Raw genomic sequence first — 72,089 nt, 5'->3', positions numbered from 1 at the left:
ATTTCTTTCCTTTTCTTTTTCTTCTTGGAGCGTTGCCTGCCTCGTCGGCCTTGGGCAAGCTTGTCCCTCACTTGTGGCCGGTCGCCAACGGTCGCCGTGGCTAGCAACCGGCCGAGGAAGAAAAGGACAAAAAAATTAACAGAAAAAAGAAAAAAAATTAAAATTAAAGAATCGAATTTTTTGATAATTTTCCTAAGGAAAATCATACTAGATACCAAAAAGCGGAATACATTTTCTAGTTAATTTTCAGATTTCAATCGAATATTGAAAAATATCTTGAAAAAGGACTTTTATAAAATATTATTCAAAAATATTACATATTCTGCAAAATGAACAGAGTCCTAAAACTTACCAGGGATATTTTTGAAATAAACTAGCCGGGTTTTAGTTTCACCGTATCAACTAAACATATCTTTGACTCGTATCGAACCCTATGTAGAGTTCCTTCCATACACGGGACCCCAAATCCTTTCTATGTAGCTCGAAATTCGATAATGACTCATTAAAGTGCGAGCTTAGTTAGGAACCTAATCAATCTGGACCTGTTACCATCCCTAGCAATTAATGCATCAGCACCACGTGGCAAACATAATCCGAGTTAGGTGTTGACTTTTGATGGACAAGATCTAGACGTGAGAATCAGCAGCGACCTCAGCTTATCTGGGATTTGGTATGAGGTCGTCTTCCTCAAATCTCATCGTTTCTCCGATTGCTATGACACGTTTTCACGAACTCTTTGATTACATGCGCTTATTATACCAAGTGATTTTGTGTCCACGCGTGATGATATGCCCCATGCACGCCTGACCCCCCACACCCTTCTTGTTCTTACCCAGAATGGTCATCTTGGTTTTTGACAGAGGGTACCGAAAAAACAAAACATAAACAGTAGATAGAGTGGCTTCAGGAAATATTACTAAACAAGTTTTAAATTTATTGTATTTGTGCTATTTCAGTCCTAAATATTTTAATTAGATTAATTTAGCCTCAAACCTTTTAATGATTAGCCAATGTAGTCCTCCTGGTAGTAGTGTCGCGTAGGACGGCCGACGTTGATGTTGATAATTTTTTTTTATTTTTTTTCCTTTTTTTTTTCTTATTCTTTTCCTTTTTTTTTTCCTACCGAACAAGGCAAGGGTCAGCCAGTCCTCGCTTGTGACCAGCGAGGGTCGGCTAACGGCCCTTGCCAAGCTTTGAAGAAAAAAAAGGAAAAGAAAGAAAGAAAAGAAAAGAAAAAAATTAAAAAGTGCAATAGAATGGCTAGCGTCTCGTGCCACGTAGGACAGCTAGTGTTTACGTCATCAATTTTTGGCTAAAATTAGCCAGATTGACTCAACTGGCAAAATGGGAAAATGTTTATGATTCAATTGTCACAATTGAAAGGTTTATGACTGAATTTACATAAGTGCAATAGGTTTAAACCTTTTTTGGTAATATCCCCAATTGCTTTATGGAATGCACATGATAGGACATTAAGAATCAGAGTGAAAGAAATGCTTATCGAAAAACTCGAGTATATTATAAGTTTGTAACCCCACGATGGATGTACTTGATTAGATATGGAGAATATACAACTCAACGATTGAAGGCCATTTGTTCAAATCTTACAAATTGCGTGCAAACTACTTTGGGTTTGGATCAAATGCCCAAGGCTCAAAACCTAAATATAACCTATATATGAGGCTTGTCGGGGTGTTAATTAGCCTCTAGATAGTCAAGTCTCTGCACTAATGTGCCGATTTATTAAAAGGTTTGAGTATTTTTCTCTCAGTCTTATTGAGTTTAGGGTTCTTTTATATGTGCAATTGACATGTCGAGTATAAGGAGATGGGCCTTGTTACCATGTCATGCGCCTATCTCCCGATGTCCTTCAAATATATCGTAATGTACGTTATTAAAATATTTAAAAATTAAACTAGGCCTTCATTTAATAGCTTAAACTTTTGGAACAGTTAGTAATGGTCTCACAAAATCTCACATAATATCAAAGCATGATGTCTCGTGTTAAAATGTTTTCAGACTCCTATTTGCCTTCTCAATTACATATTTGCACACTTTATACTTAGGTCAAAGTTTGACTTATGTGTGAGGGGGCCGTTAGAGTATTTAAAGATTAAGCTGCACATTCATCTAACAAGACTTTTAGAATAGTTGACAATAATTTCATATAATTTCATATATGTCATGTGTCCATTTTGGCTCAATAATCACAAAATTATAAATTACTTGAACTCTGCCGTTAAATACACTTTATGCATCCACCTTGGAGTTTGTAGCGAATCTCGAGCACAGAGCATGAGAACTCGAACTCATAGGGCAATGAACCCTACATGGCAATAGCTTGCCGACGCGAACACAAGTGGTTGCTGTCTCCAATCCAAATTTGGCTGACAGTGAGAGAGAGAGAGATTTGTAACAGTGGTCTGCGGATCAAATCATTGAAGAGCGGTAATTGTTAGATATAATTATGATATTTTTCTTAATTTTTTTTATCTTTTAAGATTATGTAAATATCTCATTTGATTATGCATATCTATGATTAATTTTAATTGATTATCTTCTTTGGTTAGTCATATAATAAAATCAATATTCACGCACTCGAAATAAGTAAAGATTATACAATTTTTTCTTTTATTTTATTCTTATCTTGGTATTAGAGTTGTGCTATTCTTAGGAAATTTTGAGTGCACCAGGTCAACATCGCACTAGGGACTCGGTGTACACCCTAGTGCATGCCCCAGTGCACAACCAAAGCACACCTCATATCTTGTGTCACTCTCTCTCTCGATCCTCAACATTGTTCTTCATGCCTAAAGCCACGTAAGCTCGTTCTATTGTCGCGTAGCCTGCATAGTAGCCACTGTAGCCTCCTATCGCGTATACTGCATAGTAGTCACGACAAACTCTTGTCGCATAGCCACATAGCAGTCGCCACAACATAGAACAGGCACGTGAACCTGTTGCCGCGTAGCCTTACACACATTGCTGGTTCTCTCTTCGGCACATCGAACCGCTAGGTGATCCACCCATACGTTTTCTTTTTTCAAATGTTTTCTCCAAACTCCAGTTGATTTTTTCTAAGTCACTTTCATTTTAAGGGGAATGTTGAAGATAATTATGATATTTCCCTTGATTTTTCATATTTCTCAGGATTGTGCATATATCTCCTTTTGAGTATGCATTTCCTTGATTGATCCTAATTAATTATTTACCTTACATAGTCATATAATAAAGTTTATAAATAGGCTTATGTACTTTTCATTATAAAATATACTAAAACATACGTAAATTGCACAGTTCTCTCTTAATGGTCGGTCGTTGACAACAATGAAGCTAGAACTTGCAGAAAGAATTGACGGGAGGAAAAAGAAGGGATTGAAGGTGAGTTTGGATATTCTTTTTCACATTACGTGAAGAATGGATACGTCGGCAAATATAACGACTCAATAAATGGCAGGGTGACTTTGCCTTAAGTCTAATGAATCTAGGCGAGAATTCATCTTTGACTATTAGAGACATTATAATATCTTATTATTTTCATATATACCCTTAAATTCCGATGCACTTGACATAAGCAATAACAAGTTACAGTCCATTAAAGTTACGTGGTCTTTTTGTAAGATTCCGTGTAGATTTTGTTCAGAAGCAAAAGGGTGGGATGGCACTATCGGTGCAGCCACTTCTTTGGGGGCTTCACCACAAAGTTTTCGGACCCAATATAAAATATTCAATTTGATTTAGAGCTATCCACTCCACTTATAGGTGTACAAGCCCATTATGCGGAAATCCTGCCGACATGCGCGCCATGGGTCAAGACATCTATTCACGTGAGATAATAATATGCCCAACAGACAAGCGAGCCGGAGCTTGGCTCTCAACATAACTTGAATTGCCAATCTCATGAATTACGGTGTGAATTCTTTATCATTGAGCTACCTGGCTCGGCGATAGATTCAATGAAGTAGATTATTCAGAGAATTCGCAGAATTGACGGAAACAATCTGCAGACCTTCAAATTTAAAAGGCATTAGTGGCTATGAGGACGGCCAATTTCCAATGTCATACATATGGATCACTATATTTAATGAAGTGGTGTGCATGAAGTTTGACTACAAGAAGAGAGTGTTCTTGACGTCCGACTCATCCATCGCAAGAACTCCACATGCAATTGCGCACATATTGGCCCTACGTAATCTATCTTGCCTCGACGTATCGACATGCTTGTCACGATGCATAAAAACCCTCGAGACCTTATGGAAAAAGCCCATATAAAACATAAAGTGTTTTTCAGTGACGATCTCAAAAGCCACTACTAGGTTTGACTGCCACAAGCCGACCCGATTTAACTAACATAAAAAAGCTTTCTTTTCTGAGGTAGGAGAAGATGATGGAGATCTTGAAGCATAAGATTCATGCATGGGCATAACCCACCACGAGTTAAAGTAAATAAAGACGCTTTATATCGTGCCAAAGTGAACATCATGCACGTTTGATTCGCTTATTATGCGACCATGCATATGTTCTTCCGGATAAGCTCAGGAGCTTTTATCTTTACAGAAGAGGTGGAGTAACAATAGCTAATTTATTAGTCAAACCATGGATGTGAATATAATGCCAAAAAAGAAGAACTCAAGTCGGACTTAGCTACTTATGTCTTTATCTTTCTCCGTCCCACACATAAACTAGACAATTTTAATATGAATACATTGAAGTTTCCACACGCGTGTTCAATATCTCTCGACCTAAGCATATACTATATGGTGACGATATCTATCAAGCCATGTCCTTCTGACTATAGTAGAATGAGATTCTTGATAAGATGACCGAGGTTCACTTTGGAGACACCCTTATCTTGCACTGTGGAAGGGGGGAAAATCTGGCAAACATTTTGTCTAATCACTCAAATTTGTATAAAACATTAGAGGATAATTGACGATGCAAGAAATACTAATCACTTGGGGCTTATTTTCTCTGTCTTGGTTTTGATTGTCTCATGGGTTTGGAAAGTCTCTGCAAAACTAAAATCGAACTGATGATTCGATCAAAGGATGTACCCAAAACTGAAGAACTTGTAACCGATAAAAGCATATAGTCGAAACCAAAATACGATTCGTTTTGAATTTTCAGTCTGTCAAATTTTCTTTTCCAGATTTCTTAGAGCATGGATCTCTAGGCTTGGTTCTAGAGGATGATCATGTTTACTTGGACTGTTCCAGGCGGCCAATTCTGGAAAAAAGATACATCAGATCAGACTTCTCAACGCTAATTTTCAACCTTGATGGTGTGTTGAAGAATGTCGTCATGTGTGATAGTTATGGTTAAGTGATAAAGAACCCAAAAGCCAAAATAGGTTTCAAAGAGAGAATTGTCAAAGACAAGCATCCATCGCCTAACTGTTGTCTTCAACGAAATGACACCAGGAAAGATACAACACAATCGTAGGTCAGAAATACTGAAATTCGGGATCTCAGGATCCACTAAACAGATACTTAAAGAGACCAACTTCTTCAAAATTCCGTGTTTCCTCCTTCCCAGATGAATGGAAGACACTGTTTTTTTTCTTTTTTTCTTTTTCCTTTCAATGGGAAATTCTTTACGAACGATGGAAAACTTATGTTTACTATGTGCTTCTAGAAATAAGGAAACTACAACAAATGTGCTGATAACCATGAAGCACCACCACCAGCCACCTGTTATAGTTATAACACCTCGATCTGATTTATGCCGGTCAAGTCTCAAAAAAAGTACTCAAGATGATGACTATTTGAGAATATATGATAGTAATACTGCATCGAGCCATAAGCTTTCTCCCATCTAATGATGTAGAACCATCTGATGTGAATCTTAGAACCAGATCCACGTGGATCAAGTCTTTAGGGGAAAACTTAAAGTATTGACTATCTAGACCGGTTCTATTCTTATGGATCAAGCTATGAGTTCTTTTCCATCCAACATGGAATTTAGGGGTGTTACAATTGGTAACGATTCTGTCAATCCGAGGGATAAAGCTCTTAGACAGGAGTATTCAAATGGTCTATGGAGCCACGGAGGGGTAAGCAAGGATCCTTGCCTCCTTAGCAGTTAGAACTTGTTCTGAAAACTATTAAAACTTTCCACCGTTCCCCCTCCGCCCCTCAAAAACCCAGAAATTGTACCCCTTAAGTTTATATCATTGGCCATGTCAAGCCATTCTCTATTTTTTCCTTGTAACTCTGTTATGGAACTGTTGACTCTATCTATTCATTAAATTTACTTGCTTTTCATTTATTCTTTTTCTATATGCTAGCCAATACAAAATTCTTTCAATTTAGTTTATCGTGGTTAATGATAGAATAAGAAACATCTATTTCCTGAAACGATCAGTGTCGAACGATTGGGGGATGGGAGGATTGGGGGTGTGGGTAGTGAGAGGTGTTGGCAAAGGCTACTCTTCCGAAGAATCTCAATAACAAGCTCAACAACACTTCTTAAGTTGAACAATCCTTTAGCTTGATCGTATGAGCGACAATCTCAAAGGGAACTAGATCAAAGGAGTGGGACGTAAAGAGGGGGCAAAATTTAGATCGAGCAGAGGTTGAAGATGAATGAGGAGAAGATATGGAGGTAGGCAGACAAGTTCAGGTCCAAGAAAGGCTGAAGAGGGAGAAGTTCCTCCTTATTCTTAATGAGGTATGGGAAGCCATTGACTTGGATCACTGCCAATTCTTTTAAAACAGTTGGTGGTGGTCCCACAAAATCTCACACTTCAACTCAACAACCACTAGGATTCTAAGATTATATTGACTTCGCAACATTTAGATTTTTTAAGGAAAATAGTGACTGATGTCTAAATTAAGGTGGAAGTCCTAACAGATGAAGAAGCTTTGGGAATTATTCACTAAGCAAGCTTGTTTATTATTAAAGAGCATCAAACCATTCGCTGAGGACGTCCGCAACAAATATGGTAGTTTGCCCTTGGCTCTAGTTGTCATGGTTTCAGCGTTGAGGGCAAAGGGGAGAATTGATTTGTCGAGACATGTCTTAAGGAAGCTGCATATGTCAAGGCCATCTTTTTATGGCATCGAACCTCAGGTCCACAACTAAATTAAGGTTGAGTTTTTACTCGGCAAATGATCATTTGAAAACCTTGCTTTCCTGGTGCTGTTTGTATCGTGAGGACTACTCCATTCTTGATAATGAATTGGTACGAGATTAGTGAGTTAGTCTTATTATTGAATCGACTCATGATGGTGCGGTAGTCAGGGGTGATGCTTTGGTGGCTGATTTGGCCGCCTCCTGCAATGTTACTATATGGATTTCAACACCCTTTAATCAAGAAGGTAAGTTCCATGTTCGAGCCAGAGATGGACTAACTGAAATTCCAAGCATTGGTGTGTGAAAGACATCGAAAAGGTTTTGTTTATGGATCGTGAGACAGTAGGATTATTTGATCGTGAGGTGAGTTGTTCGTTAAGTCAAAACTCTTCTTCAAGGAGCTTGTTGCCTAAGTTGTGTTACAGAGATACTTGTACACGGATTGTGAGCAGTTGAAGTATTGAATTTTAGTGAAACTCTGTTAACATCATTCCCCGTTCTCTTCCCATTGCTTCTACCGTAGCAGAAGGTACACAGCTTGGAGAGTTGCAGCCATTAATATGCCTAGTAAAATTCACCAGCCTCGATCTTTTAAAAAGCAACTGCCTAAAGGGATGGGATGCTTTACCAATCTACGAGTGTTAACGTTGTTACAGATGGCCAATAATGCAGTTAGATCATCCGCATTACTTTCATGAGGAAAACCATCAAAGCGTGCATGAGCCTCCTTTAGAAAGGAGGGCAACATTTTAGGAGCTGCGGTCTCTGATAAAGATACCTATTTTACGTGTAGATTTGTGTGATACGCCCAAGGCATTCAAAAATTGCGACATCTGCTGGACTAGAAGATTGAAATGTGTCAATGTGGTTCGGGTTTGAGTAGTGCCAGACATCAAGCTCACAAGCATATGGAGATGTTCGCGGGGCGCAATTCGAACGGTTCATCTTTCACGGATAATCATTATTGTTGGATGATTGGCCCAATCTTTGATGACACTTTGAACATTCTGGTGGGAAAAAGAGCTGGTTGCTTCTCTCCTTTGAAATTTCAATAAATTTGGACAAATAAAGATAGAGCAAGGAAGTAGCAGGCAGTATCGCGACTTGATCACCATATGGAGAACCAAAATACTTTATGATTCTTTAGAGAACCTGTTCTAATCTAAATCTGCATGTGTTGTTCGTATTAAGAAGCAAAAGATATTTCCGTATAGTCATACAGACACATTAACAAACTCCCCACATTGATTGATTTTACTCTCTAGAACTTCATACCTTAGTTGGCTGCTTCAATGCGATCTCCTTGAGTAGGCTACAGAAAGAAACCAGATCTGGTGTGGCTTGTGCGATCGCACATCTTGTTCTGTTTGTTCCGTCAAAGATCTTCCGCTACTGCTTGCTTGTGATGAGTAGTGGGATCAAAATCAAATTAAAACATATGGGAAATACCAAAAATACTATCCTGATTTTTCATCTCAATGCTACTTTCCACCCTTTATTTTCAATAAACACATCTTTGCATCCTTCCTTTTCGTTTAGACACTATGTGACGCCCCAGTATGTCACTTACTAATACGTGCTCTTTTAATCGTTCCTTTTTAATTACACAAGCGAAAGCCAATTTCATAATCATACATGCCCGGCTTATCAAGACAAGGCACGAGTAACATAACATATCCCTTTCATTTCATATTCACATAAGTGGTTCATTACATTCTTACTATTCGCATCATTCCTTCCATACACCAAATACTATTAACAAACGCTTGGGAGGGGCCAAAAAGTGCCTATTCTCCTCTACTCGGCAACTTCGTCCTGTCCGAAAGACGATATGTTTATACCAAAAAAAACTCCATAACCCACGACGACCCGCCTATCTACTTGTCGTTGTCACTATCGTCTCCAAACCAAAGGGTTCCAAAGAGATCGCCGTCAAAGTTAATGTACCATGCCACAAACTGGATGGGAATCCACTCCGGATGCCCTATATCAACCCAAACCGTAGCCGTGTACCGCGTGAATGTCATGGTGGACTCAGGGATGTCCACGTCCTTGAAAGAGCCCTCGAAGTAAATGGACGCTCCGTAATGTGCAATAGGTGGGACGTCCATGCTAAGCATCCAAAAAATAGTGAGATGAGCATAAGCCAAGCAAGCGAAATAACTAAGTTCTACGCTGCACGATCCGCCCACCACATGGTCATGAGATTCGTCCAAGACAAAGCAAGTATAGGGCTCGATACTAACACTATTGATATGACTATGGGAACAACTAAGGACTCCCGAACATATGGACCGAGTTGAACAATACACGACCATAAATACAAGAACTAGAGCATGCATCACGAACACAAAATCACACATACGCACACGAACTCACATGCCTTGTTTCTTAAATTTTCATGTGATCTTTACCTCCCTCAACTCACGGATTTACACCGGTTCGCTGTCTGGTCTGCGCGGGTCACTTCCAGTTTGCTGTTTGTGTTGCGGAAGCCAAGTGATCGAACAATAAAATAGACATAACAATAAAATAAATCGGACACCAGATTTACGTAGTTCGATCATAATGACCAACATCCACGAGGTGGGCAGCATGAAATTTCACTATAGATCAAGTGATATAACAGAGATTACAATCATACTTGAGTCATTCAAACACTCTTGGTGCTTTGCAAGCTCCAATTATACCCAATAACTCACGCAGTATTTAGCCCAAATTCCTCACGAAATAATCTTTCAATCTCACGGAAAAATTATACACAAATCTTACTACAGGATTTAACTGCTATAAACACTTGAATATCTTCAGAGTGTAATTCACTAGCAGAATCTTCTCTTTGATGATCTTAACAAATAACATCCCCTTTTTATTTATAGGCAAGCATTGGATCCAAATTAGGAAGCCGCTTTAAGGAAACCTTCTCCAATTAGGAAACCTATTCAAAATAGGAAACCTACTTGAAATAGGAAACTTTTCTATTCGGGCTCAAACTCGAGACATATTTTAACAATCTCCACCTTGGCTCGATGTTTGAGCCAAGTCACAATCACTTCGTAAAAGTTTGAACTTCACTACTACTCTCGCACAGCCCCCAATGGGCTTAACCATCACATATGTCTTCCAAGTCCAAGCCTTGCTTGAACTTCGCCATAACCATGGACCTCAATAAAACACCAACTCTACCTGCACCTTTAACTGTTCCATAAGGATTTTCCGACATAACCTCCTTAACCGCAAATAAAGCAAAACCATCATTGAATCCATATTTGTCAGGAGATCGAAAGCAATTGTTGGCTCTACAAGCTCCACTTCGCTACAAGCACTATCTATGTCGATTACCTCGCTAGTACCCGCTACCTTAGGAGTTTCTGGTTGCAACTCCACCTCAAGCTGAACACTGTCCAGATTCGTATGAACACTGCCAATAACACTCCTACCCAGAAATACTGGAGACTCGTCAAATGTAACTTCTCTGCTAATAATAGGTGAATTTAATTCCGGGCACCACAACCAATAACCCCGCTTACCTTATGCATAACTTAGGAACATGCACTTTCTTGTCATTCCATCGAGCTTACCATCACTAACTCGAACATAACATGGACAACCAAATAATCTAAGAACAGAATAATCAGCAACGTTACCTGACCACACTTATTTGGGAGTCTGATATCCAATCGCAGTCAATGGAGATCTATTCTTCAGGTAGCTTGCCGTACTAAGCGCATCCACCAGGAATCTCTTAGCCATACCAGCATTAGAAAGCATTTTATGGGCTGTATCTAGTAACGTTTTGCTCATCATTTTCGCAACATGTTATGGTTCACTGGCACTAATGCAGTGTTTCACTATACCTTCCTTCATGCAGAATTCGTTTAACAGCTCTGAGCAAAACTCCATACTACTATCAGTCCGTACCTGTTTGATCGTTTTACTAGTCTCTTTTTTTATCAAAGCTCTCAACTGCTTGATCCTGACAACAGCATTACACTTATGCCTAAGCACAAACACGCATGTCTTCCTCGAGTAGTCATCCACATTTGTTAGTATAAATCCGACACTCTTTCTCGAAGAAATTCGCGACAACCTACAACCATCTAAGTGAATTAATTCTGCAATTTTTGTGGTTTCTCTTACAGTCGTACTGAACTACACTTTCCACCGTTGATCTAAGTCACAGCACATGCATATATTCAGTTCATTAGCCACACAACCACATAATCACATAACAAATTTCTTTCGCTTAGAACCTTCAGGCTTCTCTCATTAATGTGCCCCAAACACATATGCCACATTTCAGACTTTCGAACAGATGTATCCGATGTCTCCGCGATGAATTTTGTCACTGTCTCACCTTGAAGTTCATATATGCCATTGTGCTTGATTTATTTTATTATCACCAAGGCAGCTCGAACAATTTTCAGAACTCTACATTTTGAAGAATACCGACACCCAGCTGAATATAGGATACTCAAGGAAATTAGATTTTTCTTCAACTTTGGAACATGCCTCACTCTAGTCAATGTCCTCACGATACTATTATGCATTCTAACTTTAATATCACCAACACCCATAACATTGCACTCAACATTGTTCCCCAACTGCCCTTTACTACTATCCGTGTACTGATAAGCAGTAAACCAGTTTCTATTTGGTATGGCATGAAAAGAACAACCAGAATCCATAATCCATCCGCCAAATGACGAATCATCAGTGATAGACAAGACAAAATCGGCATTATCCGAATTACCACAAGCTATAGCTACAACATCATCCTCAGATTCATCTCCAATTCCCTTACTTTTCTTGTTTTTCAGCTTAAGGCAATCCCTTCTAAGATGCCCCCTCCTGCCACAACTCCAACAGACAACACCACCAATCTTAGACTGATTTCATCTATGCATGTTTATACTACTTTTGCTAACACGAGTACTAGTTCTTCCTCTTCTTTCACCTACTAAAGTAGCAGCTATATGTTCACCAGATTCTCTTCTACAGATGTCTTCACTTAGAATTAAATCTTGAACACCATCAAACGTCAAACTTGTTGACTCAGAGGAATTACTAACAGTAGTAACAGAAGTATTCCAATTATTAGGCAATGACGATAATAGAATCAAAGCACGTACCTCATCTTCAAAGTCAATCTCAACTGAACTCAATTGACTAACAATGACATTGAATTCATTAATATGATTAGCAACTAACGCACTTTCGCTCATCTTTAAGTTAAATAGACGTCGTATCAAATAGACCTTGTTGATCGTAGAGGGCTTCTCGTACATGTCTGGCAAGGCTTCCATCAAATCTGCAGTGGTCTTCTCTTTCACGATGTTAAACGTTACGAGCCAACGTCAGCTGAAGAACACCCAAAGCTCGTCTATCTAGCAATTCCCAGTTAGCTTGCTTTATTGTCTCTAGCTTCTCCCCATTTAGGGGCAAGTGCAATTTCATTTGATATAGATGATCCTTAATTTGCATATTCCAAAAACCAAAATCCTTCACATCAAATTTGTTAATTCTCACTTTTCCTTCTTCTGTCGCCATCTATTCGCTTTAACTCAATCAAGCTTAGCTTTAATACCAATTGTTGCGGAAGTCAAGCGATCGAATAATAAAATAGATAGAACAGGAAAATAAATCGAACACCAGATTTACGTAATTCGGTCGTAGCGAACTACGTCCAAGGGGAGAGCAGCACGAAATTCCTATGTTAATGAAGATTATAACCACATTCGAGTCACTCAAATACTCTTGGTATTTTTCAAACCCCGATTATACCCAATAAATCACGCAGTGTTTAGCCCCAATTATTCACGAAATAATCTCTTAATCTCACGAAAGAATTATATACAAATCTTACCGCAAGATTTAATCGCTACAAATACTTGGATATCTTCATAGTGTAATTCACTGGCAGAAACTCCTCTTTGATGACCTTCATAAATAACATCCCATTCTTATTTATAGGCAAGAATTGCATCCAAATTAGGAAACCTCTTTCAGGAAACCTTCTCCAATTAGGAAACCTTTTTCAACTAGGAAACTATTCAATTAGAAAACCTATTCAAAATAGGAAACTTACTTGAAATAGGAAACTTTCTTATTCAGGCTCAAACTCGAGACATATTTTAACAGTCCGGACTTCCATGGTTTGCTGTCCATGGGCATCTCACTTTGAGGCATCTCATTTCGCTATCCAAGGCATCCAAGGTTCGCTGTCCTTGGGCATCTCGACTCCCCCGGGCATCATCGGTTCGCTGTCCGATGGTTATCCCTTAACATCATTTCTTTTCACACAATCCATGCATTTTATCTTGCATTATATCACGCGAACACCCAAAATCAGCATGCATTCATCAAACCGTGAGCTAGAAAATGGTGTTACCACACGATATAACATATTTTAGTACGCCTTTCACACCGTACCACATGAACACCCCACGGTTCAATCCAATTCAGCATGCATTGGGGACCCGGGGCTAGAAATCTAGCATCGTCTAACGGTGACAACGTTTCTAGACTCAACCACAAGCCGAGCACATCCACACAATTCATGCATTACATCACACGGACAAATTCACCACAAGCCGAGCACTAAAATCCACCAAACATAGCACAATTTCCATGGTTTCTAAGACAAACCCGAGAGCTTCAAGACCGTTCCTCGCCTATGTCTAGTTCCAATGAGCCGAGAAACAACAAAATGAACTTAGTTTCACATGCATGGACAATTCTTCAACCGAGCACCGAGAATAAACCGAATTATAGCACAATTTCTACAATCCTAGGACAGGCCGAGAATCCTATACCATTTCTCACCTATGTGTCAAGTTCCCATGAACCGAGGGACAACAAATATGGGCTTGGTTTTCACATGCATGGGCAATTCTTAACATACTTTCAACAACTAAGAAACTAGAGGCTTGCCATGCCTAGACTACAGTCGTTCTCCAAGAAGCAAGAAGATCAAATAGCATTGAATTTAGCAATTTCACTTACTTGTTAGCTTGATTTGGATAACCAAACTTCAACCTACTTGAGTGCTTGATCTTTGAGAGCTCTTGGTGAAGAGAATTGAGAGAAAATGAAGTGCTATGGTGAGAGGGAGTGTTCGGCCAAGAGGAGGAGGAGAGAGAGAGTGATCCATGTTCAAGTCTTCATAAAGCCTTTTAGCTCAATCTTGCATGTCATTTGCCATTTGTGATAACCTTAAAGACATTTGAGCCTTAAAGACACTTGTCTTTTGTCAAGGCCATAGAACACTTGTCTTGCCCATCTGGACACTTGTTCTTGCATAAGAAAGTTGAGGTGTCAAGATTAGTGGACATATGTACATCTCCATGCAAATTGCCTTCTAATTCTTGAAATTAGAAGAATTGAATTACCAATGATGTACCCTAAGATTTTCGGCCATAGTGGGAGATTAGGTGTCTAATTCCATAGATTATATATGTGAACATTTTATTAATGTCACATTGCTAGAATTATCATACACAATGTATTTCTCGATTTTTCTAAAGTCATGAGATCATTGGCGACAATACCGAACAACAAGTTTATTCTTACAATCACTAGACGGAAGATTGAGAGATTGTCCGATCTCAATATGTAACCTAGCATTACCATTTAGCAACTAGTGTCACTCGTCTCCAACCATGTTTGTTCCAATATTGATTCACAAGCTCATTTTGCGTTGCTCGTACCTCGAACTCTGTACTCAATAATATTGAGCTTTATAGCCTAATTATTATTATTGGATAAGCAAAACTCAGGATGTTACACACTAAATCCCATCTTGCCACAAATATTTATTTTTCAAGTTTCAAATTTCCTTGCCACAACACCCCTTTCATTTTCCCAAGGCCCATCTATCCACTTGGAAAACCCTAGACCCACTCCCTAAGCTTTACCAATAGCAGTTGGCAAATCACGCTAATTTAGGTTGGTAATCTCTAAAAGAAGTTAGTAAATGTAAGTGGGTTGCTAACCAATGCAAATAAAAGTTGGTAAGTCAATAGGAAAGTTGCTAAGTAAAAAAATAAAAAACAATCAAACATTGACGAGAAACTCATAAGCCAAAATTCATTGGTAACGTAATCTGACAAAAGTTATGTCGCGACCTAAAATTTCTCAGGCTAATGGATTGTTAAGACTAAGCCTAACTCGGGCCCTCCCAAGCCCTACCAATTCGCGACTTAGGATTTAAGTTTTTAACATGCAAAAGTTTTTATGCTTGGAGTCGCCACTAATCTATTTATGGTAGGTCGATTAGAAACCTAAATAAAACATAGGGAGATATGTTTTATTCCTACAAACCAGAGATTTTAAGCTCGGGGACTTGGTTACGCTAGATCTAGTCTAACGCCCTTTCGGTACCTTTTCTTTTCAAAAAAATGTTTTGGCAGACAGTTTGGATTCATTTTAACTTAGTCACTAGCATGTGAGGTGATCATGCGGGTGCGCAAACCACCAAAGTAACACCCAATAATCAAAACATTAAATAAATTGCAAGATTGGGAGAATTACTTACCTCGAAGCAATGTAAGCATCTGCATTGTTAGCTAGAAAATCACATCAACAATCCTAATATGATTTCTAATTAACAAGCAGTTTACTCAATATTTTTTAGGATTTTCACTTATTTAAATGAAAGCTAACCTATATGTAATGACGTGCAAAAATTAACATGCGATTAATGCAGCCTAACATGCAAACTATATGTCATGCGACGACGTGACCTAATTCTAATGACGGACAAATGATTTATTTTTGGTATTTTCGGTATTTTCAAATGAAATTCGGAATTAAAAATTACTCAAATTAACATGCAATCTATCCTAGAGAAAATGATTTGATCTATCCTAAAGTGATTCTTTTTTTTGGGATTTTTATTAAAATTCGAAATTATTAAATATCCTAAATAATCCACTAAGATTAAAACAATTTCTAATTTAAACTAGGAAATATGCTATCCTAAATCCCAATTTAAATCAAATAATTATCTTATTCTTTTGGATATATTTCAGATTCTCTAAGCATGCAAAATTTCTAATTTAAATCCTAACTAACATATTTTTTTTTATTTTCTTTATTTAAAAGGAAAACAATTAAACAAAGATAACAACCAAGTTCAAACAATCCACGCAATCCACAAGATTCTTCTTATCAGATTCAAATTAGGCAAAGAAATCAAACGAACGGTCATATTTATAGGGTTATAGATATCGATGGAAAGTTGATTGTTCAAATTTGGAAATCAAATAAAATCTATTATCATATCCAAATGATTATGGATAAGATAACGATTTTCCGTATCGCCGCGTATCGTACCTTAGGGATAAGGTCGGATAGTCGTCCAGATACGTTGCCAAATTAGGAATGATTCCTAATTTTGGGTGTTTTCGAATATTGCGGATATAACACACATTATCCTAAGATATCTAGCAATCCACGCAATATTCACGGAATATTCAAAATATCTGAACTAGGAATCTAAATATTTTGAAAATATACCGGATAGCATTCTTATCTAATTTCGGGATATTCCCAAATTTGAACTCGCGGACCGAGATTGCGGATCGGGATGATGGCGAGTGGACTGACGGCGGCTCAGGGGCAGCAAGATGGCTCTTTGAGGAGTGCCCACGACGAAGTTCAATAAACCAGGGTCAAAAAAAAGTTGGGCGTAGCAAGATGGTCTTCAATATTCCTGGATTAAAAATATGGTCAAAGAATCAAGTAATGAAACTTTGACCCACGTTAAACTGGACAAGCTCAGGATTTGTCGGGTATTGCTGGATTCGGATGAAAATCACCCGGAAATCTTGATCTCGCCGACTAGCGATTGCTGGGGGTGGCTCACTAGTATCAGATCTCGCGGTGAACGTCAGACTCGCATGGACCGTCACGGATTAATCTGCAAAACAGGAACAGTGAGGACGTCACGGGGGGCTTCGTGGTTGGTCTTTTATGCGGTAGCTGCTCGGCAGAGACTTCTCGGATCAGATGCAGCAGCTTCGTAGGAGGGGCCCGTCCAGCAACGTGGTGATCAGCAGGATAAGCAGAGATCGGAGCGAGGGGGGGTTGCGGCTCACGGCCACAGGTCTGGCCGTGAGAGAAGCAGCGACGGGCGGCGGCTCGGCAATCAGCAGAGGGACGGCAACGTCACGGAACAGCAGCGGCAGCAGTCCGCGCGGTGCGGATGACGGCGTCGGTGCGGATGCTGGACGGCACGGGAGCAAGGTGGCGTGGGCGCGAGGCAGCGCGGCATTGGGGCAGGCGCGCGCAACCAATTCTCTCTTGTTTTCGCTCTAGCTCTCACCTTTTCACTCGTGTCTCCGGGGTGGCAGTGACGCACGGCCACAGGTCTGGCCGTGAGCGGGTGCGGCGTCGGTGAAGGCGCGGTGGGACAAGTCCACCCGTGATCCTCTCTCTCGCTCTCGTTATTTCTTTTCTTCCAAAATTGTCCGAAGCCCCCTTGTCTCTGATAAGTTTTCTTTTATATGCAGGGACGACTTAGGCCTTCAGGATAAAGGGAGTCAATCTTCTTTCCTCTTAAAAATATATTATATTTTGTTCTTTCCCATTCTTCCTCCACATATGGACACGTGAAGCTCCTTGACAGTATACTCTTTCTTGTTTTGAGAAAGATATATTGCTCAAATAATATATGCCCGCACGTGAATATTTCTTTCCCAGTTGCTCTTCCTTTTATTCCCTTGGTCTGCACAGCTCCAGCTCAGCCAAATATTTTCTTTTATTCTTTGCATCATTCATCCACTTGTGCCCATAAATCAAAGATATGTGTGAAGACGATACGTGCCCTGCATGCTATTATTTCCTTTCATTTATTTGACCATACCGTGGAGAAGAATTTTCTGAGTCCATCAAACTTTCGGTCATAGCATGGGCTTTTGCCAACCTTTCTAGTTCTCGCGGGCTTAGTTCAATTAGCTTGATTTAAGCTCGAAACCATTCGCTCGGGTCCATTCGCCGTCGGTCCGATAAATATGCAAACTATATGGGCCTAATTAACTATTAATGGAATGCTCCTAATATCTATATGCAATGCCATCTAATTATATTTTTTGTTTAGGGGTTGAAAAATCAATCCCTAATTTTCTATGCAATTGTTCCTAAATGACTAGTTAAAATTTAGGTGTCAACAAGTTATAAGTCTAAGGCTGCGCATGACAACTTGCTAAACAGTGTTTGATTATGTTCTTTTGTTCCCAGAATCAGTTTGGGAACAGAAATGCGTTTGTTTAATTTTTTGATTCTGGGCACAATTTTGTCAAAAATTGTTCCCAGAATCAGTTTTCAAGAATAAAAAAAAAAGTAACTTCTTGATTTTGGGAACAATTTTGAGAATCAATTTTTTTTTCTTCTTTCTTTTCTTGGTTTTTAATGTAGCTTCTAATGTCCAGCCCGAGGAACGCCCTCGCCGGATCTGACGAGAATAAAATATTTTAATAAAAAATATTATTAAAATAAAAAATATTTTACTAGCCATGGCTGGTGACCAGACCATGACCCAAAAAAAGAAAAATATATATTTTTAATAAAAAAATTTTAATAAAAAAATTATTTTATCAGCCATGGCCGGCGACCAAGCCATGGCCAAAAATATATATATATATATATGCTAAAAATATTTTAATAAAAAATATTATTAATAAAAAAAATATTTTACCGGCCATGGCAAAAAAAATAAAAATATATATTTTTAATAAAAATATTTTAATAAAAAATATTATTAATAAAAAAAATATTTTACCGGCCATGGCAAAAACAAATAAAAATATTTTAATAAAAAAAATATTTTACCGGTCATGGCCGGCGACTAGGCCATGGCCAAAAAAGAAAAAATGCTTTTAATAAAAATATTATTAATAAAAAAATATTTTACCGGTCATGGCCGGCGACCAGGCCATGGCCAAGAAGGAGGAAAAGAAAAAAAAGAAAGAAATATTAAAATATTTAAAAATATTATTAATAAAAAAAATTTGGTGGCGTTACCAAACGCATTTCTATTCTTTTTCTATTCCAGGGATGAAATTTTGGACCGTTAACAAACGCCTTAAAATGCTCAGAATCAATTCCGGGCACAGAATAAAAAAGAATTATTTCTGAGCAGAATCTGTTCCCGGGCACAGAATCGTTGTCATGCGCAGCCTAAGTCACTCAAATTTAGGTTGACAATTTTTTAATAAGAGTTAGCAAATTTGAAGCGTCAGAAGCTATGCAAATAAAACTTGATGTGTTAGTAAAAAAGTTGGTAATATGCAAACTCTAAAAAAAAAAGTTGGTAATCTGATAAAATCGTAAGTTGGACAAGTTAACTGGAAAAAAAGAATCACGAGTCCTTTTTTTTAACAACAGTTTTTTGGAAGCCGCTAACATTTAAGTAAATTTACCAGCATGGAAGAAAATTTCTACTTTTGAACACTGCCAATAGAATTTTATTCCATTGAGAACTGAAGAACTTAAATTCTAATGTTGGCAATGCATCAAATGCGATGGACTTTCAATACGTGAGGAGGATAGTGCAAGAGTTGCGAGCAACTCATTATAGGATGGCGAAATCTGACCGAAGAGGCATCATCATCAAGAGCTCAAAATGCAAGAGACTTTCCAGATTCGACCAAAAAAAAAAAAACAGAGAGAGACTTTCTAGACGATTTATGCCATTGATATGTTTACCGATTCTGGGAGAGGAAGTACTATGCATACTCGTGTACCGTTTCCATCTACTATTTTTATTTAAAGAATGGTCAGAGTTGCACATGTCATGAAACATCCAATTCAAAACCCTCCTCCTCTCTTTCTCTTTCTCTCTCTCTCTCATGCCCGCACTACCCGTCGCTCAGCGATGGAGGCCACCGGTGAGCACCGACGACCTCAAATCAAGGCCAATTTGAGATTGTGGATCTCACATTAGCCTCTACCCAAGGCCTTGACGCCCATAAGATTGATTTCAAGCTTTGACAAGCTTGATTTGAAGTCACGGTTTCGTGTGCTCAAGCTAGAGGTGGCAAGGACTGCCGGTCAAGGGCCAGTGAGGAGAACGGATCAGAGATAGTCGGTGATGGTGACGGCGCAGCGGTGCGCATCGATAGCCCACGGCAGAATAAGTCGCAGCCTGTGCAGTGTGTATGTTTTGGCAGGTACAATGTGGCGAAAGTCCACTTGCTAATTGAATGGGGGGATCGGGGACATTACATAGACAAGAGGCGTGGGAATAGTACCTCCCCGCACCCAATAACTTATGAGCCTCCACTTGGATGTTTCAATTAGAGATTATGGTGAAGTCACGCCTTTCTTTGCTAATATACTTCATCAACCTATGACCCTGATTAAATTAGAAACGAGGGGTTGGTCAACCCAAAATGGTTGGACAGTCACCAAAAATTTAAGAATAGATCAGGATCTTCCTATCTGTCGCGCGACTTTGAGCTTTACAAAGGGAACGATAACGTAAAAAAGACCGTCTCTCGCCTTGCAAACTGACTTAGAAGTAGGACGGGGCAGTGCATCATGCTTTTTTAGTTGGGATAATGGCATAGATGGTCCTTGAACTTTGTTTCAATGTGCAGTGTGGTCATTGAACTTTTATTTATTCAATGTGGTTTCTGAATTTTAACCCAATGTGTAATGTGGTCCTTGAACTTATAATCTGTTCAATGGGATCCCTGGACTTTTGGTACATGTTCAATATAGTCCCTGAACTAAATGAAAATGTTTAATATTTTCCTTCCATTAATTCAAAATGAATGGCAACATTAAACATAATCGGACATGTACTAAAAGTTCAAGGATAACATTTAGCAAATTAAAATTTTAGGGACTACATTGCACATTGTCTTAAAGTTCGGGGATTACATTGAACAAATCAAATATTTAGGGAACACAATATATATTGGACCAAAGTTTGGGAACCATTCGTGTCATTTTCCTTTTTTTAGTTAGATGCTCCCTTTCTTGCATGTGTAAAGATTGAGCTGACAATTTTTGCTCACTGAAGAGTAACATGGGAAGAATCGATGGCCCAAAAAGTCAAACATATGCGTGCTGGTGGCCTATCGTTGACACTTCTCATCTAAACAATTTCCCTCCACCCTTTTGGCCTCACCAGATGAGATTTCACCACTTGTTGTCTAGATTTTATAGGAGTTTGGGGCGCTCATAAAAGGAAATAACCTCAATGCCTTATTTGGTTACTTAGAATTCGTTCGGCGAGATAGAATGATATCACGGCTTTCCGTGGAATCGATTTAATAGCATGAAATGGAGGGAAATACATGTCAAACTTGGAAGACAAAGAGCTCTATTGCCTTATTTTCGAATTACCATTACAAATTAAGAAGTTACATCAAATAGCAAATATTGTTGGAGCGAGCTTGTCTAGGTTGAATTCTTAATGTCAACCAGCGTACTGATTTCCATTAAAGGACGAGCGGTGACCCACTGAATTTAGTCAACTCTTGCCTTTAAAATTGTGGTTGCTCAACAGTCAACGTTTCGCGTGCCATGCTTGTCTCGACCTCTCGACAGATCTCACATTCATTGCTGAGAAATGGTCTTCCCTTTTCGCATTATTATTGTCATGGTCCACTCCTCAGCATGTGTTTGCTTCCACTTCAGAAAGAAATCCCTCCAAAAGATGCGAACCGAAATAAATATTTTTGAACATTAAAACCTATGTAAAAATTGAATGATCCTGCAAATTCAACTGTCATGTGGTCTGAAAGATCTTGGGCATTCAGCGTTTAAGTAGAAGTCAAGTTGGAGAGTTATGAAAAAGAAAAAGAAAAGGAAATGAAAGTCGCACTAAACTAACGAAAAGTATTTACATGCATGTGATGCCCATGTAAGCCTAAGATATATTCATTATTAGATTTAGTGGGTTTCTCTTGAGGTCGACATGATCTGTGGCTTATAGTGTGGTAGGTTTACATGAACGTAAGATTAGCTCACCAAACACAGAGTACCGATCCGTTTTCTAGGCTTGAACTTCAGGCTAGATGGTTCATTTATGTTCATCACATTTATACTGCCTGATATTCCTATGTGTTTTCCCTCTCTATTTATCTCGCCGAGTAAGTCACATCCATATCTTGCTTTTCATATTGCAAGCTGACTTATACATGAGGGGAACATTAAGATATATGTTGGTCTATTTCTTGATAAATGAAAATTTCGAGATAAACAATTTATCTAGATACACTCCGAAGCAAGAAAGTGTGGAACCTAGGGAGAGTTTCATGGTTAGGTGCTCTACTCAAAGGCTCGTGCTTTATTTTATCCAGGCACTACTCTTTAAATTTAAGGAAGTCAAGAACTTCGTCCTCAAGATACAAGAAAACAGATTTATTAACATGGCACGTCACATAATCACCCAAAGTTCTACAATCAAGTAATCTCTAGCACTTCTAATATCAAGAAGCTGACGCAGATGTTTGACCTGCAAAACTTTAATCTTACTGCATCTCCACGAACGAGCTAAGTTCTGACCATATATGCACTTGAAGAAAGCATATCATAAAGACAGTCCGTGAAAAATGAAAATAGTTTTCATAATAAGTGCACCTACATCTAGTGGAAATAAACCAAACTCAACGTTTTCGAATATTTTATCAAATCAAAACATGTAGCCAGAAGTAGCGTCAAGCTGCGGCTGCGCAAGTTGCACCACCAGCCCACGTCCACGTCAGAGTTGTAATGTCTGAAATCCGAACCCATTCCTTTACTTTCGGTGGATGGACGCCTTATTCTTACAGCAACTAGCGACTAAACAATAATACCTCGACCTTCTCGATCTTCTCAAGTGCAAAAGATTTATCTGTCGAAGTGTCCCCCTGTACATCCCTCACATAAGTGGCGTTTTGGCCGTGCCCGTGAATGGATCCATGCAGAAGTCTCTCCATCTCTATCCTCTCTCCGGCTTCTCGGACCTCCGCGGCGTCGATCATGAAGATCGGACCGTCTCTTCTAGACGCGATCGCCCGGCTCTCGATCCTCGCGATGCTCTGCTTCCTCCGAGCCGGCTCGCAGGAGCTTCGCAGGGGCTTCGAAGCCGCCCCGAGGGTTTCCGTCGCCGCTTTCCAACCCTTGCTCACCGACCCCACCGGCAACTTCTCGCTGAGCTTCCTCCGAGTCAACAGCACGAGGCTCGCCCTCGCCGTCGTCCACGTGCCGTCCTCGCATCCCGTCTGGGTCGCCGACCAGGCCCGGACCGCCGGGTGGTCCGACCGCAGCACCCGGCTCTCCTTCAACGGCAGCATCGTAGTCTCGGACCCCTCGTCGGGGGTGTTCTGGTCAACGGGCACCGACGGTGACCGGGTCGTGCTCCTGAACAGCTCGAATCTTCAAGTCCAGAAGCAGAGTGACGGCGACGGCGGGACCCCGGTCGTTGTATGGCAGAGTTTCGACTTTCCGGCGGACACCCTCGTGGAGAATCAGAATTTCACGGCCGCCATGTCGCTGACGTCGTCGAACGGGCTCTACTCGATGCGCATGGGAAGCGACTTCTTCGCCCTCTACGCGAAGTTCGACGGCGCTTCGGACCAAATGTATTGGGAGCACAAGGCGCTGGAGGCGAAAGCGCAGGTGGTCGACGGGGCCGGCCCGGTCTATGCCCGGGTCGACCCGGACGGGTTCATAGCCATGTACCAGAACAGCAGCGTCCCCGTCGATGTCGAGGCCTTCAACAGCTTCCAGAAGCAGATCGACTCCTTCCTCATGCTCCGGTTGGAATCGGACGGGAACCTCAAGGGCTACTACTGGACCGGGTCGACCTGGGCCATGAACTACAAGGCCATCTCCGGCTTCTGCGAGCTGCCGAGCCCCTGCGGCCTGTACAGCCTGTGCTCGGCGGACAGTACCTGCTCTTGCTTGGACAACCGGACCGAGGCGCGTCCTGGTTCATGCTCCGCGCCGGGTTCGGGCGACTTCTGCGGAGGCGGAGGGTCGGGAAGTGGCGGCTCCTCGGTGCTGAGGCGTAACGGCGTGGAGTTGCCGTTCAAGGAGCTGATGGGGCACGTGTCGGTCTCGTCCTTAGATGACTGCGAGCGCGCGTGCGAGAGCAACTGCAGCTGTTGGGGTGCCGTGTACAGCAACGCCACGCAGTTCTGTTACACAATAGATTACCCTATCCAGACACTGCTCGAGGTCTCGGACCAGACCAAGATCGGGTACTTCAAGGTGAAGCCTGCGCGGGCCAGGAAGGGCAAGGGCTACGAGGCTGGGTTCGGGGTCGGGGTCCTGGTGTGGGTCCTGATAGGGATAGCGGTAGCGGGCGGGTTTGGGTTGATGGGTTATCGGGTGTGGAGGAGGAGGAGGGGGTTGAAGGGACATTTAGCAGACGAAAACGGTCTGGCCGCCGGCCTGTACAAGGACCTCGGGTCCGCGAGCTTCCGGTCCATCGAGCTGAGCAGTAGATGAGCCAACCCGTCCGATGCGAGGAACGAAAAGCAGACAACATGCTAGACAAATTCACTCGTGTGTGGCCATTGGGACTGGTTCGAAAAAAGCTGTAGACATTCGATACAATTTTCTTTTTATTGAAGTTTTACTTTAGAATTAAATGGGGACCTCACGTAGGTCCTTAGGAGGGGTGAGATTGATGCGATTGACAAAGATGGACAATACAATAGTCCAAGTTGAGACTAGAGCGCGAGACAAAGAGGAAGAAGTTCGAGGAGGTCTGACGTAAGACATGACGACGATTGGTTGGATCTTGTTGGCGGAAGACAGCTCGTGAGTGGGGGGGAGGGTTTGACTGCAAGTGGAAAATGGGGGGCTGGCTTGGCAATGCCACGTGGAAGCGAAGATCACTCTATGATTTGATTTTTCTTTTCCTTGCTTCTTTTTGGGCATGGTGGGTGCCTGGGTGGGACCAACGTAATGCGCGGAAGTTGGCGACGTGCTGGATCAGAGAGATCGATGCCAGCTCACGTGCGCCACGTGGGAGACGGAGCACCACTTCTCAGTTCCCTATGAAGTGGGTTTTTTGTCGTTGACCTAATGAATGCGCGTTTAGTGAAACCGTATAGGAGGTCAATAGAGGTCATGCGTTCATGTTTTCCACCGTTTATCCCATTAATTGAGAGTAAATTCTACCGTACACGAAGAAGTCTTAGCACGTAATCCATAAACGGATCGATTCGTAGGATGAATGCACGCCAGGCTCAATTGTGCCCCATCGCTGAATCGCGCAGCATGCTTTTTTGTTTTTTTTTATCTCACGAGAGTTTCACTTTGCTCATTCGAACTCGATTTCTAAACGCCAAGCACCAACCTCTCTCGTGGAGATTAGCAGAAAGAAGATGGAGCACGGCGGCATCCACCTCTATCAAGGGGGATGAGCTCCACCAGGAGAGAGCAGGAGAGAGAGCGGGAGGCAGTAACAACGGGGGACAGCACGAGAGAGAGAGAGAGAACTATGATGGTGCGAGCTGAGGACGAGCTTTGTTTATGGAGGCATGTTAGCAAATGGTGGATGACTATGGCTCGGTGGGCTGCTCAAAGAAGGGACGGATCCTGGTCTTTGAATTATTGGCAAATTCGCAACATCATTTATGAATTTTCAATCGGATTCCTGATATTTTTGTTCAATAGTTAATATCACTTTTAACCTTTCCACTTTTTTACTAGGCCCTTGAATTACTTTGAAATGGCCGACGGCATCTTTTTTGTCAGTGGAAGGGTTTTTAGTGACAAAACCACTGATTCAATACCGACAAAGAAAACAGCAAATTCTCCCTGCTTGACATCTTTATGTCAATGGAAGCTCTAAATAGCGTGAAATGGAAAACGAGGGATAGTTGTTCACTATGCTCCAAACGAGAACAACAAATTCTCTCTACTTTATCCTAGCGAGGATCGTGCATATGACACGATGCTAAGTGGATGAAAATTGTCTAAGTAGAGTGATCTATATTGAAGGGAAAATTATTTGGTCAAAGTGAATACACAAAGTTAAAAATAATGTCCTATATTTGCAGCTTCAAACAAAAAAGAAAAGTACATATCACACAGATGAAATCCGCCTATACAATTTGCCCCATCTGACATTTTGTTTCCTTAGATTGGTGTCTATTTCAACAAATTTCACTAAAAATAAAAAAATGAGATGATGGCGTTGCACATTAAATCAAATTTCAAAGACATAATTGAATTAATCGAAAGTTCAATGATGGCATCGACAATTGATCCAGGAAGAAAGCGGGAAATGAGAGAAAGGCCTGCAACCGGAGAGAGGGGAGGACAATTAAATAGTAAGAAAGGAAAGGATGTTTGGAGAGAAGAATTAGGAGACAAGCAGAGAAGAACTCGAGAAGGGAAAGTTCAATATCAACGTATCCAATCATGCAAAGCTAAATAGAAAGATTTGAAAAGCCAGTATATATAGAGCTACTTGCACCTAACCCCCGATTTTAGTAAAAAACAATTTGCTAATTAAATCAGAGATAAGAAAGAAATCCCCTAATGAAATAGGAAATCATACACTATATCACCGGAAAAAATTATCAAAAAAGTCATAAATCTATTGCACTTTTGCCAATTCAGCCCTAAACCTTTCAATTTTGTCAATTGAGTCATAAACATTTTGACAATTTGCCAATTGAGTCCATCCGGCTAATTTACGCCAAAAAATGCTTATAGGATACCAATTAACGCCGTGGATGGAGCGGCGTTCTAATTTTTGGAGTTGGGTGTGCAAATTAGGTCATCTCAGTGTGGAGCTTTTACATCGTGTTTTGATTTGAGGTAATTTTGCCCAAAAATAAAAAATAACAAAAAAAAACGTCACCGTTTTTTATGTCCGGTGTCCACGTCAGAACTGGTCCGGCCACGTAGGATGGCCGACCCTCACTAGGTATCCACGTAAACATTTTCTGGGGTGAATTGGACGAATTGACTCAATTGATAAATTGTCAAAAAGTTTAGCACTTAATTGATAAAATTGCAATGTTTATGATAAAATTGGTAAAAGTGTAATAAATTTAGAATCTTTTTAGACAATTGTTCTCATATCACGAGCACCCATTTGGAGGCTCAAGTCAATGTACATGCACTAATATCTTCCCAAATATTCCTTAATATAACATCTAGAAGGAGCTAGCTAATTAGAAAAGTATACATCTCTATCGAGCCTGACAAAAGCAAAAGCTACGTTTACCAGTCTTAACACCCTCATAAAGGGCCATTGACTTTGGCTCGTCCAATTGGCTCATTAAGTGGCAAAGTGCAAATAGTCAAAAGATTAATATCGATCGAGGCCGCTCAAGCATGCTCTCTCAACCTCTGCAGCAGCCAGCTAGCGGGGAGAAATTAGAGCTCTGACTTTGCCAAGTTGCGCCCACCATCGTCGCAATTAATCCAGAAGCAGGGGCAACTGTTGTTGCAGCTTTGGATGGTGCAACTTCTTGGGTGGTCGTTAGGTTTCCGTGATTTCTAGAGCTAGGAAACTAACAGATGTTCGTGCGATGAGTCTAACTCATATACACCGTTGAATGAGATGGGACTCATGAGACCCGCATGATCTAATAAAGTATAGGAATTGGGGTGGCCCGGTGCACCTAAATACTTGTTCCTAGTCAATGCAATTAGACATCGACTTACATGGAATTTAGTGGTGAGGTAGCCATCGAGGGCTTCAATCCTAAAGGCACACTAACGAATCAAAGCTCCAATCTTTAGATATTGCTTCCACGGATGGCGAAAGCCGAACCAGCCGGGACGTGGTTCCCAACTCACAAAGTTTGCCTGACATAATCATCGTAAATCATGTGTCATTATCATGTGAACACAGTTAAGTGACAATTCACTTGCGTGAGGGTCGACTAGAGATTAGAGGAAAGAACAAGAGAACTTGTACCCACCAGAGATTCTTCGGTGCAATAGTCAAAAGATTAATATCGATTGAGGCCGCTCGAGCAGCCTCTGCTGCAGCCTGCTAGTAAGAGAAAATAGAGCTCTGACTTTGCCCAAGTTGCGCCTATCAATGTCGCAATTAATCCAGAAGTAGATGCAACCGTTGTTGCAGCTTTGGATGGTGCAACTTCTTGGATGGCCGTTAGGGGTGCGTATGGTAACGTTTCTATTTCTGGAAACAATTTCTTTTCAGAAATAGTTTTTTCTATTTCTATTTCCTGGAAGAGTTTCTGAGCAAAATAATGCGTTTGATAACTGCACAAAATTTCTATTTCTAGAACAGAAATGTGTTTGGTAACTGCACAAAATTTCTATTCCTGGAATAGAAAAAGAACAGAAATGCGTTTGGTAATTGCACAAAATTTCTATTCCCAATTTTTTGCATTCAAATCTATATCTTTTATTTAACTATAAGTACAAGTTATAAGTGAAAAAATCAATAAGCATGATTTATTGATTTGTCTAATCCTTTTTAGGGGTTTAAAACCCCTTTTAATCCCTAAACTAAAGAATCTTCAAAAATACCACTTGGGCACCTAAAAAATTTTGGGAATTTTTTAATTTTCTAATTTTTTATGGGATTTTTCTGAAATTTTTCTAATTTTTATGAATTTTCGGAATTTTTTAATTTATTCTAAGCCATTATGTGAATTTTTTATTTTTGTTTTTTTTGGGGAAAAGTTTATTAAAACTTTTTACTTTCCCGAAATTTGTCTCTTTTTATTTTCCAGAAAGCTTTTTATGAATTTTTTTAAATTTTTTCAATTTCGGAATTTTGCAAATTTTTATGGGTTTTCTGAGTTTTTCTGATTTTTATGGATTTTCTGAGAATTTTTCTGATTTTTATGAATTTTTGGAATTTTTTAATTTTTTTATAATTTTTTTATTATTTCCGCCGAGAATGGACCGGACCGGTGCTTTGAGACGGTTTACAGAAGACGGAGGATGGAGGAGGAGCTGAGGTCGTGGCTTGAGGACCGGACCTTTCTATTTTTATTTCTATTTCTAGGAACAAAGAAGCAGATTTTTTCTACTTCTTATTTCTGCTCCAAATCTATTTCTTGGCCACTTTTCTATTTCAGGAAATAGAAAAATAAAATGCGTTACCAAACGGATTTCTGTTCTTTTTTTTGTTCCAGGGAACAGAAGAACAGAAAAATAGAGAAACAGAAGCGTTACCAAACGCGCCCTAGGTTTCCATGAATTTGAAAATGGTTTCTAGAATTGGAGAAATAACAGATGACCATGCGGTTTACCTATTCGAATTCCCTGCTCAGGCATGCCCGTGTCCTGCCAAGTGCAGGGGTCGATAAACAATGATCACGAAATTCCTCGTCCAAATAGGGAAAATTGTCCAAAAAGTCTTAAACCTATTATACGGCGGCCAATTCAGTCCTACACCTTTTAATTTTGTCAATTCAATCCTAAACCTTTTAAAAAGTTGCCAATTCAATCATAAGCTTTTCAATTGTGCCAATTTAGTTCTAAACCTATTGACTATTTGCCAATTTAATCCTAATTTTTTTAGCGAATTGCCAATTTAGTCCTTCCGACTAATTTTGGCCGAAAATCGCTGACGTGGTGGTCCAGTTGGTGCCGACCGTCCTACGTGGAGCTGACGTGGATAATTTTCTATTTTTAAAAAAAAATTCGAATTTTTTTATTGATTTTTTTTTTCCTTTCTGCTTTGTTGAGCCGATGAGGCTAGCGGAGGTGGCCAGCCACTGGGTGAGGGCCGCGACACCCTCTCCTGTGGCCAGCGACGGCCTAGGCGATGCCCTCGCCTCACTAGATCTGGCGAAGGTGTCGTGGCCCATGCCGGATTTGGCGAGGGCTCTCGAGTCCTCGTTACAGCTGGCAAGGCAACACGAGCCGTCGCCCGCCCTTATTGCCCTCGCCCCCGGGCCGGTGGGGGTCTCCGGCCCTTGCCCAGTGGCTGGCCACCTCCACCGGCCCTCGGCTGGCTACTTGCTGGATCAATGAAGAAGAAGATAGGAAAAAAAAATTTAAAGGAAAAGAAAAGAATAAAAGTAAAATAATCAATAAAAAATTTGAATTTTTTTAAATTAAAAAATTATCCACGTCAGCGCCACGTAGGACGGCCGGCGCCGACGTTAGCGATTTCTGGCCAAAATTAGCCGGAAGGACTAAATTAGCAAATAATCAATAGGTTTAGGACTAAATTGACACAATTGAAAGGGTTTAAGACTGAATTGGCAAAATTGAAAGGTTTAGGACTTAATTGGCTGTCGTACAATAGGTTTAGAAGTTTTTGGACAATTTTCCCCGTCCAAATAAATTAACATCATTCTGCTCAATATATCAGTTTCGTAAACAAGCCTTAATATACCTAACATTGTTAGCTAAAAGAGAGGTAATGTTGAGCCTCCCAACCATTTAATCAAGCCTACATTATAAGAAGAGTTTCGATTGTTAGAACCACGATTCGACGTTGCAAGATCGGATGAAAATTCGTTATATGCACTTCTTTGCTTATCTAATAAGTGCTCAAGCGACACTCCTTAGCGAAATGCTTTGCAAAATGTAAAAGGGCATGCATGCAAGTCAAAGTTCCAGAACGAATGACCTAAGAGGTAAAATACTTTTTCGGGAAAATTGTCAAATCAGTCTTAAACCTATTGTACGGCGGCCAATTCAGTCATAAACCTTTTAATTTTGCCAATTCAGTCCTAAACCTTTTAATTTTGCCAATTCAGTCCTAAACCTTTTAAATTCTTACCAATTCAGTCCTTCCGGCCAATTTTGGCCGGACAGGACTGACGTGACAATTTTTAATTATTTTTTTTTCAATTTTTTAATCTTTTTTTTCTTTTTCTTCTTTTTTTTTTTTTCTGCTTTCTCCCCTCTGGCCGGTCCGGCGACCGGCGGCCGGCCAGAGGGGAGGGCCGGCGAGGCCTCTGGCGAAGCTCGCCGGCCCCCGGCGAGGGTGAGGCGAGGTCGAGCCTCGCCCAGATCTGGCGAGGCTTGACCTCGCCGTCGCGACCCAGGCGATGGGCGAGGCGAGGCGAGGCGAGGCTCGACCTCGCCTCGCCTCGCCGTCGTAGATCCGGGCAAGGCTCGACCTCGCCGTCGCGACCCGGGCGATGGCGAGGCTCGACCTCGCCGTCGCGACCCAGGCGACAGCGAGGCTCAACCTCGCCTCGCCGTGGCGTGGGTCGCGACGGCGAGGTCGGCCTCGCCAGATCTGGCGAGGCTCGACCTCGCCGTCGTGATCCGGGCGACGGCGAGGTCGAGCCTCGCCCGGCCGGGCGAGGCTCGACCTCGCCGTCGTGATCCGAGGCGACGGCGAGGTCGAGCCTCGCCCAGTTCCGGCGAGGCTCGACCTCGCCGTCGCGACCCGGGCGACGGCGAGGCTCGACCTCGCCTCGCCTCGCCGTCGCGACCCGGGCGACGACGAGGCGAGGCGACGGCGAGGCTAGGCGAGGTGAGGTCGAGCCTCGCTGTCGCCTGGGTCGCGACGGCGAGGCGAGGCCGACCTCGCCTCACCCAGCCAGGGGCCGGCGAGGCTCGCCTTCGCCGGTGGCCGGCGGGGAGAGCTTCGCCGGCCCTCCCCTCTGGCCGGTCGCCGATCGCCGGACCGGCTAGAGGGGAGACAGCAGAAAAAAAAAAAGAAGAAAAAGAAAAAAAAGATTAAAAAATTGAAAAAAATAATTTAAAAATTGCCACGTCAGCGTTGACCGGACGGCCGGCGCCGGCCGGCGGCCACGTCAGCGCCGGCCGGCCAAAATTGGCCGGAAGGACTGAATTGGCAAGAATTTAAAAAGGTTTAGGACTGAATTGGCTACCGTACAATAGGTGTAGGACTGATTTGACAACTTTCCCATACTTTTTCCCCATGGCCCTTTGGCGCTGTAATGCAGCCACAAACTTAGATTATTAAAGCAAGTAAAGTCTTGAAGTCAATCTTCTTCCTCACTTTTATGGTACATCGGTTTAGCACATTCAACCTGCAAGTTTCGACTCCTCTTTCATTTAGAATTTCTCTGTTGCTCATTGCTTAGTGCATCCAAGGAAAAGTCTTGCCTTTCAGCAAGAAAAAGTGAACTTTTGCTTTGTCAATTGCAAGTGGACTTTGAGATTGAAATACCACATGCCAAAGAGTTTCAGCTGTTCTTTTCTGGACAATAAAACAAAGCAACAGGTTGTTTTGCTTAACAAACAAAAGAAGAAGAAGAAGCTGGATGGCCTATCCAAGTAATAATAGCAAAGAAATTCATTAGCGTAACCCAGGTTTGCAGAAGCTTCAAGTTCAGCTCTGCCATATTGATCAAATGGACTGCATTCGTAAAACGATAAATTGCTCAGCTTGCAGATTATGGCAGATTGAATACAAAATGCAAAACCACTTTCGTATCGGCAAATACGTCAGCTACCTAATCTTATCAAATGACGTTCGCTTATTTTCAGCCATATATACGAAACACCTAGACATCAAAAACATTGTAGAGAACTTTCTTGCTAAATTTATCATCTTAGTATACATATGATGGCCGTGATTCATTTTTTGAACTCTTAGAAAACAGGAGATATTCGGGGAGAAGAACACTAGAAGTGCCAAAACTTGTGTACGACGCTCACTTTAGTGCCAAAAGTTTGTTTCGGATCACTTAAGTGCCAAAATCGGAGAAAAACGATCACTTAAGTGCCAACGGTGAGAAATTCCGGCCAAATTAATACGTGACTTTTTTAATTAAAATTTTAATCTACGTGGCATTTCCACATGTATATTTTGAATTTCTCAGTCCTACGTGGCATTTCCACGGGTAAATTTCGAATTTTTAATTGTTTTTTTGATTTTTTTTTCTGTTTTTTCCTTCTTTTCTTTTTTTCTTTTTTTTCTTCTTCTTCTTCATTTGGCCGGTGGCCGGACACCGGCCACCGGCCATGGCCGGCCGCCTGGCCTCGCCGGGGGTCGCCTTCCCCCGGGCGACCGCCGGCGAGGCCGCTGTGGCCCGGGCGAGGGCCGGCCCCGCCGGATCTGGAGAGGGCCGGCCTCGCCTCGCCCGGGCAAGGCGTGCCTAGGCGAGGCGAGGCGAGGCCGGCCCTCGCCAGATCCGGGCGGGGCCGGCCTCGCCCGAGCCAGTGGCCTCGCAGCGGTCGCCCGGGGTCGCCGTGGCTGCGCGAGGGCCGACCCGCCGGATCCGGCGAGGGCCGGCCTCGCCGCCCGGGCAAGGGCGTGCCTGGGCGAGGCGAGGCCGACCCTCACCCAGCCACGGCGGCCGCGAGCGGTCGCCGGGGTCGCCGTGGCTCGGGCGACCGCCGGCGAGGCCGCCATGGCCCGGGCGAGGGCCGGCCTCGCAGATCCGGCGAGGCCGGCCCTCGCCCAAGCCACGACGGCCTCGCCGGTGGTCGCCCGCACCACGGCGCCCTCGCAGCGGTCGCCCAGTGCCACGGCGGCCTCACGTCGCCCGTGGCGGGCGACGGCGGCCTCGTCCGGCGAGGCCAGGCGGCCGGCCATGGCCGGTGGCCGGTGTCCGGTCACCGGCCAAACGAAGAAGATGAAAGAAAAGAAAAAACGAAAAATAGAAAAAAAGGAAAAAATAGAAAAAAAAAATCTGAAAAAATTTAAAAATATTATTTAATATTGTTTTCGTCAGCGCCGACGTGCCACTTAGGACTAAGAAATTAATAAAATATGGCCACGTCAGATTTCCGGCAACCCAAATCAGAATTGGCACTTAAGTGATCGTTTTTTTCAAAAAAGCGGCACTTATGGCTGCGCATGACAACTTGCCAAACAATGTTTGATTCTGTTCTTTTGTTCCCATAATCAGTTTGGGAACAGAAATGCGTTTGTTTAATTTTTTGATTCTGGGCACAATTTTGTCAAAAATTGTTCCCAGAATCAGTTTTCAAGAATAAAAAAAAAGTAGCTTCTTGATTTTGGGAACAATTTTGAGAATCAATTTTTTTTCTTCTTCCTTTTCTTGGTTTTTAATGTAGCTTCTAATGTCCGGCTCGAGGGCCGCCCTCGCCGGATCTGACGAGAATAAAATATTTTAATAAAAAATATTATTAATAAAAAAAATATTTTACTTGCCATGGCCGGTGACCAGGCCATGGCAAAAAAAGAAAAAATATATATTTTTAATAAAAATATTTTACTAAAAAATATTATTAATAAAAAAAATATTTTACCGGTCATGGCCAGCAACCAGGCCATGGCAAAAAAAAATGTATATTTTAAATAAAAATATTTTAAAAAATATTATTAATAAAAAAAATATTTTACAGGCCATGGCCGGCGATCAGGCCATGGCCAAAAAAAGGAAAAAAATTTATTTTTAATAAAAATATTTTACCAGTCATGGCCGGCGACCAGGCCATGGCCAAAAAAAATAAAAATATATATTTTTAATAAAAATATTTTACTGGCTATGGCTAGCGACCAGGCCATGGCCCAAAAAAATAAAAATGTATATTTTTAATAAAAAAAATATTTTACCAGCCATGGCCAAAAAAAATAAAAATATTATTAATAAAAAAAATATTTTACCGGTCATGGCCGGCGACCAGGCCATGGCCAAAAAAAATAATAAATACTTTTAATAAAAATATTATTAATAAAAAAATATTTTACCGGTCTTGGCCGGCGAGTAGGCCATGGCCAAGAAGGAGAAAAAGAAAAAAAGAAAAGAAAAAAAAGAAAGAAATATTAAAATATTTAAAAATATTATTAATAAAAAGAAATTTTGTGGTGTTACCAAACGCATTTCTGTTCTTTTTCTATTCTAGAGATGGAATTTTGGGCCGTTAACAAACGCTTTAAAATGCTCAGAATCAATTCCGGGTACAGAATAAAAAAAAATCATTTCTGAGCAGAATCTGTTCCCGGGCATAGAATCGTTGTCATGCGCAGCCTAAGTGAACTTTTGGCACTAAAGTGAGCGTCGTACACAAGTTTTAACACTTCTAGTGTTCTTCTCCCGAGATATTCGTATTCTTTCGTTACATCCTAGCCATCATTAAGAGAAACGGAGAGGCTCTTCAAAACCATTGACTTCTATTTTTTTGAGAGCCCAAATGCCCAAAAGGGGCTCAGGACCTTTTCCATTCATTGCATGGGCCTGTATACCCTAATACCATCTACTTCCGCGAGCGTCCCTCGCCTCGTTATCAGTGCTCTTGTCTCAAGCTGAGCAACTGTCTTTGACAGAAGTCATTGAAACCCTGCATTCCCATGAGGTAACGAAACTTTCAACGAGCATGTTCCTAATTTGCTACCGCTTTCTCAGTTTCTCTGTGTTCATAGTCTTGTTCCTTTGGTAGGTTACTGGCTAGTGCTAGCTACTGTTTCGTTGTCCTCGTTCTGTAGTCATTTTGGCTTGATTTTTGTACTCTATTTTGTATGATTTTGGCTTTCAGCTCCTTGGTGGGTAGTTTTTTGAGCATAAGGAAAGAGAAAAAGAGAGAGAGGGGAAGAAATGGTTGTCGATTTCGCAACATAGTACCTGGTTGCTCCCACTAGGCGTCAATTTGGGTACTGTGATGTTTGATGAGAGCTCACTAAGTATCTTCGAGATGGAGTGGATAAGATGAGGGATGTGAAGCGGAAGAGTAGGGCCTTTCGTCGGTGAGGCCAAGCGTTTTGTGGAATCTACAGGCTTTGATGTTAAGAAATGGTTGGGTAGTCTGGGGGCGCACCACCATGGATGCAGAAAACCCGCTGAAATTCGAGGCAAGTGGTAAGGATGTTTGCTCCCGCCGGGGGTTTCCGAACCCCATGGCCTGATTTTTGAAGGGTAGGGATTGGAGGAAGATGATTTGGGTCTTCATGGGGCTTTAAGTGGAAAGCTGTAAGAGTTACTTCCAGAAGTTTTATCTCAAGTGCAGTCCATCTGGAATGGTCATCGGCATGGCTTTTGCCGCGAGATCAGATGCCTTGGAGGCAAGTACTGCAACCAACAGTGTCATTGTGATGGGAGTGTATCGACAGCTATTGGATGATGTGGAAAGGCTAGTTAAGGAAGAGAAGTTGTTCGATGTTGTTGTTGAGGCAACTTTACCACATCACAGATTTGCCGTGCTTAAAGTAATTCATGGAGAATTCACTTATGCATTGAGCTTGAAGCAGATTAATGAGGAAACTGCACTTGGAATTGTGGATCTTCTTCGGAAGAAGTTAGAAGTTGATCCAATGAGGAAAATCCTCATCGTGTATTGACAACTTGTAAAGGAAGAGAAGCCGTTTGACGTGTAAGAAGGTTTATAGTATACCCTTTCACCAAATAGACCATGGATCCTTTAGCCATGTTGCCTATCAAGTTTTTCAATTCAAACGGTTTTCAAATATCATTTTGGCCGAAACTTTGTTTCACTCACTCGATTTAATCATCGCTAGAGTGTTGATTGATAATGGTTCTGCATTAAATATATCCCCATTGGCCACCCTTCACTGTTTGGGAGTTGATTTGGAGAAAATACGAACAGCCCGAAGAAGCCGTTCGATTTTCAATGTGAATTTTGAGGAAATTTATCACATCACGAACGCGCGGAACTTATAGATATTCATGGAGAATTCTTTTGTGCATTGGATTTGAAGTTGATTAATGAGGAAATTGCACTTGGAATTGTGATTCTTCTTTGGAAGAGGTTAGAAGATGATTCGAAGAGGAAAATCGTCATTATTTAGATGACATAGGGAAGATCCTATAAATAAAGGGCGACGACACTAGTTATTTCCGACATTTAGAGGTTGATAAATTGCTTGTCTACTGGGCTTGAAGTTGATTAATGAGGAAAATGTACTTGGATTTATGGATTTTCTACATAAGAGGTTAGAGAGTGATCCTAAGAAGAAAATTCTCGTCACTTTAGATAATTTGTGCATGAAGGTACCGCTAAAGGATGTAAAGTACCTTGCGGAGATGACAACAAACCAATAGGTTGCAAGTTATTGCAATATGGAGAAACCGAGATGTTTTGTGCATTGATGTGGGCTCTTGGACCAAGAGTTCATGCTCAATGAGTTGAAGCTTGAAGAAGCACGATTAATTTTTGAAAAGTCGGTTGGGGATATAGGCAATGATCACGAGTTGAAACACTTGGCAGATAGATTGCTCAAGAATTGTGCAAGCATGCCCCTTTTGATTCTTTCGGCAGCAAAAACGTCGAAGCATGGGAATTTGCTTGCTCGGAGGACTGATTTGACCAAAATTGAAGTGGTAGATGTAAACTCGATAGTAGTACTGAACTAGAAGGATTTGGAACATGGGAATGTCAAAATATTGTTCTGAAGCATTGGCCTTCTTGGTGGAACATCCCCAATCAAGACCCTATTATCCATTGCATGGTTTTGGACCATTTAAAGATTTGAATAATACCAATAGCATCGAGGGCACTAGATATAAGCCGACTGAAGATCTAAATACCTTGCCGACCTCTTCTTTGTTGCCTGGATAACGATGACAGGGGAATGATCAGGATGCAGGATCTATTTGTGATGTGGCCTGGTTGATTGCATATAGGGAATGTAGCACCTTGGTGAGGAGGAACGATATGGGTTTAAAGAGTTGACAAAGGACGAGCTCAAGGAAATGCACTGGTATACTTTCCTCTTTTGTGCAGAAGTTCCTTATGTCTGGCTTTGTCAGGTTTCCTTGTCTTGTTTGGCGTCTTTGGCATTGTCTGAACTTCCCAAACCGAAAGAGATACGGAAACTATCAATTTCCATCGGATTTCAGCAAACCCAGTCTGCAACATGCATTTGCCGACACGATCTTTGGGTTAGCCATTGCCTTCTCTTCATTCTTCAATCAACAGGCACGCAAGGCAGGGTATTCCTAGTAAATAATGTATAGCTCAGATAGTGTCGTGCTTACATTTTCTTTCTTTCTATTTTGAGCAATTTTTCAGTTTGATCAGAGACCTTGGAGAGCATTTGAACTCTCCCTTGCTGAATTTTATCATCGGATACTGTTGTTTTGTACTCAAGATCACTGAAAGCGGATACACACATAAGCCCTTATGAACACGAACACATATGAGCACGATCCTTGAATGAGGAATATTCTGCAGATTTACCATTTGAACAGCCATCTGAATGCCTGATAATGTGAACATAAGCAACGTGGCTGAGTAATTTCTCATTTCGAGATCGCGATTGCTCGCTTAGCTGCGAGATTCGGACACGCTAGTACGTGTGACTTGATTCCTGTGGGCTTGCGAGTGCATGTGTCAAGTTGGAAGTTTTGCGAACTTTGTTTTTCGAACTACTTTCAGGGTGCGCGAGCTTCCACTTGGTGAGTTCAGCCCAACAATGACCAAAAGACGAAAGAGGACATCCCAATCTCATGTTGGAGAATGTCCGAACGTCCGTCCAACCCATTTAAGTAAGAGCCGTGGACGAGTTGCAAACTAATCGAGATTTTGGAAGGCATGAAACCTTCCATGAGGAAACGATTCCTCACGAACCCTCCAATCTCGACACGGATAGTCTTAGTCTTATCTTCGATCGGACTGAGAGGGCGGACTGGATGTATGACGTGAAAGCTGATCCCGAATGTCATTGGACCGTCTTGAGAGCTCTATCTACCTAAGACGGTGCTCCTCATCGTGAAAAAGGAAAATAATGAAGAATTTAAGGTACCGGGTTCCCTTCTCGTGCTGTCAAGACATTGCTCGACACCCGACGAAATGGACATGCTACTTGCTTGAGACGAATCACGTCCCAATTTGTTTGCAGTGCTCAATAATACGTGAGAATCGTTCTAACACCAATATCGTCGATGAGCATAATGTGGGAATCATTCCGGAATCAAATTCCCAAAACACAGAGTTTCATTGGAGAATCATTCTTTATACTGAGAAAGATGCTAGTGTTCGGATTCGCCCAATATGGCCATGGGCCACATGGTACTGTCAAGCAGGGTATGTCCTCGTAATTTGCTGCTCAAGTTGGACTCGGATGAAACTTGCTTTTTCTTGCCAGGAAAAAATGCCACAAAAAAATCTAAACTATGCCCACTATAATATATTTATCTCGAACTTTTTTCAAATTGTGCCTATTACGACACATTTATCATAAACGTTTTTCTTGTGACAAAAAACCCCGAAACTTGCACCTCTTGCCCTTAATTTGTCAAGGTTCCGTTAGATAATTTTTCAGTTAAAATAAGGTCGGCTTTATTTCACTCAAGTCAAGTGGGCGCCGTGTCAACACCGTTTGCCTTCCGACATCTATGTAAGCAGATTTTTAATGATGCTCATTGGTGAAATCTTGACGGAGGGTAAAAGTGTTACATAGATACAAGTTCGGGACTTTTGTCGTCGCAATGGGTGCAATTTGAGGCATTCGGAGGCCTTTTCTCTTCTTTGTTTTTCATCCTTTGAGTTGACAATTAGCCTTCGGCTTGCAATCTGAGCTAATATCAAGCTCTGTCAACGTGATCTTTTGACTAGTCAGTAGGGAAGCTAAACTCAGCAGCAGCTAATCGACTGTTGAAGAAAGCATATGACCACGTGACTTCACCGCACACATAGATCTGATCTGATCTGATCTGATCTGGTGTACATGCTCTTGTTGGATGCAACAATGCCGTTATAAAAGGGACATCTTCCTGAGCTGGACTGAGAATACTTTAAAATTGGTGCAATAACAGTTGGTAGCACTTGCCAGGCGACTATTACTGTAATAGAAGGCTGGAACATTGAAAAAAAAAAAAAAAACCAATGCACCAGGACAAAGATGATGACTCTGAAGAGCAATGGCATAAAGGCTCCACCGAAATTCAAAAAAAAAAAAAATTTATAAGAAAGTGAAGTCTTTCTGAGTTTAGACACATCCATCCGGAATTTCCTCCTCGACGCGACATCTAAATCGAATATTTTAGCATAGGGGTAAAAGGGATATCTTTCTTTTTTAAATAACGGACTTTCAAAACTTTCGATTGGACAAGGAGCGGAGTACCTTAATTTACTGTCGCATCCTACTAGAAAATAAAATAGTTAATATCACGAAAAACTTCAAAATGGTACAGCTTCGATAAATTTAATCTAAATTAATTTTTTGATCATAAAAAACCCAAAATTGGTACATCTATGATAAATTTACCATCAATTAATTTTCGTTAAATTTTACAATCAAATTACTGAGTTTGAAGACACATGGCAATGTACCATTTTGGGGTTTTACTTTCCGTTTGTCACCATGTACCGATTTGTGATTTTTCGTGGTATTAATCTAATTTTCACCGGTATACCAATTTGGATTTTTGGTAGTTAAAAATTAATTTTGGGTAAATTTGTTACCGGAATACCAGTTCTGGTTTGGGTTTTCCGGTGGTCAAAAAGTTAGTTTGGAGTAAACTTATTATAGGTGTATAAATTTGAGGTTTTTTGTGATATTAACAAAAAATGAAAATGCTTACAACTAGCTCAAAGTTGTGTTTGGTTGTCAAAATTTCGGATAGGACGGGATAAGATGAAATAAAGAAAACCCCGCGAATTGTCAATATGGGTGACTTTTTTCTAAATTTGATCCCTCCATTAAAGTAATTCTCAACATAAATCTTTCCAAAAATTTTCTCCCAAACTAGATTCCTCATCTCCAAATCACCACTGAAATTGCCTAATCATCACCCTCTTTATCCTAGTCACTTTTACCTCTCCTAAATTTTTTTAAAAATTTCTAAGGTTTCGCACAACCTTTATTATTTTTAGAATTAATCTATTGCAGATAATTACAATTGACTAATAAGTTGCGCACAATCCAAAACTAACTTTTAATTTTTCTTAGTCCAAAAAAATCTAGTATCTTATTTAGTTTAAATCACAAGTATAGATAAAAATTGTCTAGAAATAAGTCATGGAATTATAAGCCTAATGTTGAGTATGATTATGAAAGCGTCGTCAAAATATTAATTTGACCGATGAAATTCCACAATTCGAAGTGTCGAATTATTTGCTCATTACATCAAAGTCTATAAAGACATATTGATTTTTTTTGGGGGGGGGGGGGGGTCGGATTATAAGACATATCGATTAATACGTGAAATTATACAAAAAAAAAGAAAAGAGAAAAGAGTGTGGAATTATTTGCTCATGGAAAGAAAAGAGGCTTCCCAAATTTAAGTTGTTCTTTTTATTAGGGGTGAGCGGTTTCCGGTCCGGTCCAACCCAAGAACTGGGAACCGGACCGAAAGGACCGATTCCCAATTTCTAGAACCAGGGACCGGACCGACTAGTCTTGGGACCGTGGGCCGGATGAGACCATCGGTCCGGTCAGGTTCTAATGGGACCAATCACTTATCGGTAAAGGCAAGAGGGATTGGGAAAATTAGATTGGGCTTTTTATTTTTTTCAAAAATTTTAAAAAGTAAATAAATATATATATGAAAAAATTAGAAAAATATATATTTATCAATCCATTTCCCATTCTAGAACGGAGAACCGGATCGCCCGAAAACCAGTTCCACTTTTAGGAACTGGAAACCGGACCGATATTCCCAAGAATCGAACCAAACTGGTCAGTCCGGTTCGGTCCGGTCCCGATTTAGGCTGTCCATATTGCTCAACCCTACTTTTTATCTGACAAAAAAATATTAAAGTTGTTTTTTTTTTTGCTAGAATTAAAGTTGTTTAGCGAGTTAGGCTTAAAGAAGGAGTACGGCATCGGGACCCACCAACCTTTGGCCACTACTTCACACGACACCAAGAATGGCCGGTAGATTTTGTATCCAACTTTGGGAAGCAAAGAAAATCCGGAGGCGCAAAACGATGGAAAGGCAGGTGGAACCAACTCAAGACCCACGAGGTTTAGCCCACTTTATAGTTTGTCGGGAAAAGTATTAAATTCAGGGGTCCATCCATTTCGCTGAAAACAAATAATTTCAAATTTTTTCTTTTTTCGAAAACAATATTTCGTATCTCTTACAAGCATGAATGAACGAAAGATGGTCTCATCATCCGTACGGAAATATTTAGACACATGTTGATATCGATAAGGAAAACATTTCTTTTATCTACTAATTATCTTGAGCGATGCCGACAGTCATTTTCGGGGAAAATGCCTTTCGAATGTATTCATTTTTCGGGAAACAAACAGATCCCTTGATCTGTGAAAACGAGCGCGGAGCTAATTTCGATAGAGTGTCATGAAACCATGCGGAATTGATTATTTTTTTTTCTTTTCTTTTTCATCTCGAGGGTTCTTTAATTTTTATAAAAAAAATAATCCGATCTTGTATAATCGACACTTTGAAAATCGAAATTGTTTTTTTCATCATCCTTATCAAATAGAAAAAAAAAAGAAAAGAAGAAGAAGAAGAAGAAAGAAGAAAGGAAGAGGGAGTGAAGAAATGATAAGGCGGCTGCTGGTTTTGGCGTCGCCGCTCGAATTAAAGTTTTGGCTGTCCTTCCTTTTCGTCTCCCCTCTTCGTTTTGCCCACCTAATCATCACTCACCAGCATCCGGTTTTTGAATTAGGCACTCTCCCTCTTCCGAATTACCGATTATGCCCTTCGCTGCCTATCGATTAGCTGGCAGCGTTATCATTTCACCGACAGAAGGAGAAGTTTAATCTCAAAAGGTCGATTTCATTCGTGATATTATCGGGAAAAATTCGATCCTTTTTTTCTAGTATTTCGTACGGATTTACTTGACTTGCTATATTATAAGTGAGAGAAAAATATCCTCCTTGCTCCCATTTTTCTCGCTATCCACGGAATATAAAATGTCATAAAATCTTCTTTTTAAAGGCAAATATCACCATAAATCCTGAGCTAATGTTGTACCTTAAACTTTTTTCGGCAATACTAAAAATTCCCGAACTTATACTTACATGACGCATTCAACCATCATCAAAATCATGTCAATCAAAACTGTTAAGTGTATACCTACATGAACAATGTTGATATGGCGCCAGAATTGCGTGGGAGCAAAGCAACGACACACGAGCCGTGACAGTCTCGATGCCCACTCGCCGCCCACTTTTCTCGATTCATTTTCATTTTAATTATTTTTTCTCTCGAAATTTTCACCGATTTTTTTTTAATTTCTTGTTTCCATTTTCGTGTGCGGCTTACCCACCAATACCACCACCACCTCGTCTTCTCGAACATATAAAAAAAGGCACAACCCTGGTTTTTCTCTCCCACTCTTTCTCTTCCTCTCCTCCGTCAAAGCTCCTTCTCTCGCTCTCTCTCTCCGTCGTCGCAAGTCGTCCCCGGATCGCTCGAAACCAAGGCGAACCAACATGTCGTGCTACAAGGGCAAGTACGCTGGTACGTTTGGCGACGGGCCTTTTTGCTTTTTTTCCGTGGCTTGGTTTCTTTCGCAGCGAGTCGTTTGATCCGTCTCTGTGTGGCTCTGCTTGATCCGGGCGCTTGCTCGACCGATCTGCCGATACCCTTTTGAATCCGAAGTCTGTCTTCTGCTGTTTTTTCGTTCGCTCTGTGCTGATTTTCGTGCCGGTGAATTGGGTTTTGGAGGAGGTCGGTAGCGAATATGTGTGTGCCTGTGGTGAAAGTGGTGTGTCTGGTTTGATCTTGCTCTGGTTCGGCCCTTCTTTGTCTGTTCTCTGGCGGCTCGGTTGATTTGTGGCGACCCTTACTGGTTGTTGTGGGATTCGGTGCTGTGGATTCGAGTTCTGCGTCGCTGTGGTCGGAGGGAGATGTTGTAGATCTAGCTGATCCTGACGGTTTGATTGTATCTCACTTGCTGCGCAAGGGTTTGGCCTTGACTACCTGTGAATCGTGATCCCGTTGTTCCTAGATGATAAAATAATTCGACCCTTGTTCTTTTTTCGCCTGATTTGATTTGGTTTCATTGACGATGCACTGCTTCTTCGGGGGACTTTCTAGTCAGATAGATCTTTTTCACATAATTAATCTTGCCTTGTTTCTATATAAGACACGGTGGTGATGGACGAGGGTGTATAGTTTTGACCCGTGTTGAATTTTTGGGATTTATGTAGATGAGCTCATCGCCAATGCTGCCTACATCGGTACCCCTGGGAAGGGTATTCTAGCTGCTGATGAATCGACCGGCACCATCGGCAAGCGGTTGTCCAGCATCAATGTTGAAAATGTGGAGACCAACAGGCGCATCCTCCGCGAACTCCTCTTTACCGCTCCCGGAGCTCTCCCGTGCCTTAGTGGCGTGATTCTGTTCGAGGAAACTCTCTACCAGAAGACCGCCGCTGGTCAGTGTTCTCAGTAGTTGCTAATTTAGCTAATCCTTTTAAGCTGTATGTTGCCCTTGATCCGTTTATCGAGCACACAAAATTCAGTTGTCTCGAAATGAGTAGATGAGAAGCTCATCGTGATGTTTTGGCTTGCGAATCATCTGCAGGCACATGTTTGTTTTGGGTCTAGGGTTATTTCCTCATTCACCGAATAATTGTATTTATGCAGGTAAGCCCTTCGTTGATGTCCTGAAGGAAGGTGGAGTACTTCCTGGCATTAAGGTTGACAAGGGCACAGTTGAGCTCGCTGGCACAAATGGCGAGACCACCACTCAGGGTCTCGATGGCCTTGCTCAGCGATGCCAGCAATACTATGCAGCCGGTGCTCGTTTTGCCAAATGGCGTGCTGTGCTCAAGATCGGCCCAACTGAGCCATCTCAGCTTGCTATCAACGAGAACGCAAATGGATTGGCGAGGTATGCCATTATCTGCCAGGAGAATGGTCTGGTCCCCATTGTGGAGCCCGAGATCTTGGTTGATGGTTCCCACAGCATTGACAAGTGCGCCGACGTGACCGAGCGTGTTCTTGCTGCTTGCTACAAGGCCCTAAACGACCACCATGTGCTCCTCGAGGGAACCTTGTTGAAGCCCAACATGGTCACCCCCGGATCGGACGCCCCCAAGGTTGCGCCGCAGGTCATTGCTGAGTACACCGTCCGTGCCCTGCAGCGAACAGTGCCTGCTGCCGTTCCGGCCGTCGTCTTCTTGTCCGGTGGGCAGAGCGAGGAGGAGGCCACTCTCAACCTCAATGCCATGAACAAGCTCAAGGGCAAGAAGCCATGGAGCCTCTCCTTCTCCTTTGGTCGGGCCCTACAGCAGAGCACCTTGAAGGCATGGGCTGGAAAGGAAGAGAACATTCCCAAGGCACAGGCCGCATTGCTCAGAAGATGCAAGGCGAACTCAGAGGCCACTCTCGGAACTTACAAGGGCGATGCTCAACTCGGCGAGGGCGCTTCCGAGTCTCTCCATGTTAAGGACTACAAGTACTAAATGCGAATCTAGGCTATGCGATACTAGTGTTTGTGCTTGGTTTGTTTCGAGGATTACTGACCGCGCTAATAAGGTTTGAGTTTTGGCAATGGTAGTTAAAATTGCTTTTCATTGTTGATTTTGAGAACTCGCGGCCTTTTTCTTGTTGCTTGCTTCATGTTTATGGATGCTTTTGAGGAAAGAATACATCTTTGTGCGTTGTTGAGAAAACCATGCTTGCAGGGGCGACTTTAGACAATCAGGTGCTCATTCATGTATGTCCCGTGAGCGCATACCATCAGTATCAGGTGTTGCTGTCTGCATCTCCGGTCACCACGGTATTCCCATCGTCGCTATCGCATATACACAACCAAAGCCAATACGAGAGCTTGGGGTACAAAAGTACGAAGGGAATTAAAACAGAGAGACTACAATAAGGCTTATGAGACGATTATATTCAATTTCATAAGCGGTGGCTGATCCAGCACTTATATAGTTCGCTTATGTTGTAGCATCTAAGTTCGTCATTGTTCCTAACGTTATACAGCACTTTGACTTCTGTGGAAATGTTCAATGAGAGCTTCCATTGGTGTCTAATCCACTAAAATCTAATATTTAAAATCCACTCCTTTCTAGCAAGCTCACATACCTTGACAATGGGCCGACACGCTATATATCTATTCTTGTCACAGATATGCTTTGGACAGATACCAGAAGCTGAATTAACAGTTAAAAGAGAGCTTCCCCTTGAAGGAGGAAAACCCATGAACAAACTTGGCCGAATACAAGAACTACTTACAGAAGTAGACGGCATTATCATCACGCAGATCTCTCCCTCAGCAAAAATGAGAATGACATTCACGCAATGACACTCCAAAACTGTAAATTTATAAACTCAAACAACACAAATTCAGTCGGTGATAAAAACGGAGCAATTAGCAAGCAAGTGAAATCCACTCACCAACCCACACACTGCAACTGAAAAACTTGACCGACGCCGTGTGCTAGAAGTGAATTCGCCAGAAAGTTAACCAATAAAGAAATAGGAAGAAGAAGCCAAAAAGCAGAGGAGTAAGGAGATTGAGATAATTATACCGTGGCGAAGAGGCTTCTCCATTTCAATTCAAAGATTCCCAATACGACGCACGCCAAAAGCCGATCGAATTCGCACTCAATATGAGCGATCAAGCAGAGTGTAACGCTGAATTTCAACTGTGGAAAAGAAACACGGGACATGTGCGAAGAAGAAATGAACAGATATGAATGTGGGATTTGATCCCATAGACATGAACTTATTAGAGAGATGGAAACATCCAAAGCAGAGACAATTTTCAGTATCATAGACAATTTTCTTGGACTAACTATAAATAAAGTTCGAAATCATATACTAAAACAAAATAGGTAAATATTCTCTTTGGGGTAGCATACACAATATTATTTATGGAACAAAGTGGCTTATATCCCTGAAATTTCCCTAGCTCTAACTACAATTGTCAAATCGAGATACCGAATCGTATATTTGGATCACAAATTCATGAATGGCAATCGAGAATCAAATTGCATTTTCCCAGTCGTTTCGATTGTTTTTTGAATACAACGAGCTTCCCAAAGTCTTCACCGCCAGAGGATTTCCCCGGCACTTGCTCACGATTTCCTCGCCAATTACCATAAGGTCCGGGTGATTCTTCTCTTGCCCTTGATTGAACGCGCACTTTACAAACAAAGTCAAAGAATCCTTTCGCGAAAGGCTGGCCAAATTAAGCAGGGGGACAGTGCCCATGATTGAGGCGGCCGATATATTCCGTGAAGTCAAGATGACTTTACTTCCCTCGGAAACGCCTCTCAACAAATCTCTCAATCCCACCCAATCCTCCCGCCTCACTTCCCACACATAGTCCATTACGAACAAACATCTTTTGGTCTCCATGATACTTCTTAGGCAATTTTGAAGCATTTCAAGGCTATCATATTATTCTATATGACCAAGAGACTCGATGATGCCTTTTATTATCTTCTTAACTTTGAATTCTACTGGCATGTATAACCAAACTTTGAGATCAAAATGTTTGTTTACCCATTCATCATTGTATACTAATTGAGCGAGAGTCGTCTTTCCAATACCCTCGATTCCAAGAATCGGAATGACTTCTATCATTCCAGCTCTGCCGTCATCTGATCTTCTCAACAGTTTTATCATCATTTCCTTTTCTTCATTTCTTCCAATCACATTTGAAGGGGACACAGAAGAATGAGTTTCCCTCCGCGTAACTATAGTCTTGTCATAAACATCACTCGACAAGTTGAACTGAGTTTTCTCTTTATTGATCCCATCAAGTCTCTTTCTTAGTTCTTTCATATTATGTGTCATTTTAAACTGGAAAATGAAGTTGGATATTCACGAGGACAAGTAGCATACTTTCCTTTTGAGGGTCAAGTGCTCGGTGGACCTCGCCTGCCTCCACAAAGCCCTGGCTTCAAATTCGCCTAGCACGTCGTCGACGTCATAGCAGAAGTCTTTAAGCTTCGATAGCCAAATCCTCATAGCTTCATCTTTAGTTTGCTTCTGCTCAGCATCAGCGAGCACCCTCTAGATCGTCTCTAGCGTGCTCTTGATCTTCTCTCGGTATGCCACATACCAATTGACATTCTTCAAAAGCCGATGAAGCTAGTTTCTCCGCAAGAGGTTTAAGGACTCTAGAGACAACCACGGTCATGGTTGTGATTGGTTTTATTGGTTTTCGAGGAGGAGCGTAGCTGCTGTACAGGAATTAAACTTGATATTAGGAGCAGATTAGCAAACGAAACATGATTTTGCAGGTTATATAGGCATATGTCACGAGTCGATCGATCTAGCGTTCCCAAACCCGTGCGGCCTTAGGAATTTCTCCCCAAGTAAGCCTTCTCACACTCACACTCGCAAGAACTTTAGAGAGAAGCTCTAGAGAGAGAAGCTCTGAACTTTGTATTGCTTCTTGAAAATGAGAGATGATAAAATGAGGGGGAGGAGACCCCACTATATACAAGTATCGGGCTGACCGTATCCGTAGATCTTTCCCCGATCTCAACGGTCGAGATCGTACTCACCCAACTACCTCACCTACCGTATTTATTACGGAAGGGCACAATTACCGTATCGCCCCCCCAGGAATATTCTAGAAGACATCAAGACAACCCTAGTACTAGAACACTCGGGGCCCGGCTTCTCGTCCGAGGGCCGGTCACGATCCATCGTCCAGGAACCTCATGAACGATCCAATTCTTTGGACCGTGACACATATATGCCGGCAGACACATGGTGCGAAAGAGAAAACTTAAGCAGTACTTGCATGAGCTTGTTTCCCATAGCAATAATGAAGTTTAAAAAAGAAGTGCGACCCAATCCGACAAACAACATTCTCATTTCGGAACAAAACCAGACAAAAGGGCACATTCATCCCATAAGATATAATGTGTCAGACAAATTGTCCTCTACAGACCCATGACAAAATAACAAACAGAATCACGACCCATGATGTAAACGCAAAAACCAGAATAAAGAATCACTTCACTTAATTAGGCTACTAACTGAAAATCTATTAGGAAAAATGAACTAAAAATCTCGTAAAGAAAATGTCTACAGGAAAAAATTTGGGCACCAGAGTATGTAATAAAGAATCACTTCACTTAATCAGGTTACTAACTTGGTTAAAAAAATCCAGCAAGAGATAGATTTTGAAAAAAATTTCAGGTGCTGTTCTAATCAAAGATGGCACCAACTGAAAACCTAGTCAAATTAACTCCAGACCCAACGCACTTTAAGGAGAGAAGAACAAAAAAGCACCAAAAACAACTACAAAGATCGTCCTCATGTTGAAACATTGAATTAAATTACAAAAGGAAAGGGAAAACAGAGTTACGGCAATCTCGATTCTGACCCAAAAAAAAAAAAACAACATATCTTGAAATTCAAAGCGTAAAACGATCCAAAAAAGTATGACCTGTGAATGCATTCGACTGGAATTTAAGCTACACAAACAAGGATACATTAAGAATGCGTGAAATTACAAGAAAAATCAAGCGAAACGCAAAATAAACCTCCGAATCTATCAGAAACGGAGCATGACGAAACGGAAGATATGAGTCAGAATGCGTGACGAGCGTGAAAAAGTTCAAACCGTGAAAACAAAGGGTAGAGGAAGAGCACTTACACCGAGTTGATGAGTGAACGCGGCGACTCTGAAACCCTAGCAGAGAGAGGGGGAGAGAAAAAGAGAACATGAATTTGGGAAATCTTACTTGGCTATCTTTATCTTGGACTTGCACATGCCCTCGAAAAATTCAAGAATCATTAAAAAGGCGATTTGAGAGCACCGTATAATTCAAGATAGGAAACCGCCCCTTTTTAATGATGCGATATCCATCCTGCCCAAAAAATTTTCAATTAAATTAGATAATGGGAAATTTCACCTTGCTGCTCAATCAGATAATATTCACATTCAAAGGTTTCCTTGTTGCAAATCTCCACGTTCTTTAAAAGGGTCGTCGAAAAGCTCAAACCTTAGGGTTTGAAAATTTGAGTTACTCTTTATTATCGTTTTCAAATCATCCGAAATTATTATTCTTAATCTGACGGTTCAGATCGAACAGCTACCCGGGGGCGGATCAATCATGTGATCAGGTGGTGATAATGATGACATGAAGGCCAATTACCCATATACCCAATCAGCCACCGCAAAAAGGCCCTTTTCTCCTCCCTCATCAACTTTGCTTTTTCTGTGACATGACAAGATAGAAAAACCCAACCAAAGCCTCACCAACAAGAGTCCATTTTGACCCAAAAAAAAAAAAAAGTCCACAAAATAAGAAAAAAAGAAGAAAAAAAAAGGAATTATCCCCGAGAATGTCAACCACACACAGAGGGAGAGCGGCGCAGAAAGATCCTTGACCCCACCCCCTCCCGGGAGCGAGTGGGTTCCCCCATCATCATCGTTAATTTAACGAACGAGGGGGGCTTTCTTAAAATTAACGATTAAATGCGCGATTAATCGCGAATCCGTGCGGAACTTGGGATGTAAAGGTTCGATAATCATGACGAGATTAATCGCGTGATTAAAGCCAAGATCAACACCGTTCACCGATCTCCATGCAACTCCTGACTGCACACGTAATCCCTTCCGAGTTCGGACCCCCTGCTTCCTTGCTCGTTCGTTCTTGTCGCTTAGCCATATTCTCAGTTCTCTTCCGCTCTGCCACGGAAAACAATAAAGATCGTCTCTTTTTCTGTTCTTTGCTTTTCTCCTCTCGCTGGAGCCTTCTCTAAGATCTCTCTTCCGCTGCTAGATCTGTTCACTCTCTCTCTCTCTCTCTCTCTCTCTCTCTGCTCTCTCCAATGCTCTGCGCATTCTGGGTTTGCTTCGTCTTGGGTCTGTCACGGGAAGGAGCAGAAAAGAAGAGGCGAAGTGTGTAGTGGGGTCGACTTGGTGTATACGCTCCCGGGGATTCGGTTCCCCTCCGCACCGCCGGTGTGCAAGTCCTCTCCCTCCGGCTTCAATGGCAACCGCAGGAGCTCTGGCGTCTCGCTCTTGCTGAACAACATGGCCTCCCTCTCACGCGCACTCTCTCTCTCTCTCTCTCTCCCTCCCTCGTGGTTGGGTTGTGCACTTTGTTCGATGGTTTTTGGCTTTTTTGCTGATCTGGGTCGCCTTTTCCTTGTGTTTCTTGTACGTTGGAGTGATAAAGCTACACGCTTGCTTTAAAAGTGATTTTCGGTTGTGAATGTTAGTGCAATCTGCCTGGGAAGTGGATCGAGAATGTTGGACTTGTTGTGAGCGAGCGAGCGATTGCTTCGTTCAGTGTTCAGTTGAATGTAGTGCGAGGGAAGTGAAAAAAAACGGTTCGCCTGATTGAATGCTTAACCACCTCTGCTCTGCCTGCTTAATTTGCAATGCGTACGTGATTTGCGGGGCCATGCGCTTCGTTTAGCTCGAAGCTTTTTTGATCCTCGACGGTTTTTGGATCCTCAGCTGTGCAAGTAATTTTTGTGTCACTGGTTGGTCAATGTCTCTTTCTGTCCTTAGTGCCGAGTGGCGTGCCTTTGCTCGGATTTTTGTATGTTACTACTTTGAAAAATATCACACTGTTCTTACGTTTGTAAGAATTATACTCGAAGTTTGAGCTTGAGTTTTGCTTATCCTTTAACTCTAGGATAGCGTTTGTATTTATAGAGTTTTTCTTCTAACTGTTACAGCAATTACATGAGATAAGAATGGATTAATTCAAAATATTTTGAATTTTGAATTAGTCCGTTACAGAAGTAACTAGAGTAATAACTACATTCGTTAAAGTAATAACTATAGTAATAACTAATTGAGATAAGAATGGACTAATTCAAAATATTTTGAATTTGAATGAGTCATGCATTGTTATCCTTAACAGGCCCCCGCAAGTTGAAGGTGGTCTTCTGAATGATCTTCACTTGGATCTGAGCATATCATGACGACACCTTGTAAGAGGCTTGGTGAAGATATCCGCTATTTGGTCACGTGTGGATATGAAGCGAACCTCAAGTTTGCGTTGTGACACTAAATGGCGGACGAAGTGAAAGTCTACCTCGATATGCTTAGTTCTAGCATGAAAAAGTGGATTAACCGTAAGAGACGTTGCCCCTAGGTTGTCGCACCAAAGGATAGGAGGTTTTGATTGAGAGATGCCCAATTCTTGTAACAGTGATTGCAACCATACCACTTCTGCTGTGGTGTTTGCCAATGCCCGATACTCAGATTCGGTTGAGGAACGTGCAACGGTATGCTGCTTTTTGGCTGACCAAGAAATTAGATTTTGACCCATATAAATTGCATAACCTCCTGTTGAGCGCCTATCAGTGGGACAACTGGCCCAGTCTGCATCACTGTATGCGTGGAGTTCTGTGGTGGAGTGGGAACTGATGAACAATCCATGCGAAACGGTTTCCTTTAAGTAGCGTAGGATCTGCTTTACCGCACTCCAGTGGTCTTCTGTTGGTTCTTTCAAGAACTGGCAGACTTTGTTTACCGCATAAGAGATATCTGGTCGAGTTAGAGTGACATACTGAAGAGCTCCTACTGTACTCCTATACAAAATAGCATCTTCAAGTGGCTTACCCTGATTAATTAAATTGGTATTTGTAGCCATGGGCGTGTGAACCGGTTTAACACCGTCCATTCTGGTTCGGTGGAGGAGATCTGTAACATACTTCTGTTGTGACAGGAGGAGCCCTGATGGATGTTTGATCACCTCAATTCCAGGAAATAATTAAGTTCGCCCAAGTCCCTTATAGAGAACTCCTTGTTTAAGCAGTTGATAGTGTCTTGAATAAATGCCGCGTTGGACCCTGTAATAACAATGTCGTCAACATAGATGAGCATTGAAATGGAGAAATTGGGCCGATGTAGTATAAAGAGGGAAGTATCGGTTTTTGATCCAATAAATCCCAGTGATTCTAAAAAGATGCTCAACCGATGGAACCAAGCTCGCGGTGCTTGTTTCAATCCGTATAAGGATTTTTGTAGCTTGCATTTATGGTTTGGCCTTTCTTTATCAATGAAGCCCTGGGGCTGAGCCATGTAGACTTCTTCAGTTAAGTTACCATTTAAAAATGCATTGCTAACATCCAACTGCCGGAGTTTCCAATTCTTTGTCACAGCTAATGAAATAACTGTACGGACGGTGGTTGCTTTAACAACGGGACTAAACGTTTCTGTGTAGTCAATACCCTCCTGCTGATTGTAGCCCTTGGCCACGAGGCAGGCTTTGTACCGATCTATCGAACCATCTGCATGTGTCTTGACTCGATAAACCCATTTGGAGCCCACGACATTTGCTTTGGGATTCAGTGGAACCAAAACCCATGTTCCATTACGCAACAAAGCATTGAATTCTTGAAGCATCGCATCCCTCCATTTTTCATCTTTATTAGCTTCGGTGAAACATCGTGGCTCTTCCTTAGAGATTATTTCAGTCAAGTTCACATCTGGCAATGGATATTTAGTGCTGGGCCTCGGGTTTTTACGCAGCTACATTGAATGGGTTCTTGATTTTTGATAAAACCGGTTGTAGAGGTATCACAACAGCTTGTTGTGAGGAGGCATCTGAAAGAGCCTCATTAGAACCTACACCAGCATTAGACGGACTAGAAACCAACGTGTTAGATGTTGAAGCAGTATTAGTATTTGATAATGTCGGTGATGGTTCTTCAAAGGTGGGTGGAGAAGTGTTAGAGGGTGGGGTAGGAGGTAGAATATTACCATTAACACCATGGTTTGCCTGGGAGGACATACCAGCTGTGGAGATCGTCAACCAAGGATGTGATGGTGAGGGTATTTTAGAAGGGTGGGAACCAAGTGTGGCAAATAGAAAAATATTTTCAATAAAATGAGCATGTCTTGCAATATACATACGTTTAGTTTTGTAATCTAAACAACGATAACCAATATGCAATGGACTATATCCTAAGAACACACATTGAGTAGAACGGAGTGAAAATTTATGCGAATTGTATGGCCTTAATAAAGGGAAAACAGCACAACCAAATATTTTTAAAAACTTGTGATCCGGTTCTTGATGAAAAAGTGTTTGAAAAGGTGAGATATTGTTTAAGAGTGGCGTAGGTAATCTGTTAATAAGGTAAATTGTAGTTTCAAAAGCATAAGGCCAATACTGAAGTGGGAGAGATGCGTGTGCCAATAATGTAAGGCCGGTATCAACAATATGGCGAATTTTTCACTCAGCTGCTCCGTTCTGCTCGTGAGTGTGTGGACAAGCTACACGATGGAGAATTCCATGGTTTGATAAAAAATTATTTAGGGTTCTGTATTCCCCACCCCAATCAGACTGGACGGCTTTGATGGATTTTTCAAATTGTTTCTCAGCCATGATTTTGAACTTTTTGAAAATGGAAGGAACCATAGATCGATTTTGAATAGGATAGTACCAGGTATATTTGGAAAAATCATCAACAAATAGAACAAAATACTTATAACCAGAAACAGAATTAATTGGAGCCGGTCCCCATACATCAGTAAAAATTAAATCGAGAGGTGCTTTACTAATACTATGAGTGGGGGGTAGGGGTGTTTTATGAGATTTGCCTAATAAACAGGAAGCACATTTGCTGAAATCAAATGTAGAACATGGCAAATTGTTTGAACGAATCAAAGAGCGAACTTTGCTTTGTTGGGAATGACCCATTCGAGCGTGCCAGGTAGTGGCAGTGGCGGAAGTATCAAGTGAAATTGTGTTGGCGGATGGAGATGTGGTATAAAGACCCGGCAGCCGGTATAGTCCATCCTTAAGCGAACCTTGGAGTAGTGGTGTTTTGGTCTGCAAATCCTTCACAACAAAGTGAAATGGATGAAATTCAAAGAAGCAATTGTTATCTCGTGCAAAATTATGGACAGAAAGCAAATTACGTGTAATGGTAGGGACATGAAGGATATTTGAGAAATGGAAAGATTTGTTAATAGGGGTTTTGAGAGTGGAAGAACCGACATTAACAATGTCTAAACCTGCTCCATTACCTACACGAAGAGATTCATTACAGTTATGTGGTGTAGAGATATGCAGATTTGCGATGTCAGGCGTCACATGGTGAGTAGCTGCAGTATCCGGAAACCAGTCTTGCTGCGATGGAGTAGGAAGAATCCCAGCCATATTAGCAGTAGGCTGCGGTGCACCGTTGTTAGATTGCGAGTACCTGAAATAACATCTTGCAGCCGTATGGTTATATTTCTGACAAATTTGGCATCGGTCTTTCCTGTTTTTAGATCGATTGCCTGAGTTTCCATAATTGCGCTGGTTGCCTTGCCAATGGTATTGAGGGTTTTGGGTGGTAGATAGTTGGAAATTGGAAATCGATTGAGGTTGATTAGTAGGGGTGGATGATGGAGGGGTGTAAGTGGTAACATTTGCCTCTATAGGTACCGTAGCAGATTTCATTCAAAGCTCATGATTGAGGAGCAATCGATGGAGTTCAGGAAAGGTTATCGGATCAGGTTTTGTAGCCAAGGCAGCAATAATGTCAGAAAAATCAGAACCGAGATTACGAAAGACAATGGCATTTAATTCTTCATTCCCTAGAGGGTGATTGGCAGCAGCCAATTGATCCGAAATGTACTTTACCTCGCGAAGATAAGTTGAGACAGACTTGTCACATTTGGATGTATTTTTAAGTTGCATATGAAGTTGAAGAATGCTTGTATGTGATAGAGATCCAAAAGCAGTTTCTAGAGCCTTCCAGACATCGGCAGCAGTAGCTAATCCAACCACATAGGGTAGGACATCAGGTGAAAGAGAAGATATCATCCAACTAAGAACAAGTTGGTCTTTTATAATCCATTCATCATATGCAGGGTTCGGTGTAGCAGTAGTGGAGCCTGTGGGGGTGATGGTTGGAGGAGGACATATAATGCTGCCGTCAAGATATCCCATTAAGGACTGGCTACGAAGCAACGGAAACAACTGGGTTTTCCACAATAGAAAGTTATCACCGGAAAGTTTGAGGCTAAGGTGGTGTTGCACAGCCGGAGTGGATGTGGGAGATGACATCGTGAATAGAAGAGGCCGAAAAAAAAAATGGAAGAGAAAGAAGAAATAGCAGAGGTGTTTCCAAGGATCCTACTGGTCGTCTGATACCATGTAAGAATTATACTCGAAGTTTGAGCTTGAGTTTCGCTTATCCTTTAACTCTAGGATAGCGTTTGTATTTATAGAGTTTTTTTTCTAACTGTTACAGCAATTACATGAGATAAGAATGGACTAATTCAAAATATTTTGAATTTTGAATTAGTCCGTTACAGAAGTAACTAGAGTAATAACTACATCCGTTACAGTAATAACTATAGTAATAACTAATTGAGATAAGAATGGACTAATTCAAAATATTTTGGATTTGAACGAGTCATGCATTGTTATCCTTAACAACTAATTCAAAATATTTTGAATTTGAACGAGTCATGCATTGTTATCCTTAACAATGTTCATCGGCATTGTCAGAGAGCTTCGCATATGGGTAGTTTGGATCTTGGGTGGTTTTATTCGAATCTTTAACTTGGCTCAAGTCATCTTTCCTGGATTCTTTAGATACAATTTTAGAGTTCGACGTCATAGATTTACTGGACCAGTCTGCGGACGTGGACTCTTTGTCTCCGCATATTGGGAATGGAAGTGATCGAACATGATTCTTTGTAACTCCATTGGTGTTGGTCTGAAAAGAAAGATAAAAAGTTAGGCCAAAGAATATAATTAGAAAAAGTCAAGCTAGACAACTAAGATGGCATGCTAGAGCTTCCTCATGATACGTGGATACTGATTGTTATAACGATGAAGATTCTTGAGTCTAGTTCCCTAGCAATGTTCCTTCTTTACCTTATGGGGCCTGTACTCATGGACTAGTCATTTGTGAAGGCTGATTTTCTTATCAGGAGCACTACTGTTTCCCAAAGATAGTTGTCCATCTATGAGTGATGACTGGTTTCCATATCTTACATGTGAAGTTAACCTGGTGCCTATTTGTAGGGAAGATATTCGCCGGAAAGTCTTCTTATGATTCTGACACCTCATCCTTATCCACAGCTGCATCTGAGAGAGTCCCTGTTCCTGGTGGCTACAGTGATGTCGCTACTTCCTCAACAGATCGAGTGGAAACTTCAGAAGCAGTTACTGATTCCCAGGTTCGTGATCAACATGCTAGTCCATTTTGAATGTATTGAGTAATCGGAACCTCGTTTGAGTGACGTTGCTGGAGTGTCATTCTTCTTCCGTCACATATTATATTATTTTGTGGGGATAATGTGGTAGTAAGTTGGCATTTATAAAGAACAATATGAGATAGCCAGTATTACTGCAAGGCCAAATTTGGAGGGTTCACAGTGACGTTATAGAGGGAGACTATGAAAAGCTGTCCAGTATTAGTCACCTATTGATCAATCTAGATTCTTGAGACCTCAAGTGTTGGCTCAACTATCTGAAATTTCTATGCAGATTAATTTTCTGCTCTAGACCACTTCCATCTGAATGCTTTTTGTTGGCATGCATCTGAATGCATATGGATATTAGAAATTTGTCGAAACAAATAAGAGGTGTGCACTTGAGAATTCTGAATTGATTAAGAATGCCCTCTGCCATTTCAAAGTTAAAAATCATAATATCTTACTAAAAGTTACTATTTACATCTCTCTGTATGAACTGAGTTTTTGTCATGCATAGTGACTTGCTGTCACTCCTGCAAGCTGTACATGTGTCTTGGTGCAGGTTTGTGTCTATGGGCGTAGGTGGGTGCATGTGGACGGGCGTAGTTGCGTAGATGTGGTCGTGTTCATTCTCTCATGTTATTGCATGAGCAGGACCGCGTCTGTCGTCCATCTATGGGCGTGTCTCCTCTTTTGTTTTGTGTATGTGTCCATGTGTTGGAAGTGGGTGTGGGTGGTTAGGTGGGTTCATTTCTCTCTCTTTTTTTCTTTGTTTGGGGGGAGGGGGTATGTGGGCACATTGCATTTTTTAAAAGCTACAGCATACTCTGCTGTTTAGGGAGAACTGGTATAATGGTTTTTCAGAGTTTTTACCTGTCGCGATTGGTAATGAAGGCTGATCCTTAAATATGTTCTTTCGCTAGAATAATATTGCTTTAACTGGTGTATGACATGGATGGAATGTCAGTTGTCATTATACAACAGAAAAACCAAGCCTTTCTCCCCAGGTTGATTTTATGGACTTTATATGTACATGTTCTATGTTCCGTGTGAAATTTTCAGCAGGCTCCTAAACTCAAGATCTTTCCTTTTACTCTCCTTTTGACATCCTTTTAGGCTATTCTTAAACTCCTTTAACCCACATCTCCATCCTAGAGTCGCATCTTTTCGTAACAACAGCCGAAGGCTGCCATTCCACTTGTCAGATTGCCATTTATGTGATTAGAAAGTTCTTTATAGTGGAACTACTACACTGTCTATAGGCTCACAATCAAAACTACTACGGATAGGCAAATAGTTTTCCCCCTATGTTTATGGGCTCACTATTTTTTTTCTGGTCGAATATGGGTTCACTATTGAGATGCAACCATTGTATGAATTTTGATGAAAAGAATTGTATAATTATGGATTTATAGATTGAAATCTGAGGTGCCAGCTAAACCATCGTGCTTATTTCTCTTGCAAACATGGCTAGTGGTCAGTTTATCTTGTCAGTTTATCTTATACTCTATATGATATCCAAAACTGAAAATAACCTCATGTCTCGGTCTTGGATTGTGCTCATACTAAAATTAAAATGTCGGAATTAACTTGCAGTCGTTTAAATGGCCTTTTCTCCCCTCTATACTGCTCTTTTAGATGATTCATGATTCCAATGATCTGACCATGGAAGCTGAAGAGGAGATTGAGGTGACAGAGAAGCAAGATTCTGTTTCTTGATCTGTTATAGGGGATGGAGAGGCTTCTGGAGAAGAGGAATCACTACTCCCTTACAAGATGTTGCAGTAATTGAGAAAGAGGAAGTAAGGAAAAGGACAATCTCTCCACCTGGCTCTGGCGAAAGAATATATGAAATAGACTCACTTTTGCTGGGTTATCGTGAGCATCTGGACTACCGGTGAGATGCTTTGGCTTTCTACCTATAATAATGTAACACGCAATGTCCTAATCCTAAAGTATGCATTACGTTTTAATTTTTGTTGCATTGAAGTTGTAATGAATAACTCATAATTCCCATGTGCCACCGGGCGTACTCAGCCCAAATGATGATTAAAAATTTAGTGTGAAATCAAGTTTCAATTTGCGCTCGGTTATGACTTATCTCTCATTAATTGTCACATGAAGGTAACTGTGGATATTCATTGCCCTCTGCATCCACTTTTTCCTTTGAGTGGTATTTTTGGACTTCTCTATGCTGGTTACCAACTAGCTATAACCCTTTCCAATTGGTTCTCTTCTTTATTTCAAGTCTGTAATTGTAATTTGTAACTGACACGATTGGCTAGGCAGAAGTCATATGAACGGAAGAATGGAGAAGTGGAGAGAATTATAGGAAAAAAAGAAGTAAGAGGCAGGCGGTAAACTCAAATAAATTTTAATAGATAGGATGTATGAAGAGTGATTAGAGAGATTCAAAAATAATTTCAATATATACAAACGGATAAAAATTTATATCTCAGTGAATTTGCACATGTTAAATCTATCACATCATCTTCATCATTGACTTGAGTTGGGATAGAAAGAAGGATAACTTTTTTTATTAGGACATATTGTTATTCTTTCAATCCTCAGTTTGTTTTAGCGGTCAATGATCATAATGAATGGATCTTTGCCATAAAAAGCAATGGCTAACACTATGCGCTCACGGGATCGTTTGAATCTTATGATTACAATCACTTCTGGAAAAATCCTTGTTTGTCTCCATGGTAAGGAGTCAGTGACTTTTTCTTCTTATGCAGCTCAATTCTTACGTCGAAAGAGGTTATAGTGAGAATTTGACCGGACGAAAGAGGTTAAGCAATGGCAGAAGCCATAATTCATCTTTGCAGCACTCCCTCTTAATAGTCTTTTGTCTTGCTCAGATTAATCTCTTTTTTTTTTTGGTCTGCATTGCTCAGATTAATCAAGTTAAAAGATTTTGCAAGAGAATAGAGAGAGAAAGAGTATCAATGGGTTGGCATATTTGGTGGCCTCCGAGATTCCATGATTCCACAATCTGACGATTATGTTGACTTCACCGCTTCACGACTGTATCAGAATTTGTAGGTTCCATGCCTTAAATAACAACTTTGTCTTCAGCTTGTCTTAAGTAGCGTTAGTCGTGGCCCTCTGTCGACTAGGTCTGGCCTTACTTATTGATGCTCATGTTTTGGGACTTATTTTCCGTCTGCTAAAACTAATCACCTTGTCGACTTGTTGCACTAACTAACTAAGAGCCTTCAACACTGGTAAATTTTGCTTCTGCTGCGTCTTGCTTGGCCTCTTTAACCCGAGTCGACACTCAAAGATGGGCAATTTTTTCTTTTTTTTGTGTCAGCAGTACTATAGATTCAGTGTAGTCAAAATTGTAATGCCGTGCTCGCAATTCTTTCACCTTAGACAACCCAAGACTGAGTGCCCATTCTAGACCTCAATTTGAAGACCCAAGATCATGTTTGTGTTTTTCGATTATCAGTCAGTCTATTTAACGCACATGGATTGCAGTTGCATCAGAGTTTCGATTTGTTGAAGTCAACCAACACGCCTAAGAATTTTCGATTCTGTGTAATTTTAGTGCAATCAAAATGGCATGCTTGATGGGATTTAGGGGTCGCAAAATGGGTCGTGGACCAATATTTTAACTCATATTCATTATTCTGGGTGAAACACACGTTGTTTAAAATTTTACATGTGGGTTAAAATGGGTCTACAAAATCAAAACCCAATTTATGATGGGTCTTTAATGTGTTTGCGGAGAACCCAACTCCAACCCATTTCCTTTTTGTAGTTCTTTTTCATGAAAAGTCTCGTATAAGTCCCAAACTTAAAGCATTCGTGCCGATTTAGTTATAAACCTTTTAATTGTATAAATTTAATCATAAACTTTTGATCTTTTGTCAATTCAATCCTTTCGGCTAATTTCGGTGGGATAGTACTGACATGGAAGTCGGCAAGGCCTACTTGGCACCACCAGCGTTGACATGAATAATATTTTAATAATTTTTTTATTTTTCTTTCTTTTCTTTTTTCCTTTCTTCTTTCTTTTGCCGGTGGTTAGGCTTGTTGGCATTGCTTGGGTGAGGGTCGTCGTTGCCCGCCATAGAAGAGGCCCGGCGAGGGTCGACGTCCCCCAGGTCAGATCTAGAAAGGCCGCCCTAGCATGGGCGAGGGCCGGCCTCGCTATATTTAGCGTTGGGAGCCCTCACCTAGGCGACGCCAACCTGCCCGGCCATGGCCGGTCACCGACAAAAGGAAGAAGAAAGGAAAAACGAAAAAAAAAATCCAAAAATATTGAAAATTATCTACGTTAGCATTGGCGGTGTCACGTAGGGCCGTCGGTGTCCACTTTAGCAATCTCTGGCAAAATTTATCCGAAATGATCATCCAAGTTAACTCTCGTGCTCATGCTTGTCTTCATTTTCTGAAAGACATATTGGGTGGACCGCCCAAGATGGGCCAAACCCGGCCCATGAACCACAAGAGCCTACAAGGTAGTTATTTGCCTATCACTATAATAAAAGGCACCACTTGGAAAAACTACCGTGATTTTTTTTTTCCATATGCAAGCACACTCCTTCGAACATAACGTCTTCTCTGTTTTCCTTCGGAACGCAAACGAGTACGAAAGACGATCGAAGAACTCTCAAGCGCAAAGTGGCACTTAATCTGTGACAATACCGGGTATGTTCGTTGTGTGATATGCCTGTACGATCGGTGATACAAGTTGATGGTCCTCAGGCACGTTTTCCGCATTGATCGAATTAGTTTCGAATACGTTTCGAATGCGTCGATCAGGGATTGAGTTTTCCTAACATTGGTATCAGAGCCAAGTTTACTTATTTCTCGATCATGCATGTGTATCGTCTCTACCATTGAAGTGTATACTGCTTGTTTTTTTTTCGTTTCGGCCTCGTTTTGTGTTCGTTTTCTTCGCGTCGCCGAACTGTTCATGCATGTTTCGATTTTTGTTTTTCGTCAAAACTTGAATTTTATTGCATAGACAGAAAGTGCTTATCGAGACGAGCAAAATGATGGGCGGCGCGTCGCCGGAGGACACTGCACACGCCCTCACGCGCCGACAAGCAACGGCACGTGAGGCCCACATGCGGCCGTGCGAAACGGCGCGTCGGTCGCCGCCTAACCGCAGATGATGACGTCAGCGTGACGTCATCGAGAGCGCGGACCCGAGATCCGATCCGGTTGACCGTTGACCCGATCGGATTGACCGTTGACCCGACCTGATTGACCGTTGACCGGTCAACGATTGGACCTGTCAAACCGGTCAAACCGGACCGGTTCAGACCGGGCAGAATGCCCATTGTGTTCTTTCGACTCGTTCGAGGTCATTTGAACTCCGATTTGGGCGTTCTTGATATCGATGTGCTCATATCGGAATGCTCTACGTTATGGTATATTCATATGACATGTTTGCTACACTTATGAATATGAAAATGCATGATAAACCCTATGTATACGTACTTAGGGGTATATTCTTTGGCATTTTCACTAGTATTTCTCTATAGTTTTTTGAAATACAAGTGCTATATCATATGTATATGAATAAGCATTCCTTATCTTAATGTATCATGGATTATAAGTAATTTCTTTGTTATGCATTCGTTGCAAGAACAATGGTACATTTGAGACGCACTCCGATAATCCCAAGAACGACAGCTCAAAAGGAGAGGCTTGAGAAACTAAGAATCAAGCTAGCTCTTTATCACTGGGACGCTGGAGATGATATGATGACACACATCATCAAGGTCAATAAAATGATACAGAATATCATTTGGAACGGTTTTGTAATGCCGGAATATGTAATGGTCGGAGCTCTAAAATACACTATTCCTGAAGAGTTGGGAAGAATGCTTGATAAGGTTACAGAAATCTTAAAGGGTCCAAGCTATAAGATGCTTGTGGAGAATTTTCTGCAAGAATACATAAGAGTCAGGGGAAGGAGAACATCAACCCTTGCATTGAATGGGTCTCGGCGCAAACCATGGCCCGGATCTAGGGTTTTTTCGGGAGCCTCCGTTTATGTTCCAAAGAAAATAGAACTTCTTAAAGAATTTTATGAGTCCTTTCCTGTCTATGTGTTAGATTGGTACACTTGATATTGTTTTTTTAGGATTTGGAATCAATTTTGTACATGTTTCAAGTTGATATTACATATTCTTAAATATTTGTGAATGTGTTATGAAATATATATATATATATATATATATATATATATATATATATATATATATGTGTGTGTGTGTGTGTGTGTGTGGCTATGAATATTTTTGTGATTTCTCATTTTATATTGCCATATTATATGTTATGTTATATGTGGGAAATTCTTAAAAGTTTGTATAACTTTTGAAGAACCAATTTCTTTACATAAATGATTATGTTAATGGTAATTTCAAATTAGGTTTTTTAGACGATGATTGAGAACATAGTGAACTTTTGACTCTAAGACCTTTTGTGAAACTATTCATTAATATGATTAGTTTATGTAATCATGATGATGAAGTATTTAGATAGGCTTTAATAATTCGTGTGTATGTGTCTGAAATGTTTAGATACGATGGCTTCAACAACTAAGAACATAGTGGCTGAACTTAATAAGGGAGAAAAATTAAATGGCGACAATTATGAGATTTGGAGTCTTAAGATTCAATATGTGCTGGAAGAGCAAGAGGCACTCGAAACTCTTAGCCAGATTATGGAAGAACCTGAGGATGGGACAACTGCCCAACATAAAAGGGACAAAGATGCCTTTGCTGTTTGGAAAAGAAAGAACTCTCTTGCTCGCATTACATTGCTAAGCAGCATGGACAATGACATCATGCGAGAGCTCGGACATTTCCAGAACGCCAAAGACATGTGGGCTGCACTGGCATCAAGATTTGGTCGAACTTATGTGACCAAACTAAGACAACTTACTATCCGTTTCGACTCATACAAGATGTCACATGGAAAGACCATGAAACAACATTTGAGGCAGATGTCGAATATGATTAGTGAGCTAAAGGATGCCGGCCACATACTCACTGATGAACAACAGGTGCAAGCAGTAATCCGCTCCTTGCCTCAAAGCTGGGAGCACATGAAGATCCATTTGACCCACAATGAGGGTATCAAGACCTTCCAGGATGCTATGCGGCATCTTGAGCTGGAAGAGGATCGCCTCATGACAGCTAAGCGAGAAACTGATATTTACTTTGCTGGTTCTAGCTCGCATGGAGTTTCGGGCTCCAAGAGGAAGCACCCTACTATGTCAAAGAAGTGGAAAGGCAAGAGAGCAAGTCCTTTAGGGAAGAAGCCGAGGCACAACCAACGGGAGAAAGGAAAGCGTCCTTTCAAGAAGAATATTTCAAGAGTGAAATGTTACAACTGTGGCAAGAAGGGTCACTTTACTCGCGACTGTGGCGAGCCAAAGAAGGTAGAAACCCTTAGCATTAATGAAAATGCTACTTATGTGTCTAGTTCAGTGTTTCTAACTGAATCTAATCCTTTGTGGACTGTAAACTCGGGAGCCACAGACCATGTAGCAAAGGACAGAAAAGCTTTCTTAGAGTTCGGACGAGTTTCACAAGGAATGAAGTGGATATACGTGGGGAACCATTCAAGAGTGGAGGTCAGAGGCATTGGCACTTGTCAACTACTTATGCGCGGTGGACGCACATTGTTCCTACATGATGTGCTATTCGCTTTAGAGATTCGTCGGAACTTAGTTTCAGTGTTGGTTTTAGTTAGACTTGGTTTTAATGTAAACTTCCATAACAATGGTGTAGACTTGTCTTTAGGTACAAGTTATTATGGTTCTGGATATTTTTTAGATGGTTTCATTGTATTAGATGTTAACTATTATGAAGTTAATATTGGTTATTCCTTATTTACATCATCTGATTCTTAGGAGAATGATGTGAACGTGTGGCATGCTAGACTTGGTCATATTGACCAACAAAGAATGAATCGATTGGCTAAAGATGGCTTATTGGGCAATATTAAAAAGGTTGATTTGCCCATATGTGAGCATTGCCTAGAAGGAAAAACAACGCGGAAACCATTTGGAAAAGGAACAAGAGCTGAATTTCCTTTACAATTAATCCATACTGACATTTGTGGTCCAATGAATGTAAAAGCAAGGCACGGGTCTATTTATTTCATCACATTCATTGATGATCATACTAGATTCGGACATGTTGATTTGATTTCTCATAAGTCCGAGGCTTTAAATTGTTTTAAAAGATTTATGAGCTTAGTGGAAAATCAATTAGACAAGAAAATAAAAGCATTAAGATCCGATCGAGGTCGAGAATAACTGTCTAATCAGTTCAGAAATTTATGTGATGAAAAGGGAATAGAAAGACAACTGACTATTCCATATATCCTCAACAAAATGGTGTTGCGGAAAGAAAAAACAAAACCTTAATGGAAATGGTTAGGTCAATGATGGCACAAGCTAACTTACTCATCACTTTTTGGGGTGATATTTTGTTGACTGCTGCCTACATACTTAACCGTGTGCCTTCTAAATCAGTTACTTCTACTCCATATGAGTTATGAACAGGAAGAAAACCTGATTTAAGCTTTCTAAAACCTTGGGGTTATGCTACCTATACTCGTGAGTCTTCTCACAAGTATGGAAAATTAAGCCTAAGAGGCAAAAAAGTATTTTTATAAGATACTCAGAGCACTCAAAAGGATATGTATTCATAGGTGAGCAAGAAAGCAGAAGTATAACTGAATTTGAATTACGGGATGTCACATTCTTAGAGAATGAATTTTCTAAAAAGGGCGAAGTAGGTGGTGATTACTCACTATACGAATCTGTGGATCGTGATAGTGAAGTTAGTGGGAGCATTGTGACAAATGGAGAGTTGAATGCAACCCAGTCTCAATTGCAACCACTTAAAGAGACGACACCACCATTATCTAATTCGAGTGGGAGCGCAATGGAACATGGTGAATCATCAGGAGTACAACATTCCATACGACAGTCAAGTCGTAATAGGATTCCCCGTCGACGTTTCGACATTGAAGGAGAAACTTTCATGATCGCCCTACAAGATGAAGATGAGCCGAAGAATGTGAACGATGCTCTAAAGTGCCCTGATAAGGAACAATGGATATATGCAATGGAAGAGGAAATGGAGTCATTAAGATCAAACCAAGTTTGGGAATTGATTGATCTTCCAAAAGGATGCAAAGCCATTGGGAACAAGTGGGTTCTCAAAATAAAGTGTAAGGCTGATGGCTCTATAGAGAGGTATAAGGTTCGCCTTGTGGCGAAAGGATATAATCAACAGGAAGGAGTTGACTTTGAAGAAACTTTTTCTCCTATGGTTAGATTTGCCTCTATTTGCCTTATTCTGGCAATAGTAGTTAGTATGATCTTGAATTGCATCAAATGGATGTAAAGACTGCATTCCTCAATGGAGAATTAGAGGAAGAAATTTATATGGAATAACCTGTTGGTTTCGTTACAAAAGGCTAGGAGCACAAAGTGTGTCGACTATTGAGATCGATATATGGCCTTAAGTAGTCTTCGAGACAATGGTATATACGTTTTCACAATGCCATAATGGCACATAATTTTGTAATGATTAGTGAAGACAATTGTGTATATATTAAAAGATCCAAAGATCAATCTGTGATCTTATCATTATATGTTGATGATATACTAATTGCCGGAAGCAGTATGGAGTTCGTTAATACAGTCAAGAATTGATTATCTTCCAATTTTGAAATGAAAGATATAGGTGAAGCTGCATACATTCTTAGAGTTAAGATTTCAAGAGATCGCTCAAAGAAATCCCTATCCCTTTCACAAGAGACGTATGTGAATAAAATTCTTGAGCGATTTCGTATGTAAGATTGTAAACCAATAGATACTCCTATTGCAAAGGGTGAAGCATTAAGCGACAAAATGTGTCCTAAGACTTCACAAGAAAATGAGCAAATGGAACAAGTTCCATATGCTAGTGCTGTCGGAAGCTTGATGTACGCTATTATGTGCACAAGACCTGATATTTGTTATGCAGTTGGAATGGTAAGTAGATACCAATCCAATCCAGGTCAAGCACATTAGATCGCCGTCAAAAGAATCATGAGATATCTAAAGGGAAGTGCCGACTATGCGCTGACTTATCAAGGAAGTGATCTACACCTTGAAGGCTATACTGATGCTGACTGGGAAGGAGATTTAAAAGAAAGGAAATCTACTTCTAGATATGTGTTCTTACTGAATAATGGCGCCATATCTTGGAGCAGTAAGAAGCAACGGTGTGTAGCCTTATCTACAATGGAAGCCGAGTTTGTGGCTCTATCAGCAGCGGCACAAGAAGCTGTTTAGCTTGGAAGATTTTTGGATCACTTAGGTGTTACTGAGAGTGCTGCAAACACAGTATTGGTCTATTGTGATAGCCAAGTAGCAATAGCGTACACTAAGCATCCCAAGTACCATGGAAAGATCAAACATAGAGATATCAAATATAACTATGTCAAGGACATGATTGCATGAAAGGAAGTGAGCGTGAAGTACATATCTACACAAAGGATGATAGCAGATCCTATGACGAAGCCGATTCCTAGAGAAGTTTTCCATGGTCATGTGAGATCTTTAGGACTGTGTAGAATATGATATACTGAATATTGTAATTTTCCCCGAATGTTCACTATTAATGAAGTTTGTTATTATCAATGCCTATAAGTTTGTATGACGTTTGTGAATGTCGATGCTGAGTGCGTTATATTGAAAAGGTATGTCGGACAGATGAGAGATTAGCCCACTCACACGGGTAATCGCCTCTACTCACTATGTGATGAATAGAGATGAGACAGTTTTAAGCTTGTTATCTAGGTGATAATTGAGAGCTCAAGCTTGAAGCATGGACGTCGCCTTAACAGAATGTTAAGATAAGGACATATAGATTATTATGTCCGAAAGTAAAATGACCCACATATTTCACTTTACCTGTCTTTAATGCCAGATGTAAGTTCTGATAGACGCTTATGAATAGAGTAGATTTGTGAACTCAAATTAGACATTGAGTATGTCTAAACTATCATCTGTACGGTATTAAGAGTAAAGACATATACTCTATGGAAAAAGGAGAAAATACCGTAATACGTATTTCATATTACGTATGCATTGGACGACCGATAAGAGTTAGCAAAAAATTATGATATCAATTTTTAAGTCGTGTGAGACTCTTGAGGAAAATAGTTTTTCTCAATTAAAGTGCCCTCACGACTCTTACTTATTCTCAAAATTTCTATTCAGTGTTTGCTATCTTAGGATGTTGCCGATGATCATGAGAATTCGGTCTAACGGGGCATTTCTAGAAAAGCGAGTTGGACTGAAATGGAGAGGTTTAAGGAAAGAGGAAGATCAATTTAATTTATGATGTCACATTCTATATTTGTATTCACAGGTCGACCAATTATGATTTTGAGTAAATCATAGTTGTGAATACAATATATGAGATACTAAAAGAGATCAAGAGAGATAAAAAAAATGTGACTAATTGATCTAGGGAACTGCATACTAATTCTACTCTGGATAATGCCCAAATTTGAGCTGTTATATATTCCTAACAGATGTATAACAACGAGCTCTCGTAGTATGCTGGTTGCACGGATTATTTGCCAATATGAACTTTGCAAGGAAGAAAGTTGTGTTTAGCCCATCGTGGTCGAGTGGGAGATGAAAGACATAATGGGTGGACCGCCCAAGATGGGCCAAACCCGGCCCGTGAGCCACAAGGGCCCACAAGGTAGTTATTTGCCTATCACTATAATAGAAGGCACTCCTTGGAAAAACTAACGTGATTTTTTTTCCATATGCAAACACACTCCTTCGAACATAACGTCTTCTCTGTTTTCCTTCGGAACGCAAACGAGCACGAAAGACAATCGAAAAACTCTCAAGCGCAAAGTGGCACTTAATCTGTGACAATACCGGGTATGTTCGTTGTGTGATATGCCTGTACGATCGGTGATACAAGTTGATGGTCCTCAGGCACGTTTTCCACATTGATAGAATTCGTTTCGAATACGTTTCGAATGCGTCGATCAGGGATTGAGTTTTTCCAACATTTTCAATGGCCCAGTTTTAATGACTGCGACACAGACAAGGATTGTGCCACCACTTGCGCCTCAGGCCGTGGACTTTGCATCAAGAACAAATGCTATTCTTTCTCGGTGAAGCTGTGGGGTTGCGTTAGCCGTTACCACCTTAGAAGCATAGTTACTCCTTGATGAAGCCATTTGAGGAACGCTAAAAGTGTCAAAAGTTTCATACGGCACTTACTTTGATGCAAAATGTTTTTTTGGACCACTTAAGTGCCATTTTTTTTAAAACGATAATTTAAATGCCAATTTCGATCTCGGATTCGCAAATCTAACGTGACAATATTTTAATATTTCTTCTGACTGACATAGCTCGTCAAAGGTCTGAATCAGCATAAAAAGCTCAAAACGACATCGTTCAACGAGTTTCATTTGCCTACACAACCCAAAAAGCGGTCGTTCGCAAGAAAAACCTGGTGATCAATTTTTTGCCGAACACGTCGTTCATCTCTCTCTCTCTCCTTCGTTTCTTCGTTTGAGCTACGCAACATCAGATGAAACCAAGCAATCTTGACTAAAGAGCACTCCACTCCCTCTTCCTCCTCTCGAATTCGTCATAAAACCAATCCAATTCAGCTGAATCACCCCTCAAATCCCCAATCAAGAACCGGGTCAATCCGTTGCTAAAACCTCGCAGATCTAACCAATGTCATGCCTCACCCTCTCTCCAACCCATCAATGAATCCGACATCCTCCCCCAGACCCGCGATTGGTTCCCGCTTGCCCGTGCCCTCGTCGCTCTCTTCGCCTTTTGCCATTCCCGCTTCTCCTACACCAAGCCCTCCGCCGAAGTCTCCTCCTCCGATCCCGACCCCTCTTCCTCCACCGACGTCATCCGTGATGACCCCTCACCGCCTCCAGCTGCCATTCCTAAAGCTCTAGACGCTTGTCCTACGCCTCAGCAACGGCCATAGAAGCCCCGGTTTCCTCTAAAATGGCCGTGTGAGGACCCAAGAGACACCGGTTTTGGCATTTTTCTTTGATTTTGTTTATTTTGGAGGTGACCCACTTCACGCCGGTGCTTCATCCTCGTGCCCCTATCCCCAGTGACGCTCGTACACATAGGAGAAGGGCTGTGATCAAGCTCGGATGAACATGGAAGACCCAAGAGAGAGGTCTCATACATGGAGAAGAGATAGCTTTTGAGATGAGAGTGTTGGTTGTGTGTATGCCTATGGAGAGAGCGTATGAGCGCGATCGCAAGAATGCAAGGGAGGCGGCCCGACATTGTTTGCTGAGGAGAGCCATGCGTTGATGGACAGGATGAGTGGAAGGGAGTCCCTGCTGTATTGTGCGCGTGTTTTTGGTGCGGGAGGGTGAGCGATGGAATGACAGTATCCGAAAAGAAAAATGAGAGAATGGCACGTGGCTGCTGATGATGGGGGGTGTAGTGATGGAGATGATGAGGAAGCTTCAATGGAGAAGCAAGAAAAACCTGGCGAGGACGTTTTGCTTTGCGACGTCGCTTGCAATTTTCATGGAGGAAAGTATAATTTTACTCTTTTTTTCACATGGACTTCCTATCTTTTTTTTAAAATCCACGTAGGCATCAATATTTAATTAAAAAAGTCATGTAACATGTTGATTGGGATTTGCCACAAGAGGCACTTAAGTAATTTTTTTTTCCCGATTTGACACTTAAGTGAGTCAGCGAAAACTTTTGACTCTAAAGTGCACCGTACGAAACTTTTGGCACTTCTAATGTCCGGCCGATAATATCTACTTACTTTGATTCATAGTTATGTCCTTATCATGAAATAAAATATAATCGCGTGATTATATTTCAGAGAAATATCGCTCCTCTCTTAATGATTTTACTATACTTTTGGTCTGAGTAGAAATGATTGCACAAGTCAAAGTGAATTTTTTCGCCATGTAACTAACACAACTCATGAAACTTATCTGAAAGCAACCTAAGAATAACTTTACGGACATAGACTCCAAAATTGTACATTAGTTCAGGGGATGCTTCAGGTTTTAAATTCGTCTTCACAAGGAAGAGTCTCTTTGGAGCTTCCAAGAACATCAAGCCCGCGGCGGCTAGGCGAGGTGTGGAGAGGGCAGACGCTCACAGTAAGAGATAGTTCAGCAAACATCACAGGAGCCACAACTAACTTACAATGAGAATGAGCCTCGACGTAAGTGGGGGAGCAATAGCATATGCCATAATTCATCTTTGCAGCACTCTGTCTAATTAATCTCTCAATTTAATCTAAGTTAAAGACTTCGTTAGAGAATAGAGAGTATTCCCCGGGCACATGTGTAGGTGTTGGCACCTTACCATCCCAAGCCTGGAATTTTTGAACGTTTGTAATATTGAGTTTGTTTGTCCTAAGTAGGTTTGTCGAATGGGTTGATTAGGCCGGTTTGGGTCGGATTGAAAATGGCCTGCCCTAAATTGAACTATATAACCCATTCTGACCATTTTTTATGTAATGCAATTTTAGTGACCCATATCCGACCCGACCAAAATCCAACTCAATCCATATTACTAAAACACATTCATATTTAACCCAACTTATTGAAATCCATACACACCTATCTAATCCACTTTTAACCTCTTCATTTGAATATGTTTTTTAGATAAAGTTTTATATCAAATTGAAAAAGTAAATTAATAGATAAAAAAATATATTAGAAAATAAAACAAGGGTTAATACCACGAAAAATCCCAAACTAGTACACGTGTGACAAATTTATCCCAAACTAATTTTTTGATCACCAAAAACCCCAAACTAGTACAGTTGCGATTAATTTACATCAAACTAATTTTTTGATCACCACTAAAAACCCCAAACTAGTACAGGTGTGACAAACGGAGGGTAAAACTCCAAATTAGTACATTTGTTAACTACCATGTGTCATTTAACTTTACAATTTAACAATAAAATTTAATGAAAATTAACGGAGGCTAAATTTATCACAGGTGTACAGTTTGAGGATTTTCGTGATAATAACCCATAAAACAAAGCACGTAAAAAGAATAAAGAATAAAACAATTTTAGCGACCACATGCGACAGTTTAAAGACTGTGCTTACCCTAAAAAACCTGTTCTAAAAATGTTAGGCAACCCATTTATGACCAAGCCTATTAA

General features: G+C 41.1%; 3 protein-coding genes and 1 long non-coding RNA gene across 4 annotated transcripts; all 4 read left to right on the top strand.

Moving 5' to 3' along the window:
• The first annotated feature begins 22,858 nt into the window (after positions 1-22,858).
• Positions 22,859-24,933, top strand: LOC115675231 (PAN domain-containing protein At5g03700). The gene has a single exon (XM_030597830.2). It carries the CDS (start codon positions 22,981-22,983, stop codon positions 24,520-24,522), a length of 1,542 nt encoding a protein of 513 aa, XP_030453690.2. The 5' UTR covers positions 22,859-22,980; the 3' UTR covers positions 24,523-24,933.
• Positions 24,934-35,044: 10,111 nt separating this feature from the next.
• On the top strand, positions 35,045-37,971 carry LOC115675343 (uncharacterized). Its single transcript, XR_008814660.1, has 2 exons — positions 35,045-35,223; positions 35,404-37,971. It is a non-coding gene; the product is annotated as an uncharacterized LOC115675343 (long non-coding RNA).
• A 5,121-nt stretch (positions 37,972-43,092) lies between these two features.
• LOC115675280 (fructose-bisphosphate aldolase 6, cytosolic) lies at positions 43,093-45,421 on the top strand. The gene is made up of 3 exons (XM_030597877.2): positions 43,093-43,259; positions 43,952-44,179; positions 44,391-45,421. Exons 1-3 carry the CDS (start codon positions 43,232-43,234, stop codon positions 45,209-45,211), a joined length of 1,077 nt encoding a protein of 358 aa, XP_030453737.1. The 5' UTR covers positions 43,093-43,231; the 3' UTR covers positions 45,212-45,421.
• A 10,781-nt stretch (positions 45,422-56,202) lies between these two features.
• Positions 56,203-58,959, top strand: LOC115675281 (1,4-alpha-glucan-branching enzyme 2-1, chloroplastic/amyloplastic-like). The gene is made up of 2 exons (XM_030597879.2): positions 56,203-56,874; positions 58,531-58,959. The coding sequence occupies exons 1-2, from the start codon at positions 56,668-56,670 to the stop codon at positions 58,609-58,611; spliced, it is 288 nt and encodes a 95-aa protein (XP_030453739.1). The 5' UTR covers positions 56,203-56,667; the 3' UTR covers positions 58,612-58,959.
• The last annotated feature ends 13,130 nt before the right edge of the window (positions 58,960-72,089 follow it).

This window comes from Syzygium oleosum, unplaced genomic scaffold (genome assembly GCF_021117445.2).
Source record: "Syzygium oleosum isolate NSW1041296 unplaced genomic scaffold, Sole_v2.1 Sole_v2.28, whole genome shotgun sequence".
In the NCBI taxonomy this organism is placed as follows: domain Eukaryota; kingdom Viridiplantae; phylum Streptophyta; class Magnoliopsida; order Myrtales; family Myrtaceae; genus Syzygium; species Syzygium oleosum.
The sequence above is the reverse complement of the archived record's forward strand: the minus strand, read 5'-3'. Positions and strand labels throughout refer to the sequence as shown.

Bases quoted from the DNA above. Each gene is read 5' to 3' on its own strand.
- LOC115675231 (XM_030597830.2), top strand. From the start codon at position 22,981: ATGGATCCATGCAGAAGTCTCTCCATCTCTATCCTCTCTCCGGCTTCT.
- LOC115675281 (XM_030597879.2), top strand. From the start codon at position 56,668: ATGACTGGTTTCCATATCTTACATGTGAAGTTAACCTGGTGCCTATTT. The intron at 56,875-58,530 runs GTTCGTGATCAA...CTGCTCTTTTAG, and splicing joins AAGCAGTTACTGATTCCCAG to ATGATTCATGATTCCAATGA.
- LOC115675280 (XM_030597877.2), top strand. From the start codon at position 43,232: ATGTCGTGCTACAAGGGCAAGTACGCTG. The intron at 43,260-43,951 runs GTACGTTTGGCG...GGATTTATGTAG, and splicing joins CTACAAGGGCAAGTACGCTG to ATGAGCTCATCGCCAATGCT. The intron at 44,180-44,390 runs GTCAGTGTTCTC...GTATTTATGCAG, and splicing joins CTACCAGAAGACCGCCGCTG to GTAAGCCCTTCGTTGATGTC.